At 37.7% G+C, this 57,489-nt stretch overlaps 3 protein-coding genes across 3 annotated transcripts; 1 reads left to right on the plus strand and 2 right to left on the minus strand.

The window, feature by feature from the left end:
- Positions 1 to 15,331: 15,331 nt before the first annotated feature.
- Positions 15,332 to 15,865, plus strand: LOC145035251 (uncharacterized). The gene has a single exon (XM_078983824.1). The coding sequence runs from the start codon at positions 15,332 to 15,334 to the stop codon at positions 15,863 to 15,865; it is 534 nt and encodes a 177-aa protein (XP_078839950.1).
- Positions 15,866 to 22,745: 6,880 nt separating this feature from the next.
- On the minus strand, positions 22,746 to 24,230 carry LOC145035252 (uncharacterized). The gene is made up of 3 exons (XM_078983825.1): positions 24,167 to 24,230; positions 23,862 to 24,088; positions 22,746 to 23,204 (listed from the first exon to the last, which is right to left on the minus strand). Exons 1-3 carry the CDS (start codon positions 24,228 to 24,230, stop codon positions 22,746 to 22,748), a joined length of 750 nt encoding a protein of 249 aa, XP_078839951.1.
- Positions 24,231 to 41,146: 16,916 nt separating this feature from the next.
- Positions 41,147 to 42,737, minus strand: EBP (ethylene-responsive element binding protein). The gene is made up of 2 exons (XM_078983204.1): positions 42,491 to 42,737; positions 41,147 to 41,860 (listed from the first exon to the last, which is right to left on the minus strand). The coding sequence occupies exons 1-2, from the start codon at positions 42,687 to 42,689 to the stop codon at positions 41,424 to 41,426; spliced, it is 636 nt and encodes a 211-aa protein (XP_078839330.1). The 5' UTR covers positions 42,690 to 42,737; the 3' UTR covers positions 41,147 to 41,423.
- Positions 42,738 to 57,489: the final 14,752 nt, after the last annotated feature.

Genomic DNA, 57,489 nt, shown 5'->3' on the forward strand with positions numbered 1-57,489 from the left:
TACAAGATAAATTTGATAGCTTTATGAATTTGGGGCCTAGAGGAGTCCAGATCTAAGACCATGTCCTTGTGACAAGCTCAAACCCAAGAGTGGCTCCCTTAAGCCCCAAAAATGACCATAAATGTCCATAGAAGAAGATCTAAGCATGAAAGAGTCAAAGTGTTAGCTTTTTACCTCAGATTGTTTGCCAAAATGAAGTAGATGATAGATCCACTTCCTCATTTTCGATCCAAGCTCCTCTCTCTTCAAGTTTCCCTTCCAAGATCAACAAATGACATCTTTCAAGCTCTCAACGCACATAATGGGGGTTTAGGACATGATCTAGGGTTTCCTCTACCTGTAATGACGATGAGGGATGCCAGAAACGACCCATAAGTTCTTTAAATAGGGTGCAAAGCCTAAAAATTAGGGTTTTCCTCATTCAGCTCCTACTTGTCGAGTTGGGGTCCTCTAACTCGTCGAGTAGACCTCATAAATCACACGGGTTGACTACTCTTCTACACGACGAGTTGGGGGTCTCCAACTTGTCGAGTAGGCTTCCTTATTTGCAATAAAACCCCTAAAATCACACTCCTGGAAATCGGGATGTTACAACTCTCCCCCACTTAAACCAAGCTTCGTCCTCGAAGCCTGTTGCGGAGAACAAATTCGGATAATGCTCTTGCATCACAGCCTCCGATTTCCAAATCTACTCGGATTCCCTTCAATGCTCTCATTACACCCTTTCCAAAGGTATTTCCTTTTTACGTAGAATCTTCATCTTCCCTTCCACAACGACCACTGGTCTCTTTGCGTAGTATGACGCTCCTAGGCCTGAATATCACTCAGCGATACCATCGCCTTCCCATCCAATGTGCATCTTTTCGCAGTTGTGAGACATGATAGGTGATGTGAATCTAACCGAACTCCTACAGAGGGTCTATCCTCTATGTTACCTTGCCAACCCTGGCAAAACCCTAATGACCCAACGTATTGGGGACCCACCTTTCCCTTACTGAAGCGAATCCTTTTGTGTTGACTGGATAAATTGTCATCCAGCTCTCGAAACAACACACATGAACAACCAGCTAGCAAGCATGAACACTCATACCTGGCCCAATCAGCCTCGGGCTGGAATACTAGGCATGCCTATGATGGGTCCATTCATCCTTAGGATGGAATACCCTCGTATCACGCACATGTTTGGCCCAATAAACCCTCGGGTTGGAATACCAAACATGTCAGGTCCAATCAATCATAGGGTCCGGTCATCCTCGGGATGGAATACCCCAGTTTGGAATACCACTACCTACATAACTCGGGTCCTATCTCATAACTTGAGGTCCAAGTAGGGGTGGCAACTCTTGACCCAACCCGTAACCCGATACGAACCCGACACGAAAATAAGCAGGTTAGGGTTGAGATTTCTGACCGCCAACCCGTCAACCCATCAACTCGCCAACCCGTTTATTTAATGGGTTGGGTTGGGTTACCTGTTTGGGTTCGTGGGTCAACCCGCCAACCTGCCTAATATATTTAATTATCTATTTATTTTATTTTTTAACAATCTAACATCATATTATACTATTAGTTTCTATTTATCATATCCTTAAATTTTAATTTGGTATTCGTTCGTAATTTCGTATATCATCAGCCATATGTTTGGGCAATGTGACATTGTGTTGTGGGCTACTGTTGGGCTTGTGTCTCATGATACCATCATCCATCTTTGACCTTGACTCCTTGAGTGTTGACTGTTGAGTCCTTGTGCAGCCAGCCATTAGGTATTTGCGTGCCTTAATAAAAAAAAAATCGTTCCTCACCCGCTCCAGTCTCCACATTCACAAACGATTGAACGAAGGATAAAGATTAAGGAGTTAAAGGACCGATCTTCGATGGAAGCAACATCACGAACTCACGATTTAATCACTCATCGAGCCAATTGTCACCCGCTCCTCATTCGCTCATCGCTGTTCGTACTCACTCTTGTCAGTTTTGACGTTTTCGACCCACCTTCCTTTCTCTTTACGGTAAGTAACAATCTACACTCTACAGTATGTTTGAACAATTGCACTTTTCATGAATGTTTTGATTTTTAGAGTTTTATTTGGATGTTTATGACTTTATGTTTAATGTTTATTTTGGATGTTTATGAATTTATGTTTAATGTTTATGACTTTTAGACTTCATTTTATTTGAATTTTTCAATTTCATCTTAAAATGTGATGCTTATTAAATGGGTTATACGTGTTGGGTTCGACCCACTGACATGTGAACCCGCCAACCCATATATTTATACGGGTTATATGGGTTGGGTTGGGTTGATGTTTCCAACCCATCAACCCGTGACCCGACAACCCGCCAACCCATATATTATATGGGTTGGGTTGAGTTTCTGAATTTCAACCCGCCAACCCGCCAACCCGTGACCCGCCAACCCGAACCCAACCCAATTGCCAGGCCTAGGTCCAAGGACCTACCCTTGTACTTCGCTCAAAATCTTCTAATTCGTCGCAACCGATTACGACTCGCCAAACCTCAACAATACATCCATCCCGAAAGCGCTCCTATAGGAGTGATATAAATCATTATGATCTTTAGGCTCACAGCTTCTGACTGGAATGCTCCTGATAACGTATCGACATTGTCGTTTTCTCGTCAGTTGCCCAATCCTCCGGCCTGAACGTACCCACCTTCCTCTGTTGTCCAAAAGGCCTAATCAACGTTCCTTACATCACCAAGCACCGTAATACTGAAACTCTACCATGTACGATTTCCTTTTGGGACAAGTTGCTACCCAAGAGTTTCCAAGCTCTCCTTCATGACCACCAACAGTCCCTAAGGGAACTTTATAAGTGATAACCCACAAGCACATATAATGTACGGTTCCACAATTTATTATCACAAGCAACATGCTCAATACCAGAACGTAGATCTAACAGATCACACACAAAGTCTTCAGCATGACTGGACCGCCTCACCGGGCCTTCAGCCTATTCGGACCACTCTTAGAACCTTCAGCATGTCTAGAACACCTCTCTGGGCCTTTAGCCTGTCTGGACCGTTCTCCGGGCCTTCGGCCTGACTGGTACGCCTCGCTGGCCTTCAGTCTATTCGAACCGCCCTAAGCATGTTGAGCATAACCCTAGACCCATCCTGGTGCCCTCACCCATATAGCCAAATTTCCCCCGCTTGGGGTTTCGAACTCCTAATCCAATATGTAGACTATAATCCCGACCTAACTCTAGACCTCATGTTGATCGCCCACCCTCTCGGGAAACCTGGGTCTGATCCCTGACCCATGTATCCACCATATACGCTAAATAACCTGCTATAACACTCTAAATTTTCAAACATTTTTTAAAATCACATAAAATCAGTATCACGTTTTCTCAAAATCACAATGTATCAAATGTCAAAACACGATTTAACAAAACAACTTATAATATCTGAGAATCAGCCTGTCTGGACCGTTCTCTGGGCCTTCGGCCTGACTGGTACGCCCTGTTGGCCTTCAATCTATCCGAACCACCCTAAGCCTATTGAGCATAACCCTGGACCCATCCTGGTTCCCTCACCCATATAGCCAGTTTTCCCTCGCTTGGGGTTTCGAACTCATGATCCAATCTATGGACTATAATCCTGACCTAACTCTAGACCTCATGTTGATCGCTTACCCTCTCGGGAAACCGGGGTCTGATCCCTGACCCATGTATCCACCATATACGCTAAATAACCCGTTGTTACACTCTAAATTTTCAAACATTTTTTTTAAATCACATAAAATCAGTATCACGTTTTCTCAAAATCACAATGTATTAAATTTCAAAACACGATTTAACAAAACAACTGATAATATCCCAGAATCATCGATATAGTCTCAAACATGTGTGTACGATCAAGCCGGTGCCTTCCTGCGATCCTCAGGAGTACCTGAAACACATAACACACAACACGGTAAGCATGAAGTTTAGTGAGTTCCCCAAAATACCACATACACAAATAATAAGCCTCTCATGGCTATAACTCGACATGGACCCTCCGGTCTCATGTGTCTCGGTGAGTCCCCTTTGATCTCACTGCTTGGTGTAGACCCTCTGGTCATGTGTCTCAGTGAGGAACCTCCGGTCTTACAGCTCGGTTTGGACCTTCCAGTCCTATATCTCAGTGAAGACTTTCCGGTCTCATAACTCGGTTTGGACCCTCCGGTCATATCTCAGTAAAACATAAAATAATATAGCACATACCACAAAGACAAAATGCATAATATCACATAACTCAGTATAAACACATATGACCCACCGGTTGATAACGCAATAAGACCCTCCGGTCACATAGTATTACCACTCAGGTAACTATAGTGAGAAGACTCACCTCGTAAGCAAAGCATGTATGTTGGGCGTACAACCCTTTAAGCAAAGGTAACTATAGTGAGAATATTCACTCAGAAAGATAAAAGACCATTTTACTCTTCCATGGCCTCTAAAGTCTACAGTTTGACTAAACCCAAAAAGTCAACAAAAGTCAACATCAAGCGCGTACGCTGGGCGTACATCCCTTTACGTTGGGCATACTACTTCGCCATGCATGCATTAGGAATCTTTGACACTACGTTGCACGTATCTAGGCCAGGACTTACTTTTCCCACTCTCCTAGTCTTAATCCGTTAAGATCATAGCCATAATCTAAGATTTGGACTCACTAAGGGCTAATACTCCATAAAGTTTGTGATTTTAAGCCTTTACATGGCTGAGAAAGTCTAAAACCCAAAAACTTTCACTCCTTACTCACAAAAGTGCTCATATATATATCATGCATGGGGAGATTTTGACGTCCAAGATCCCATTTTTATGAGTTCACTCCACTAGAGACACTTAAAGGGACATGTATTAGGCTCTGGAGTTCAGCAAACTTATAAAGCTTCAAGCATTGGGACATAAACCCTATATGGGACCACAATATGTACAAATCAAAACAATGAGAAAGCTTTGAGCCTGATACCTTCAAATGATGCACCAACCACAGTGAAACTCAGATCCAAAGTTTGGGCTCCAACTCTATTCTCTTCAAAGATCCTTCTTCACTTAAAGAATCCCACAAGAACACTTAAAAGCTTTAAATGGCTACTCAAGCTAAGAGAACGAAAATTAGGGTTTTGAGGGGGTTGAAGACTGGAAATTGTGGCAAAAAATGAGGCAATCATGTTCCTTAAATAGGGGCACACCACTCAATTAGGGCTTTCATTCTGAGCCTAGTACGCCCAATGTACCCTCTGGTACGCCTTGCGTACTAGGTGGCTTCTGCGTCTAAAACACGCACATGAGTACGTTGAGTGTACACATGCGTACACCCTGCGTACTCAGCTACCACCTTTTCTCAATTAAAGAGCCATACTTGACAACTACAATAAAACAAGGGTTAATGAGATATACCTGATCTCGGGATGTTATAACTCTCCCCCACTAGAATCAGACTTCGCCCTCGAAGTCATCTTCTGGAAATAACTCTTGGTACTACTCGCACATCTTGGACTCCGGCTCCCAAGTCCACTCGGATCCCTTCCGATGTTGCCACTGAACCTAAACCAGGGGCACCACTTTATTCCTTAAGACCTTCACCTTCCCATCCAGGACAACTATCAACCTCTCAATGTAGTTCAGGCTTTCATTAACCTGAATGTCCTCTAAAGGAACCATTGTCGTCTCATCGGCTACACACTTCCTCAGCTGGGACATGTGGAAGGTGTTATGAATCTGGCTCAACTCTTCAGGCAGCTCCAATCTATAATCTACATTACACACTTGTGTGATCACCCTGAAAGGACCAATGTATCTAGGGCCCAACTTGCCCCGTTTCCTGAATCGGATCACCCATTTCCATGGGGATACCTTTAGGAGGACAAAATCTTTGACTTGAAACTCTAGCTCTGAACGGCTCCGGTTGGTGTAACTCTTCTGACGACTCTAGGCCGTCAGTAACCTCTGTCTGACCTGTTGGATTTGCTCTGTCATCTTGTACATTATCTCAGTGCCCCCCATCACTCTCTACCCTACCTCTCCCCAACAGATGGGAGTCCGACACCTCCTCCCATATAAGAGCTCAAAAGGAGGTATACCAATACTGGAATGATGGTTCTTGTTGTATGAAAACTCAGCTAAGGGAAAATAAGTGTCCCAACTCCCACCGAAGTCCATAACACATGCACGTAACATGTCCTTGAGCGTCTGAATCATCGGCTTGCTCTGCCCATCAGTCTATAGGTGATATGCGGTACTGAAATGCAACCGGGTAGCCAACTCCTCATGAAATTTCTTCCTGGAACCTAGAAGTGAAACGCACATCTAGTTCTTCCACCACCTCTCGAACGTAGACCTCAACCAATTTCTACGCAAAAGAGCTCTCACTGATAGCCAGAAAGTGAGCACTCTTCGTCAACCAGTCTATAATCACCCATATCGCATCGACACTTCGTGCGGTCCTCGATAACTTGGTGATAAAATCCATAGAAATCTGCTCCCACCTCCACTGGGGAGTCACTAAAGGCTGCAATGGCCATGTGGCCGCTGGTGCTCCGCCTTGACCTGACGATAGGTCAAGCATCTCTCGACTACCCATGCCACATCTCTCTTCATGTAGGGCCACTAATAATCCATCTTCAAATCCAAATACATCTTGGTGGCCCCCGGATGGATCGAGAATCTCAATGTATGAGCCTCCTCCATCAAAATACGTCGAGTTCCACCCGTATATGGCACCCATATCCGCCCACGGAAGGTCATAAGCCCCCGACTATCCATCTCAAACTCAAAAATCTGCCCGATCACCCGCTTTCTCTTACGGTTCTCTGGTCTCACGGCCACCACCTGGGCCTCTCAGATGATATCTAAGATTGGAGTCATCACCGTCATCTTCATGCACACGTCTTGGATCGGAGCACTCACTGGTCTATGACTTAGGGCATCGGCAACTACATTAGCCTTGCTAGGGTGATACAAAATCTCACAGTCATAGTCTTTCACCACATCCAACCACCTCCTTTGTCTCATATTCAAGTTGGGCTAATCCATAAGGTACTTCAGGCTCTTATGGTCTGTGTATATGGTGCACCGGACACCATAGAGATAGTATCTCCAGATCTTGAGGGCGAATACCACCGCCCCCAACTCCAAATCGTGAGTGGGATACCTTGTCTCGTGAGGCTTCAACTACCTCGATACATATGCTATCACGTGCCCCCTCTACATCAACACAACACCCATCCCTAATATAGATGCATCATAGTAAACTACGAAGTCCTGCACTCCCCCGGGAAGGGCTAACACTGGAGCTTCGTACAGCCTCTGGCGAAGAGTCTCAAATGAGGCCTGCTGCTTAGGCCCCTAAGCAAAAGTAACACCCTTCCTGGTCAATCTGGTAAGAGGAATGAAAATCTTGGAGAAATCCATGATAAATCTTTGGTAGTAGTCTGCCAGGCCAAGAAAACTCTTGATCTCAGATGGGGACCTCGACACCTCCCATCGCATAGTTGCCTTGATCTTAGCTGGTTCGCCCAAAATCCCATTCTGATTAACGAGGTGTCTTAAGAATTGGACCTCTTGTAACCAGAAATCACACTTGGAGAATTTGGCGTAAAGCCTCTCCATCCTCAATACTCCAAGAATCTCTCGAAGATGCTCCTCGTGCTGCTCTTTGGACCTCGAGTATACCAAAATGTGTTCGATAAACACGATCACCGACCGATTCAACATGGGCATGTACACCCGGTTCATGAGATCCATGAACATTGTCGGTGCGCGGGTGAGTCCGAAAGGCATCACCACAAACTCGTAGTGCCCATAACAAATCCTAATGGCCGTCTTACGGATATCCTCCTCGTAGACTCTCATTTGATGATACCGACACCTTAAATCAATCTCCGAAAACCAAGACGCCCCCTGTAACTGATCGAATAAATTATCGATCCTTGGTAGTGGATAACGGTTCTTGACTGTCAGCTTGTTCAACTCTCGGTAGTCAATACACATCCAGTGTGAACTATCCTTCTTCTTGACAAAAAGGATCGACGCTCCCCACAGTGAGGTACTTAGTCTAATAAAACCCTTCCCCAGAAGCTCCTGGAGCTGCGAGGATAACTCCTGCATCTCGGGCAGCGCAAGGAGATAAGATGCCTTGGCAATAGGCGCCACACCCGAAATCAATTCAATCCAGAACTCTACCTGCCTCTCGGGAGGCACAACCGGTAACTCCTCGGGGAAAACATCCGAGAACTCACACACAACTGGAACATCGGAGATAGAACTCGGCCTCTCAGTGGCAACTATTGTATCCATCACATATGCTAAAAAGCCCATACATCCCTGCTGTAAACTCTGCCTTACCCTGACATCAGAACAGAAAGTTGACCCAGATCTGATCCCCTCGCCATACACAGTAAGCACTCCCCCACTAGGGTCTCGTATGGTCACCATCTGATGCTCACAGTCAATCAAAGCTCCAAACCGGCTCAACCAGTTCATGGCCACTATGACACATACATCACCCATTGATAACGGTACCAGATCTATCGGGAACTCAACACCAAAAATCTCCGATACACATCCCCGGAATACGTCAGTGGCAAAAACCGCCTGCTCGTCGGCTATAGAAACCCTCAGTGGTCGACTCAACGCCTCACACCTGACACTAATTTGACGATTAAAGGATAAAGATACAAAAGATTGACTCGCACCCGACTCAAATAACAACAAAGCATACACATAACTCACAAGAAAGGTACCTATATACAACACAACATAAGCATAAACAAATCTCAAAATAACATAAATAAGAAGATACTTACCAGCAATAGCATCAGGCGCCGTGTGGACCGCCTTCGCGGCCAACTGAAATGCTCTCCCACAAGCTCTCGGAGGCTCGACCTTCCCCAGTTGGCCATCAGTAACACATAAAGTAGCAGGAGTAGCAGTCTAGGATGATCCCTGGGTGAGCTGGGGACACTCGACCTTCCGATGGCCCATCTGGTTGCAGTAAAAGCAAACCGAAAATCCCTTGGGGCAGTCCCTCGCCATGTGCCCCTCATTGCCACATTTGTAGCGAATCCCTGCTCGGCAAGACCCCTCGTGACTTTTGTCTCACTTGCTACAAGTGCGGCCCTTCTGGCCTCCAGCTCTCGAATCAGTGGGCTTAACCCACTTTGTTGCCGACTACGACTGTACTGGTCTCCTATCTCTCTCTTGCTGCTCTCCTTCCTCCTTGGTCTGAATCTCCAACTCAATCTCCTTCCTCCTGGGATCGGTCTGCAACTTAGTGATGGGTTTTAGCCATAAGAACTTTCCTATGTGCGCATGCAAAACCCTAATGCTTGGATCTAGGCTTTCTAATCAAACATGCTTTGAATCCAAGACTTCTAATGACTATTTAGTTGTAATAACAATATTGAAACAGATCTAGAATCATACCTTTGAATTCCTTGTTGATCTTGTTGTCTTGGAGCTTCTAGAGTCACAATTGTCACTCCTCTAATGGCTTACAAACACCAAATAGCAAGGAGGATGATTTGAGAGAGAGGAGAGGGGAGGAATTCAGCCAGAGTATTTTTACTTTGGATGGGGTACCGAATTCTCTATCCCATAGGGTCTATTTATACTTGTAGACTCCTTAAGGGTTACAACTTAAACCCTAATTGGATAACTTAGACTTTAAGTGATCCTAATCCTTACTTTGGATAACCCTTGGACGAATTTGAGGCTATCCCAAGCCCTAGAAATCGTCCAACCTATCTTCCATAAGGATTTATAGTCTAAAGTGCAACTATCAAGCAATTGACAGTTTATACCCTCTTATTTAATTAATCTCTTTAAGTCACTAAATTAATTCCAATTAATTCTATGACTTATATTAATCAAATAACAATATATTATTCTTTATATTATTCTCATAATATACTAATAATATTTACTCTCTCTTAATAAATCATCCTATCAAGTTGTTATGGTGAAGGCAACCCAAAAGGACCATGCACAATCGAGTCAAATACTTGCCTAATATAGTTGCAGCCTTAGACACTATTCCAACACTTAGCCAATGTCCGGTAAGACGAGTTCGCCACGAACTCTCGAATGTCCCTCCTCAAGATGCTCAAATACTGACTCACACATGCCTGCTCAGTGGATACGTGCTTAGTACAGAACAACGTCCTCTCATGAAACATCCTCGTAATCTTTGTCACTGACTCTGTCTTCTGCTTGAGAGACGGGAACTCATGTGCCAAACGTTCCCTCTCCACCTAGGGAACATACTCATCTCTGAACAACTTGGTGAACCTCTCCCAAGTCATTGCAGCATGATCTGTAGGGGTAAAATCATTCGTCATAAACTTCCATTAGTCCTTCGCTCCCAAACGAAGCTGGTTCAGCGCGAACCGGACTTTCAGATGCTCTTAACATGAACACGTATAGAAACACCCCTCAATGTAGGAGATCCATCTCATAGCAGCGATCAGATCCTGCGTCCCAGTCCCATCAAACTCTGGTGGTTTCGTGTTGTTGAACTCACGAAACAACGAGTCACGTCCCTGTGGCATGGCTGCAGCTATGGCCGCGGTGGCTGCAACAACAATAGCCTCCATAACAGCAGTGTATCGCTCATCGAATGTCTCAATCAATGTGGTCTTAATAGACCCGAACATCTCTGGTATGGCCTCTCGGATAGCTGCGACCACCTCCTCATGAATGATCCTACGGATCTCCTCGTCATTGGTCCCACTACCCCCGGTGGTGTTGCGGGTAATCACCATAGTGTCTCTGAAACACAAACAAAAAATCACTAGAGACTAGCTCAATACACATACTCACTCGATTACCCACCCCTACACGCTCCTTAGCATCCTAAGATTCTTACTTGGGCCACATACAGATCCGATGTTTTCAGTAGTACGGACCCAATACTACCTTCCACACCAACCTGTAGTCGTCCCAAGTCCTCCTCCTAGGATCCTAATTCATAGTACTCTATCCCTCACGGATCTTAACTACTCTCTCGGTAGATTCCTCAATGCTCATCTAGGTATCTCTCCTAGATTACTCAAAACTCTCTAAAGATTCCTACAATGTTTCTCCCTACTCAGTACAAATACAAAGAAAATAGCAGATAAGATCAATCAATAACATACCCTAGACTAAGGCATCATGAATCAGGAAACTCTAGCCCTAATTTCTGAAGTACCTAGCCTATCGTCTAGCATGCAGCTCTAATATCTCATAAGTATAAACAATTAATGGTATTTTGGGAAACCACCGTTCGGGCTCCGGCTGATTGTACACACAACTCCATCTCATTTTCTTAAAACTCCTACTCGTTTTAGAAAAACCATTTACTTTTAGAAAAAATTTCTCAAATCCTCAGTTTGAGTCTCTGAACGTACCCGAGAGTACATCTGAATCCCTCAAACCAAGGCTCTGATACCAACTTGTAACACTCTAAATTTTCAAACCATTTTTTCTAAATCACATAAAATCAATATCACATTTTCTCAAAATCACAATGTATCAAATGTCAAAACACGATTTAACAAAACAACTGATAATATCCTAGAATCCTCGACATAGTCTCAAACATGTGTGTACAATCAAGTCGGCGCCTTCCTGTGATCTTGAGGAGTACCTAAAACACATAACACACAACACCGTAAGCACGAATCTTAGTGAGTTCCTTAAAATACCACATACACTAATAATAAGCCTCTCATGGCTATAACTCAGCATGGAACCTTCGATCTCATGCGTCTCGGTAAGGACCCTACGGTCCCACGACTCGGTGTGGACCCTCCGGTCATGTGTCTGAGTGAGGACCCTCCGATCTCATAACTTGGTTTGACCCTCCGGTCCTATCTCAGTAAAACATAGAATAATATAGCACATATCACAAAGAAAAAAAATGCATAATATCACATAACTTAGTATAAGCACATATGACCCTCTAGTCGATAACGCAATAAGTCCATTCGGTCACACAGTATTACCACTAAGGTAAGTATAGTGAGAAGACTCACGTCGTAAGTAAATCAGGTATGTCTCGTACTCGAATCATCGGTCTAGCCTCCGCCTAACATATACTGTAATTACTCTAATTAATAAATGACTCTTAAAGATGTTAGGCTATACCCACTACAAATTTTCAAAAAGGATAAAAGAACATTTTACCCTTCCACGGCCTCTAAAGTCCACAGTTTGACCAAACCCTAAAAGTCAACAAAAGTCAACATCAAGTGCGTACGTTGGGCGTACAACCCTTTACGCTGGGCGTACTACTTTGTCATGCATGCATCGGGAATCTTTGACACTACTCTGCATGTATCCGAGAGTACGCTAAAGCTTAGCGTACGTCCCAGACTTACTTTTCCCACTCTCATAGTCTTAATCCGTTAAGACCTTAGCTATAATCTAAAACCCAAAAACTTTCACTCCTTACTCACAAAAGTACTCATGTATCATGCATGGGGAGATTTTGACGTCCAATATCCCATTTTTATGGGTCTACTCCACTAGAGACACTTAAAGGGACATATATTAGGCTCTGGAGTTCAACAAACTCATAAAGCGTCAAGCTTTGGGACATAAACCCTAAAATAAACCATAATATGCATAAATCAAAACAATGAGAAGGCTTTGAGCTTGATAACTTCAAATGATGCACCAACCACAGGGAAACTCAGATCCAAAGCTTGGGCTCCAACTCTATTCTCTTCAAAGCTCCTTCTTCACTCAAAGAATCCCACAAGAACACTTAAAAGCTTAAAATGGCCACTCAAGCTAAGAGAACGAAAATTAAGGTTTTGATGGAGTTAAAGACTGGAAATGGTGGTTACAAATGAGGCCATTATGTTCCTTAAATAGGGACACACAACACAAAAAGGGTTTTCATTCTGAGCCTAGTACGCCCAACATACTAGGTGGCGTCCGCATCCAAAACACGCACATGAGTACGCTGAGCGTGCACATGCGTACGCCCTGCGTACTCAACTACCACATTTTCTCAATTAAAGGGCCAAACTTGACAACTACAATAAAACAAAGGTTAATGAGATATACCTAGTCTCGGGATGTTACACCTGCACACCCGTGCTGAATGTACTGTCGAGCCCTGGCAGCTAAACAATACCCTCAATGGTTGATGCTCCATCTGAGAATTCCCAGTTCTCCCTCACTCGGGACACTAACTACTACCTACTGGTGGCGAAACCAAAACACAACTAAACCGTCCCTACTAGGTATTACCATACTAAACCATGGAATGATTAACCCTGGAATGAATAACCTTCGCAGAACAACCCCTCTCAACACGGAGCAACCGAACTTCAAGAGAAACCTGGATCCCAGTTGAATACTTCTGAATCTTCAATTTACAACTACTAACCCTGGAATGGTGATTCTCTATCCTAACTTCTCATCCTCAATGCACCCTTGGATCCTAACCATCTACGACCCTTCGATACTATATTTCCCTGACCCTCCTATGTCCTAACGTCTTATACGGAAGGTAATGGAAAGTTTACAATATAATCATAAACAGTAAGATATGAGGTAGGAACATATCAACAACCACATCTAGTGTTGCCTTGGCCTCCTCGGCTGTAAGCTGGAAGGTGCATCCTCAAGCCTTCGGAGGCTCTGTTCTACCTTGACCCCCATCAGTAATCTTCATTGTGGCTGGTGCTGGAGTCGGTGCTGGCCTGGCAGCTAGCAGGGAGCACTGGGCCTTCATCAAATCGATAATCCCCTCCTTGATCGACCCAAAAATCACTGGGGTCGCCTCAAGGATGCCTCTCGTGATCTCTGACGCGATGAACTCGCACAGTCTTTCATCAACTGGTTTAGATCCCGAACCTGAACCTGATCCTGATCCCGATCCCGATCCTCCTGCTCCTTGATGCGTAATCATCACCATTCTGAAATAAAACATATAATTATCAGGGTCATACAAAATCTAGAGAGGTCTCACACACTCTACAAGTTGCCTGGTTTTATCTCGGCCCTCCTTGATTCGAGTACAGATCCTCTGCTTTCAGTAGTATAGGCCCATACTACCTTCCAAATATATCCGTACTTTCCTCAAAGATTTCTTTGAATTCACCAGGTCCCTTTTACTACCGTTGCACTCTTTGCTAACCTCATCCTAGGCTTACCCTAGGGTAACTCTCCAACCCACACTTCGCCACCAGCTGCGTAAGAAGTTCCTGCCACCTTCACCTAACTATCTCGAATACGATTACATATCACTAACACCAGATAATTATTCGAATGAAAGGTCCTACCCTACAACGGTTGGACTCAAACAAGAGCTGCGAAATAGGGCTAGACCTAACCTTCTGAAATTATCCAGTCCTCACAATATGTAATGTAATGTATTCGTTTACTAGTTAGCTAAAGATAGCTAAAACTCCTATTAGCATAAAGTAAGCAGCATAGGCATTTAGTAACCCAAACCAAGCATATCCTATTCAGGCTATCATATCCCCTTAGAACCACAAAATCCCGAAAATGGCTTTACTAAAGCTTAGAAAATGTAGAAACTTGCCCTAACTAGAGATCTAAGAGATAAATGGTCAAGGTTGAAGTTTTTTACTTTGAATGAACTGGAAATGAAGCAAAACCTCTGAATATACTTGCTTCTTCTGGAACCCCCAAGCTTCCACTCTTTTCTTCAAGCTTCACACAACCAAAAACACACAAAAATGGCTCAAGGACACTCCAAATGCTTTAGGGTTTCGAGTTAGGGCTTTTCTGGACTGTGAGAGACAATGGAGGCTGAAATGTGACGAGTTAAGACGTTTAAATAGGGTGCAAACCCTAAATATTAGGGTTTCATTCATGCAATCATACTCGTCGAGTCGGGCTCCCGACTCATTGAGTAGGTTACTTAAAACTCGTGTCCAAAATCCAGTCTATTCGACGAGTTGGGTCTCCAATTCGTCGAGTCTCAGTGTAAAACATGTAAATACTTAAATTAAAATATATACCGGGAACCGGGTGTTACAATCATACTTTCATAATCAACCAACTATAACATCCTACTTCCATAACGAACGACTTATAAACTATGACACGATCTTTAACGTAATGTCTTTAGTTGGTTTTCTTTTAACACATTACTAATAAAACGATGAAGGTTAAGAAAGTCAAACATCTCCGTTTGGATCTGATTCGAATGGTCAGAACTCCTCGTTAACAAACTTGACTCGCAAGTTGAGACGATCACGCCACCGATTGGAATATCCTGGCGATTTCCCTTATAGCCTTCCACTCATCGGTCAATTATAATAATCTCGAGACACCACCAAAATCTCTCAAAACCAATGGAGATATCGTTAATTTCTGATACCCTGACCGCAATCGCCACCAAATATGGTCATGGACTAGGGTTTTCCAATTTCATCACGGATCGCAACTGTTCTTCATACGATCAACAACTCCAAACCTACGCCCTAATGGTCGCGATCGATGCCATAGCTCCACCGTCTGTTAAACCTAGATCAGCGCCTAAGAAACTGGCTAGAAAACGTTGCCGCGTGAAAAGAAGCTCGAAAATCGACGGGGGTGGTCCCTACGTCGATGAAGACGGAGGAGGGTTCTTTGATGGTGGCGATGGTCCGTTTGGTGGCGGCGGCGGTGGAGGCAGTGGTGGTAATTTCGATGGGTTTAACTGGGACGAATCGTTGCCGGCATCGCCATCAGATCCGGCCTTTGATTTTGTATATGAATTGCTTTGCTGGATCGTTTTTTCGAATTGCTTGCACTTTGCCTTCAAGAAGGTCATCAGGATCTTGGCTGATGGAGTTGCTGATTCTGAAAGAGAGAAGGTTCCTTTGAGGTTTACTCCATTATGCTAATCTGGTTCTTTACGCAATCTATTTCACTCCTGAATGAAATAACCCATTCTTTTTTACTAGAAATTGGTTCTGATGTAAATCATGTATATAATCTGCTTGTTTATGTTTAGCAATTCATGTTCTCAATGTTTCTTTGGCAGTGTATATAGTAAGAACATTGTTGGCTGCATTATCTTCATGCTATTGTTCTTTCCCCAATCCCAAATTAGCTTCTAATCTAATAAAAAATGAACCTTTTCTGTATTATCTATCTTCTCTTTCTTTGAAAAATGTTTATGTTTAACATTTCGTGTTCTTGATAAGGATCTTCTACAAATTTACTCCAAAAAAAATACATTTATTTGATAGTTTGATAGTTGCTGAAGGAGTCATAAATGAAACAGAGCGTGAGTTTTTTTATCAGTTTAAACATGCATCATAAACATTCAAAAAAAAAAAAAAAATCCAATATTAAAACAAAAACAAAGAGCACTTGCCCAAATTTGATAGGAATTATTATTACACTGTTATTAGTTTGATAAAATGTAAACAAATCTTTCATAAACATAAAGAAGCACCATAAAGAATATTGGTTATTTAAAAGGGATAACTTTATAATGTTCACCATGATTATGTCACCAAACAATAGAGAAAGCCTAAAGAAAAAGCATAAAAACCTCATACGTCATTATATTAACATGAATATGCTCTGTTACAAATCATAAAGTAACAACCATGATAAGGAAGTTCGTCGATGGAAACCAATACACACATGCATTTACCATTAATGGTAAACAATATATCTTTCGAATAGCACACCATTTGAAGATGGGTAGACTTTAAATTGATTATTTTTGAAAATCACCACACCTTTTCTTGCAGCCATCACGTGATCATCTTCTGCCTCTCCATTCTTTTCTTCCATCATTGAACTCAATCATCACCTCCATCATCTTCTGCCATCACGTAATAATTTTTTTTTTGAAATTTACCAGATTAGAATGCCCACATCAAGAGGAACACGTCAGATTAGAGCTAATCATATCTTGAAATTTCCAATTCAAACCCAATTTACTGGAAAAAAAAAAAACTCACTAATTATCGACAAGATGGAAGTATGCCGAAGGTGAAGCAGCCAGTGGGCTTTTTCGATTAAGATAGAGGAGCGGCGTTGGACGGTGGCGGCGTAGGTGTAGGTCGGAGGTAGGAGGAGTGGCGCAGATGTTGCGGTGGAGAAGGGAGGAGCAATGTCAGAATTCGGGGCAAGGAGAAGGAAAAGAGGAGCATCGCCAATGTAAAGGTAGGTTGCTTCAGGCGCTCTGCTTGAAGACAATGAGGAGAAAGAATGTCTGAAGGAGGAATAGTTGTGTGGGCGAAAGGAGGAGACATTATATTTAATCAGAGCACAAATGTCAGATTCCATAAAATGGTTTGATCAGTCTCTTTTTTCTTTAGGCTATCAGGAGTGCTAGGGGAAAAGACGCGTGAGAGCTGACGTGTCAGCCCCCTTCACGCGTGAACACCACCCCACCTTCTGGTGGGTATCTTGTTCCGTGGAGCTGAAGACGGGTGAAGACAATAGATTTGATTGAGTGGTAATTTCTGACCGTTGCTTTATTGACCGTTTGTAAAAAAAATTAATTAATTAATTAATTACTAACAATTCTCTATATATATCAACATATATTTTACCTTTTAAACACACACCAAACTTTGAACACAAACACATATACTCTCATTCAAAAAATACACTTTCCTCCATGGATCCAAACCAAAATAACCCACCCATCCCGAACACCCCAAATACTCCAAATGATCCGTTAGCAAACATTGACTATATGCAATTGTTATCATCTCCCGTTCAACAACAACCTTTATTTACCAATCTTTCATACCACCCACACTACTACCAACAACAACCACAACCACAATTTGTTCAAACCCAATTTCAACCCTTTCAACAACAACCTTCTCCGCGATTTCAGCCCCAAACTTTCCAACAGCCACAACCAAGTTCACAACCATCTCAAGTTCCATTATCGCAATCTCAACCCAACCTCGACGATGAAGACGACGACGAACGGGTTCAAGAAACACAACCAAGTCGTAGAAGGCAAAAAAAATCAAAAGATTCAACAAAGAAGAAAAACACCCAATGGACCGAGGAGGAGGCGACTTTAGCTAAAGCTTGGATTGCCATATCACAAGACGGGGATGTCGCCAACGCGCAATCGGAACAAAGCTTTTGGAATCGTATTTTAGACCACTTCCACGCGTTATTGGGAAGGAAAACGAGCCGGACATATGATTCAGTCAATGCTAAATGGCGCGATCTTAGAGCGACGTGTACCAAATTTAACGGCGTATTTGATAATTTAAAAAATATGCATCGAAGTGGTAGCAACGATTTCAACATTTTGTCAACGGCATTGCACCAATACCAAAAAGCGTGGGAAGTTTGTCGCAATGGCCCAAAATGGGTCCTTTATCCGGAAACGACGCATTCGGGATCTACCACCGGTTCCAACAAAAGGTCGAGAACGTCCGAGTCGGAGATCGGTGCTAACATCGACCTCAATGATGAGTTCGACGCCACCGAGGGGGAGGGTCCATCGGACGTCCATCTACGTCGACCACTGGGTAGGGACAAAGCGAGAAAGGGGGCTTCGTCTAGCGGGAAATCAACCAACGAGGACGTATTAGCGGAGAAAATCGAAAAAACTCTACATTTTTTAGAAATTTTTTTTTGATTCAACGGACGAGCAACGCCTACGACAATTGGCACTCACCAATCTTCAAATCGTAAACACAGTGCCGCAATCCAATCTCGACCCGGAAAATTTAAGGGTCTTTATGAAAATTCAACAAGAAGTTCTCGACCAATATCGCAACTTGATTTGATGTTTTTTTATAATTTAGGTTTAATTTTCTAAGTATGGATTATGTTTTTTTAGTATTTTAGTTTTAATTTTCTATGTTTTAAATTATGTAATGTGGTTTTAGTTAATATAAAATATGTTATTTATAAAATATGTTATTTATTTAATATTTTATTTATTTAACAAAATGGTAAAAAAAATTAAAAAAAAAATAATATAAAAGTGAATGTTGTTAGTGGTGACCATTTCCATAGTGGAGTTGATTGGTGGTGAAGGTGACGTGGCGCAGAGGTGGCGCCACTTTTCCAATGGGTTTGTAGTGACCACTCCATATAACCTTAGAACCGAGTCAGTCTTTTTTGGACCAAGTCAGCCAAAAACTGTTGATGAGACTGTTCATGGGACCAGCAAGGTATCAAACAACCCTTAAATGTGTTTTCTAAAAGGCTTGGTTCATTATTTAAGTTTTAGATTTTAGATTTTTAATTTTTAACTTTTCCAAAATAATCAAAAAATACCAAAAGATGTTTGGGAAATACAAATTTTTTTCAATTTTTTTTTGTAAAGAAGAAAAATATGAGTTTTCAAAAGTCGGGAAAGTGTGACTTTTAGTTTTTTAAAAGCAAATTACACTAAAAAAATCAAGATATATAACCCAAATACTTTTTAAAAACAACTTTTGACTTTTACCTCCTCAAAAGCTAAAATTAAAAAGAACTTTTACAAAATAATAATAATAATAATAATAATAATAATAATAATAATAATTTCTTGTTTAATAGATTTATTTATTTAAATTTCTATTTTTGTCGGGGTAGAAAAAGAAAGAAAATACAACACTTTAAAAGGGTACTTTTAGTTATGGAAAAAATGATTCGCTTTTTTTTGAAATTTTTTGTAATGAAAAATAAGAATTTTAAAAACGCGTTTAGTGCATCAATTTTATTTTCTTTTTAAATTTTCCACTTTTTAAAATTAAAGATTAAAATTTTAGAAAAATGATAATTATTGTTTTCTATATTTTTCATTACCAAATTTTTCTAAAACATTAGTAGGCTTGATGGATTTTTCATTTAAATAGAGTTGGGTCATTACGTAAATTGATGAATTATTTTTGAGAAACTTCATTAAATAGGTATATCTCCAGAAAAATCTCAATATTTTGGACAAATTTTTAATAAAGTCCTAAATTTTATTTTTTGAATAAAAAAGTCCCGACTTTTTCACATTTTGAATAGAAAAGCCCAAAAAACCGGCTAATTTATTCACTTTAATCGTTTTTGACCTGTTCAGCAGGTCATGAGACCAAATTGTTAATTTTTTGAAAATAAAAGGATTTTTTTGCAGATTTCGTCTAAATTTTTATATAATGTATAAACATATTTTTTACATATCTCTATCTATTTTTACGTATTTTTATATTTTTTTATATTTTTATAAGTATATATTTAAGTATTTTTATGTATTTTAAATGTATAAACGTATTTTTTTACTTATTTATATGTATTTTTAACCAATTTACATATTTTTTTATGTATTTTTTAAGTATATATTTACATATTTTTTTTACTTATTTATATCTATTTTTAACCAAAAGTTAGGGGTGTTTTCAGCAAATAACCATGAAATTTCGAGTTTCGTAAATTGACCATCAGATCCGCAGAGGGGGCTCTGCGGATCACTTAATGTCTCTGAAGAACTTAGCACATTTCTACGGAAATGAGGTTGCAACACTAAAAGACAATTTTTTATTGGGTTACTAAGGTTCCGCGGAGGTGTCTCTGCGGATCTTATGAACACCTCTGTTGATCGCTTAACGTTTCTGAAGAATTAGTATGAACAATTTTTTAAGAGAATTTTTAAAGGATTTTTAAGTATTTACCCATTCTTCAAAGACATTTAGCGGTCCGCAGAGGTGTTCACAAGATCCGCAGAGACACCTCTACGGAACCATTAGAATAAAAAAAATTGTCTTTTAGTGGTGCCACGTCTTTTCCACAGTATTGTGCGTCGTTTCTCAGATGATTAAAGGGATTTGCAGAACCATCTCTGTGGATCTCGTAGTCATTTTCAAAAAACTCAAAATTTCATGGTTATTTGTTAAAAACACTCCCTAAGTTTTGGTTATTTCATTAACTTTCTCATTATTTTTCATTGCGTTTCAATAACGAGTTAAGGTTCCCTTGTTGACTTTATGTGCTTGTTGGGTATTTTTCTTAGTTTTTATATGCTTTTAAGAAAGAAAAAAAAAAAAAACAAGAAATTTTTAGTTTTTACTTTAAACAAAATTTTTTTTGAATCCATAAACTATTTCAAATAGTTTTTTCGCATTTAAAAGTTAAAAGTTATTTTTGTCAAAACACTTTTGTCTAAATCAAATTCACAACTTCAAGATACCAATTAATTCAAGATTCTACTGCATTTCATGTGTCGATTGAAACTATAGTGTATCGGACACTTAAAAAAAAGACGGTTTGAGACTCGCTATCAATCTCCTGTTTTGCGGAAGACATGAATGCCTAAGATATAAAAAAAAAAAAAAAAAAAGTCCTACAAAATCCGTCCAATCTTCACCGATACAATTTTATGTTAACAAAAACACTCATAGTTTCAAACATACCACCCTTGTTAAGAATTAAATATTGATAAAAAGAAAAAAAAAATCTCCTTTAGTTGGAAGATTAAAAAATAATGATCATAGTACAAGAACAAATTGGATAATCAAGCAAGTGATTGGAGAGGAGAAAACGATATAAACTATAAAGAATAAAACATATGGACGGCCTCGTAGTCGTACATAAAAGAAAGAAAAATAAAAGAGAAGGTGCATGAATGAAGCATCCATCAAAATCTCTCGAAGCAAATTGGTGGGGTTGATTTATAATATATTATATGTAAAACATTTGTCTAATGATATTCTTAGATTTGATCATTGATTGTGATTAGTGATTACATCCAATGTATGATATCGCAACTACACAACAAATCTTATGGCAAGTCTTGATCAAACTTTCTTGCAAATGGCCAAGTGTTATCCCTTTTATATTTTTCTTTACTTGCAACATGGTGAATGGATTCTAGTCTTTAAACCCATCTTAATCATGCTTTTGTTGCAAATTTGTTATAATATTTATCTTAATCATGCTTTTGTTGCAAATTTGTTATAATATTTATCAGATTTTAAAAGCAACACGTTTGGAGTGAGTGTTCCTTGTGTGGATTAATGTATTTATAGCTTTAGCTTAAAAGATTCACTGAATATTATTTGATATATACAACAACTAATTTAGAACAACATAAAACCTCAATCAATGTATTTTGTAAATTTGGATCAAAAAAATCACTAAAAATATGAAAATAGTTTGATATATACTACAAAAATAGAATCACGATCAATGTATTTGAAGTTTTGGTGTAAAAGTATTACTAAAAGTTGGATTGATATATACAAGGGTATAAAAAGACATCAAGTTTTTTATTTTATTTTTTCGATTTTAACAATCTATTATTTTTTGAATTTAAATATGATTTGATGATTTTTTTTATGTCAAGTTTCAGATTACATAAATTCTAGCTAACGAGTCATCTAAATATAATATAAACATTTCATCATGACATGTCACTATCAGTATCCGGTGATATCACATTTTTGGTGTAAAATGAGATAAAATATAGTAAAATTTGTAATAATTATCCAAATATAGTGACTTTTACACAATTTAGTCTCATCGTCAAAAATAAAAAACTAAAACGTAGTGTTTTTTTTTTCAATTTAAACATCTTGAACGTTGCACCTACCCCTCTATTTCTATAGAAAACTGAATTTATGCTAAACTCGAGAAATACTCTTCCAGGTTCTCATCACAAATTACACACAATGGCAAAGGTTTAAATATAGGAATATATGCTTGGTAAACAAGCAAATAAAAGATAATGACTAAAATACTAGAAACTAAGAAACAATAAATATAATCCTAATCCTAATCTAAATGATGACAACCGGATAATTCCGACACTCCCCCTCAAGCTGAAGCGTGTAGGTCTTGAACACCAAGCTTGCCACGTAAGAACTGAAAATGATCCATTCCCAAAGATTTAGTAAAAATGTCAGCAACTTGATTCCTGGTGTGGATGTAAAGGGGCTTAATTTGACCAGATTCCACAGACTCTCGGACAAAGTAGCAAGCCATCTCCACATGTTTTGTTTGTTCGCGAAATACAGGATTATTGGCAATATGACGGGAAGCTTCATTGTCACAGTAAACAATAGTCGGCTCGGATTGCAACTTGTCCATATCAGAGAGTAGCCAATGGAGCCATAAGATCTCACTAATAGTAGCAGCCATCGCCTTATACTCAACCTCGACAGATGATCTAGACACCATAGATTGTTTTTTTTGTTTTCCAAGAAATTGGGGCTCTACCCGAGGTAATGAAATAACCGGTTTTAAAGCACCAGGTAAACGACCACCCAAGCCAATCTAAGTCACAAAATGCATTGAGAGTGAGATTAATGGTAGAAGGCAAGAAGATTCCTTGTCCTGGAGTGGTTTTAAGATAGCGTAAATCTCTGTGAACTGCGTTGAGATGAGGCTGTCTTGGAGAAGAAAAGAAATTGACTCAGAGTGTTAACTGCAAGTGTTATGTTAGATCTAGTGACTTGTAAATAAAGCAACCGCCCAATGAGACATCGGTAATGTCCTGCATCAACAAGTGGAGAATCAATAGCATGATCCAGTTTAATGTTGGTTTCCACTGGAAAATGACTAGGACAATACCCCTCTAGAATACTATCGACAAGAATGTCTAAGGTATACTTCCGTTGACTTAGAACCATACCATCTTTTGTACGAGTGGCTTCGATGCCAAGGAAGTATTTTACGAGCCCTAAGTCTTTAATGCTAAATTTGTTGTGCAAAAACGCCTTTATTTTAGCAATATGATCACCATTATTGTCGAGGAGGATGATGTCATCAACATAAATAAGAGTTGCAATATAAATGGTGTTAGTTTTAAACACAAAAAAGAGTGATCAGTCCTTGAGTGTTGAAAACTAATCTCCAAGAGAAATTCTGTGAATTTTCAATGCCAATTCCTTGAGGCCTATCGTAATCCATACCTGGATTTTCGCAACTTACATACACGAGTGTCACCAGGTTTACAAATCCATGGGGAACCTTCATATACACTTCTTCGTCAAGATCACCATGTAAGAAGTCATTGTTGACATCCAACTGGTGAATAATCCATTTCTTTTGAACCGCAACAGCTAAAATTGTTCTCACAGTTACTAATTTCGCCACCAGCGCAAAAGTTTCATTAAATTCGATGCCTTCTTCTTGTGTAAAACTTCTTGCAACCAACCCTGCATTGTATATTTCAACTCCTCATGATGGTTTGTAGTTTATTTTGTACACCCACTTAGAATCTATGGCCTTCTTACCTGGTGGTAGCTGTGTTAAAGTCCAGGTATTGTTACTTTCAAGAGCTTCTATTTCTTTCTTCATAGCCTCCTATCATTGCGGACACTTGCCAACTTGGGAAAAACATTTAGGTTCTTTTTGTGTAGAGCTAGCCATCAAGAAAGCTTTATGTGAGTTAGTAAAATGATCATAGGACAGATAATTAGATAAAGAGTGTACCGTTGAGGTTGAGGTCACTGAACTGCCATGAGTGAGAGAATGGTCTATGGAAGAGGGCAAATCAACTTGATATTCCCCAAACTTTTGTGGTTTTGTTCGAATCCTCTCAAGTCGTTGATTATTCTGCTAATTTGAGGATGGATCAATGCTATTCGTGGATCTATTGTTGGTTTCATAATGACCAAACTCGGATCCAATGGAGGTGACGACAGGCTGCTAATGTGGCGCATCTGGAGTGCTCCGAGACTCCTCTCCAGCAGGTATAACTGGCCTAACTTGAGGATTGGATTCTACATCTTCATGATCAAATTGAAAGGATGTAGAACCCTTGCGACTATCATCATGACTTTTTGTGTTAGTTTGTTCATGATATGGAAACTAGCATTCAATAAACTTGACATCTCGAGACACAAGAATTTTGTTTCTTGGATATCAAAGACCTTGTATCCTTTTTGTCTTTTTGGATACCCAATGAAGACACACGACCTCTCCCTTTTCTTCAAACTTGTCTCTTCCTTGTTTATTTTCTTTAACGTATACCAGACACCCAAACACTCTCATATGGTCATAACTAGGATTTTGTCCCAATAAGATCTCATATGGATATTTGTTTTTGATAAAGAGAGACAATAGTCTGTTTATAATGTATGTCGTCGTCAACACGCATTCTCCCAAAAACTCTATTGGCAATTTGGCTTCAATCTCAAGGCCCTTGCAACTTCAAGCAAATGCTTATGTTTGTGTTCAATAACCCCATTTTGTTGCGGGGTATGAACACAGGATGTTTCAAGTACCAATCCATTTTCTTCATAGAATTTCATCATGAAGTTGGAAGTAAATTCTCCACCGTTATCACTTCTAATTATCTTAATATTCTTTCCAAATTTTGTTTGTATCATGTTGTAAAAAGCAATCAAATTTTCACCAACATCAGATTTATGTTTGATTAAATAAACCCATGTAGATCTACTAAAATCGGCAACTATTGTAAGAAAATAATGAGCACCCGAGAGTGAAGGGACCTTATAACCACCCCATATGTCACAATGTATTAGATCAAAACAAGGAAGAGATGGGTGAGAATGGACACCCATTAAACTGCCATTTTATAGGCAGTAACTTTATACCACCTAGACTGGCTTCGTGAATGAGGTCTACTAACGGTAAGACTGACTTATTCTTATACATATATATAAGTATTAACTTTTAATATTATAATAGTATATGAGAATTTTAACTTTTAAAATTCTAGGGTTTGGAATTAAAGTATTCATAAGGGTGGCTTTACAAATTTCAAAACTTGAGGGCAAGTTTTGAAACTCTTCAAAAGTTTTGGTTTCCATAACTTATGAGTTTAATGTGGTTTTTATGAAAAATAATTCATTTTCCATAACTTGAGGACAAGTTATTGAAGACTTTAAAACCATTTAAGATGACTTTTAAAAAATGAGACTTTTTCATTTTCCATAACTTGAGGACAAGTTATGGATTTCATTAAAAGCATTTAGATCAAATATTCTAACTAACAAAAAATCAGACAATTTGTCTATGATCTGGTTAAACTCATAAGTCAAGATAATTTATATAAAAAATTTACAAGAAATTAGCCTATCATATAAACTAAGACAAATCTTGAAATTTTGACAACTATCTTATAATTAGATGAGCATGATCACTACCATATAAAAAAACAGAGTTTATGATTCAAAACTGTTGTCTGATCATGCAACTCGTCGAGCCCATCTATGGACTCGTTGAGCCCATCCATGGACTCGTCGAGTTCAAGGCAAAACAAATCCTATTCGTTGAGTCCAAGCATGAACTCGTCGAGTAGGTGTTGTCATAATAGTTTTTTAGCTTTGAAAAATAATACATTTGCATCAATATAATAGAAAACAACCAATGTCTTTGATACCACTGTTGGGTTTTAGTATACTACAACATCCTATGGTTCACAAACAACCCTAAATACTTTGGATCTATGTTTTCTCTAATTATAGATGCATTATTGTTTCCAAAGCATTAAGTCTACAACTAGCATATAATTGAAATAAACAACATAACTTACTAGTTAGGGTTTTACCTATTTATGTAGCTCGTGGAACTTGTTGTATTTGGCCTTTAAGAACTTAGCACCCCAAGTGTGATGCCTCAAACAATTCACAACACGCCTACGACAAAGGAGAACTTGAGAGAGATGTTACTAGCTCCAAAATCAGCTCTAATGAACTCCAATAATTAAAATAGCCGATTTTGGGTGATAAGGGAGTCCTTTTATAGTGTGGCAAAGTCTAGGGTTACATCCATGCAAACCCTAATGCTCATGACCTTTCATATTACCTAGGCTCCATGGGTTAAACTTCCATGGACTACCATATTGGTTTATTCAATCCTAAATAAGAATTGGCCCACACTATAAGAATCATTGATTTATCAAATTAATCCCCATATATTAAATTAGTCTCTTTGGATCACATAATAAATTCAAAATTAATTATTGATCAATACTAATTAAATAATATGATTTCATATTAATATATTAGAACTTATAATATATTAATAAATTATAAGTAACCTCTTACTCAAGTATCCATCCTATCAAATTGTCCTCGTGATATGCAAACCGAAATGAACCATGCTACTCTCGGGACAAGTACATACCTATTATAGTTATGGGCTTAGACACCTAATCCAACACTTTTTAGTGAGGAGGAACCTTTCCCCAAGGAAAAAACTCAAACCCTAACCCAAAATTATTTAGATCCGAAATCAAAAGCCATCAAAACTTTGAGATAGACCGTGAGATCATAGATATGGATTCTAGGGACAGTTTGATCACGTAAAGCTCCCATCTTTATTCGTATGCATGACTTAATCGGGCTTAAAATACCAAAAAGATGGTCTAGAAGTTGCATGGGACTTCCATGGCCATAAAGTTAGTACCTTTATGTCATGAAATCCCCTCAAGACCCTAGATCAGAAGGGTTTATGATATTGCCATATTTATACATATTTTTAGGCAATATTTTAATACATTTTGATTACTATTTTGGTTATTTGCATAGATAAATGGTACTTATAAGATTAAAATTGTATTTTGCAGCTAGAAGGAGCATTCTTGAAGAACAAGGACTAAAAGAGACAAGAGATTGAACTTTGGAGGCTTGGAAAATCAAAGAAAAGGAAAACCACATAAACAGCTGAAGCCACGTCGTGGCATTTAGTTATACGACGTGGCGTGGGCGATTATGGAAGATGAGTACACGGAAAGTTGAAATCCTTGCCCGATAAGGATTCATCTCAAGCCACCACGTGGAGTCCTAATCTATGACGTGGAGTTTGAACTCTCAAAAAGTATATAAATCCTTGGTACTCACGAGTTTGAGAGGTTGGCTGGAGATTAGAAGTTCCAGAAGACAATTTCAGGGAGAATTAAGAGAGAAATCAAGCATAGGTATTGGAAGAAGGATAAGAAGATCATTACTTTACTCTTGATTTGGTACAATTCAATATGTATTTATTAGTTGAAATTGTCTGTTTTATTTTATCTATGAGTAGCTGAATCTAGCTGCTTCTATTAGCTAGATGAAGTTAGAACTCATGGTTTGTGTTGGGTATATTGAATTGCGTCATTAGGCTATTTTGTATATGTCCCTTGTATACACGGTTTGGGTATGTCCAACCGTATATGTTATTAGGGTTATAGTATTTATAGTGCATGCATGCACCGTAGTTGGTAACTGTTGATTGATACTTTTGTAACCCTAGCACGCCTCTACAGTAGCAATTCTTCAAAGAGTTCTTCTGAGGTTGTGCCTTTTAATCATTCGACACTAGTTGATACATCTCGTGTTCTTTTTTTTTATGTTGTGCTTATACTATACTAGTTAGAGTCTAATCGATCTAAGAGGATTTTATTCTTATCAATTGGTATCAAAGCAGGAGGCTGAGTACTCAATACACAACTCTTTTGTTTGAAGAAATTACTAGGGTTTTTGCAAATATTGGATCTGTTGGAGCCGTCACTGATTTATTGGCGTAACTCTATGATCTCGATATTAACCTAATAAGTGTTTATAAGTCTAATTCTTGACAGGTATAGATATCAAGTCAACATGCAGCACGATGATTTATAACTAAACTCTATCAACATCACAAGCATCATAGGATTGACGACAAGGATTCCAATCTTACTCCCTATGGAGTATGAAGTCTGGGCACCCCATTTTGAAGATTACGTCGTTGGATCTGAGGATAATGGTTAATTGATATGGAAAGCCATTACTCTAGCCCCATTTGTTCATACTGAAACTCGAAGAACCATCAAACCTCAAAAGGAATACAACCAACTACTCATTGATGTGAAGGAAGTCCCTAAGGATGAGAAAGAATAACTTATCAGCAATATCAAAGCAATGAGGGTAATCAGATTCGCTCTGCAGTCTGATACGTTTCGCTTAGTAAGTTCCTATACTACAGCGAAAGAGATCTGGGATAGGCTTAAAGAGTTGTACTCTACTGATGCTAATCTCAAGCATGATATCCAAACCCTTCTGCTTTTGGATGTTGGGTCCTTTACACAAAATCCAGAAGAAAATTCGATTAAGTCGTTTAATTGCTACAACCATCTACTTAGTAGAATGGTGAAGCATGGTATCGGGCACGAACTGATCGAACAAAAAGTTACCTTCATGAATAGACTCAGATCGGAGTGGATAGTTGTCGTGTCTATTGTTAAAGCACACAAATAATTGAAGAGTTATACATTGGCTAAACTCATTGGTATTCTTAAGTCACCTAAAAGCATGGTGACAAAAGAAGCGAAAGTGGTTTCGGGTATGGGATCTTTAGCTCTCATGGCGAAAGGCAAAAATGTTACAGAGGAAGAATCTAAAAAGGAGCTCTCTGATTGTGATATTTCTAGTGAAGATTATGCATTAATGATGACAAATCTCAAACGGTTCACCAAAAATAAATTTCCATCTACCAAGAACAGAAACTGGCAAGGAAGTTATAGTGCTGAGAAAGTGAATGAGGAGAAAAGCGCTCCTAATAAAGAAGAAGAGAAGGAGAAGAACAGGCTTGTAGGTGATTCTGGCTATGACTACAATTATTTTCATGGTAAAAATCATCTAGCAAAAGAGTTCATGTTGAGAAGACTAAACGAAAAGAAAGATGGCGAGGATGATGAGACTTACTACCTACGTAAGTTGGAGGAGATTAAGAAGAAGAAAACCACTAACAACTCTATGCTTGCTTTAATTGTGCAAGAAAACGTTGAAGATGAGTTTGGAGGAGTGGAGATATGGTCAATTGACTCAGAGGATGAGGAAGTTCGCAAGCCCACACATGGCAGGGCATTCGTTGCGAAGGAAGAAAACTCAAAGTTCTTCGGGAGGTGCTTGATGGTGACCAATGGCATGACAACTGATAGTGGATGCGAGGATGCAAACGGAAGAGGAGATGACAGGTGTTTTGCTGTGAAAATTGTGAGCAAATCCATGAGTGTGATTAACTGATCAAAAAGGGGCACACTATTCTTGAATCCCTTAGTGTACTTGTATCTAACTATGAATCTAAACTGAATGACCTAAAATTCACGTTTTCGAGTATAAGTAATAGTCTTAAACAAACTCTTCTAGTGAATGCTAACCTAACTGATAAAATCAGCAGGACATCATCCAAGAGTGAGGAGCAAAGGATGTGGATTGATAAGATAGAGTCTGAGTTGTCTATGTCTAGAGATGAATCAATTTATTTGTTGTGGGATAATTTGAAGCTTTTGAAACAAAGAAACATCTTTTGTTTAATTGCTAACGACTTTATTCAAATATTACTCAGTTGCATTTAGATTGTGAAATAGGCAAAAATATTCACAAAATGACCTTGCCTTTTCTTGAATTCAAGGAAGACAAGATTGATGTTGATTGTTACAAGTGTGAATCTATCGTCTCATCAGACGAAACATCTGAAGCTTATAGAATTGGAATGGACAAAGTTGAATCTTTTATTAAGTCCAAAGACTACAAGGACATGTTGAGAAACTTGCTTGATGAAAATGACAAGTTGAAAATCAAGACCGAAACCATACAGAAATTTGACTCATTGAGTTGCAAGTTAAGTTTAGATAATAAAATCAATCTTGAAAATACATCTGAATTTGATGAGGACAATGACACGAGTGAAATATTTGTGGATGAGGTTGACTATTCTGAGTTTGTGAAAACCGAAACTGAACCGGTAAAAGTCCTTATTTCTGAAAACACAGTTGAGTTCGCTCATATTTCTCAAACTAAACCAAAAAATTGAAAGAAAAAGCTACGGTTTATCCTAAAGTCCAGACTGTCCCAAATCAAGTCTTCAAAGTCAATGGAGTGGAAAAAACTCAAACAGTAGAATTAACATCGCTCGTAGAAGAAGACAACAAAGACGGGTGTGACAATTACCTTTTGTCTACACCAATTGACAATGCAGACAAAACCGTAGGTCTGTCAGATAGGACCTCTTGGAGGAAAAAGGGATGTTATGTAGCTAATCCAATAAATAAACCCTCAAGTTTTGAAAAGGGTAATCCAAGTGTTACTAAGGAGTGTCCAAGCGAAGCTCATTCTAGAAAGAGCGAATCTCATACAAGTAAATCAAAGCGAAAGGCAAATATTCACAAATCCTCAAAGCAACTTGCTGAGCAAAAACGTCAAAGGAATAGGAGATATCATAAAAATCTTGACGAAAGGAAGCAATTTTGGCAATCCCAAAATTCTATCTACGTTCACAAGGAGAAACCTTCAATTCAAAAGGTGAAAGCAAGTTCGCTTGCGAATACTAGTCAATGTTCGCACTGTCATTCTTGCAATCAGAAAAAGCAATCAAAGAACTTTGCTCCAAAATCCTCTTCTTCAACAAAATCAAGCATGAAACCAAAGATTCATCAAACCCTAAAATCTTCTCCCAAAGATGTCAAGGGAAAGGGAAAGCTAGTTGAAGAGCCCAAAGTTCCAACCAAAAAGTCGATATCTGATTCTAAGAGAGTAGAAAGAGAATTCATCAAAAATCAAATTAAATCTAAAAGCAAACAATCTGATTTAAAAGAGATGAAACTCAAAGATAATAAGATTAAAGTTTTTACCATTAAAAGGAAAGATGAAACAACTTTAATTAAGAGAACTTATTTGCTTGACCTTGCTATTACTTTTCCTCGTTCTATAAAAGGCTCACCAGGACCCAAGAAACTTTGGGTTCCTAAATCTGCTTAATCTTTGTAGGTTATTCGTGACGATCAGTTTGCCAATGAATGGTACATAGACAGTGGTTGCTCACGTCACATGACTGGGAGAAAGGAAGAATTAAGGGAGTTTCGTGCACTGAAAAATAGTGGAAATGTAAAGTATCGTAACAACTCATTTGGAACAATCAAAGGCTATGGGATGATTACGAACGGAGATTTCTTAATATGAAAGGTGGCTTATGTGGAAGGACGACAACACAACCAGATCAGTGTTTCTCAATTGGTTGTGGGAACAGGATTGAAAGTAAGCTTTGATGATGAAGGTTCGGAGATTGTAGAGAATGAAACGAATGTTGTTCTTTTGAAGTCTCTAAGGAAAGGAAAAATATATCCTCTAAATTTGAACCCGATAAGAGGAAAACCTACTATCTGCTTGCTAACGAAAGCTCACTTCAATGATAGTTGGCTACGCACAGACGACTTTCGCATCTAAATTTCAAGGATATCAACAAGATCGTGCTTGGTGATCATGTGCGAGGGCTTCCTCTATTGAAGTTTGATAAGTTTCATTTATTTACAGCATGCAAAATGGGGAAGCAAAGAAGGAAAATCCATCCAACTCGAGTAAACACGAAAATCATTGAACCTTTAGAACTTCTACACATAGACCTTTGTGGACCTTCTGCAATCAAAAGTGTCGGTGGTAGTAAGTATATTCTTGTTATAATTGATGATTTTTCACGTTTCACTTGGGTTTTCTTTCTTAAATAGAAATCTGAGACAACTCCTACACTCAAGAGTTTCATAAAGAAAGTTGAGCTTCGGCTGCGAAAGCTGGTTTACAGTATTCATAGCAATAATGGGATGGAATTTAAAAATCAAGAATTTCAAGAATTTCTGACTGATAATGGAGTCACACACAAATTCTCTGCTCCTTACACTCCAGAACATAATGGCGTAGTTGAAAGACAAAACCGTTCTTTGTGTGAAGTTGCTCGAACAATGCTTACCTTCGCTTCGCTACCATTATATTTCTGGGCTGATGCTATTGCAACGACATGCTTTACACAAAATAGATCCTTTCTGAACAAACGATTCTCTCTTACTCCATATAAATTATTAACAATCGCAAACCTAATTGCTTCCAGGTGCTTCATCTTCAATTCCAAGGAAAATCAGAACAAACTCGATGCGAAAGCTGATGAAGGTATCTTTCTGGGGTATTCGCTGACATCCAAGGCATTTAGGGTCCTCAACAAACGCTCAATGAAGATAGAGGAGACCTACTATGTCACATTTGATGATAACTATTTGAAGAAGATTCAACAAACCGAAGCCTATCGGAGGAGATCTTTCCAAAGCCAAGTCCAGTAGCGGCTCCTATCTTAACTCTACATGATGAGTTTATGCTTCTCTTTGATGAACCAGAAAAAGATATTTCTTCTGAACATAAAGCAGTAGACAACAAAGAAAATGAATTCAAGAAAATCATCAACGATGCTGTGAAAAATATGGAAAACAAACCTCCTTATTCAAACGAACCTCTAAGTTCAAGCGAAACAACAACAACACACACCATTGCAGGGGGAGGGTTCATCTTCGTCTTCTACATGTAAAGTGCCTTTTGAGGTGGGAACATCAATCTACAAGTACTACCCATGAACATCCAGCTGAGGGGGAGCAATCTGAACCTGAGAGCGACGAGCCATCATCATTTGAGGGGGAGAATAAAGAAGCGAATGATGATTTGGATGTACAATATAAATTCGAAGAAGTAAATGCCAGACTGGATCCTTCTTACGATCCAAATTATCCTCCACTAACGAAATGGACCAGAGATCACCCAAAAGCTCAAGTCATAGGTGAATCATATGCAGGTGTCCTCACACGATCACAGTTAAAAGTGAAGCAAAATGTATTATTCTCTAAGGTGGAATTTTGTATGTTAAACTCATTCGTTTCTAAGGTCGAACCCAAAATTGTCGACACAGCTCATGATCACTCTGATTGGGTGCAAGCAATGCAAGACGAACTCAATGAGTTTAAGCGAAACAAGGTTTGGAGACTAATTGCAACTCCACCAGATGCATTAGTTGTTGGTTTTAAATGGGTATTTCGCAATAAGGTGGATAAAGTAGGAAATGTGATAAGAGATAAAGCGAGACTAGTAGTCACAAGATATTGTCAGGAAGAAGGAATCGACTATAAAGAAACTTTCGCTCCTATAGCAAGGTTAGAATCTGTCCGCATCTTTCTAGCATATGCAGCACACAAGAATTTTGAGGTGTTTCAAATGGACGTCAAATGTGCTTTCTTGAATAGAGAAGTGGAAGAGACTGTATATGTCGAGCAACCACCGGGTTTTGTGAACGAGAAATTTCCCAATCAGTGCTACATTTTAGATAAAGTTGTTTATGGTGTAAAGCAAGCGCCAAGAGCCTAGTATGAAAATCTAACTTGCTTTCTTAAAATGTAAAAATTCAAACCTTCATTCATAAGAAAGAGGGTGACCACCTAATGATCGTCCAAATTTATGTCGATGACATCATATTTGGTTCTACGAATCCTAAATTAACAGTTGAGTTTCGCAAGTTGATGGAGACTAAATTTGAGATGAGTTCAATAGGCCCAATTAACTTTTTCCTTGGACTGAATATTAGACAGGGACCAAAAGGCAATTTTATAAATCAGGAGGCTTACACCAAAACCTTACTGGCAAAGTTTGGCATGATGGGAGACTCAAGAGTGAAAGTTCCAATGGCATTCGGAACGAAACTAACACCATCTCTGGATAAACCGGATGCTGATATAACTATGTATCGCCAGATGATAGGTTCAGTGATGTATTTAATAGTTAGTAAACAGGACATTATGTTTTTCGTTTGTTATTGTGCCAGGTTCCAGGCAAATCCATGCGAACCTCACGTGGGGGCAGTCAAAAACATCTTCAGATACCTGAAACAAACCTCTTCCATTTGTGGGTATCTGATGGTTGTAAGGATAAGGCAGGAGCCCCAGCAGAGAGGGGACGATCATTTTAGTGTCAGCCAGGGTAGGCTCGTGCTCCAACAGGTGATTATGCGGGTCTGTTATCTTTTGTGTTTTCTTCAGTTGTTATCAGTATTTATGTGCCTGGAAATTATTTTGGGTAAGCGTTATATTTGGTTTAATTCACTATTATCCATGTGTTATTGAGGCGTTGTATCTCATGTAGCGGGTCCTAAGGTGTTCGGTTTTTATTGTGTTTTTGGTCGAGATCGGTTCAGGGTTATTGTGTGGAAGGTCTTTGGTCAGGATTTTGTGGGTTGGTTTTTCTGTAATCGGTATGGTTCAACAGTTTTTGTATTTTGTTCCATTAGGAGTGGCAGTTGCCTATGAAAGAACAGTTGGGTCCAAATGCTACCGCTGTTAAGAGAGTAGTGGTAGCAGGAAGATGGTGGTATCAGTTGCATGAGTTGTTTGGTCATTGGAATGACAGGGGAGTTTCATATTTGATTATGTTACAGTCGATTAGGATTCAGGGATTCTTCAAGAATGGGAGTGGGGATGAAGATTTTTCGGTTCAGGGCAAAGGTTATGGGTTTAGTCGCAAGCATAAGAATTCAGGAATTGGTATCATGGGAGGTGATTTGGAATATCAAATTGGTTAATGTTCCAAGAATATTCTTCATGGTTTTAGGAATCAGGCGACCAATGAGTTTGGATATCAGTGGAATGTTGGTTTGGTTCAACACAAGGAATAGGCGATTCATGTTATTTGAGGGAGATGGATTGGAGATCCATAAGGATTAAGAGGTGAGTAATCTTCGTTGAGTCCAAGTAGGGGAGAAGTAAGTGGTTGTTCAGATTGAGGTTTGTGTTGTTAGGAGTTCAGGAAACTCCCAGCCGCGGGTCGGCATCTCCATTGTTATCATAGTAAGTCGTGGGATTTAAATGTGTAACCGAACTTCTAGTTGGTTATAGGATTCAGCTCAGTATGCATGACACTTAGATATCAGACCATGTGGGGGAGCCCACGATATTCCAGGTCAAAATCATGGCTAGTTGGAAATTTTGTAGGACTCCAATGAGATCGTAGCATTCATCAGCTCGAGGTAGACTATTATTAGGTTTGGTCACGAACATAGAAGAGGAATCAGTTCGTGCCCTGCGCATGGCGGTTAGGGTTGTCAAGGAATTATTCTATGTTCTAGGTTGAGGATCATTGGGGTCCAAGGTGGGGCCAGGTCTGAGTGGCCCTTGATGGTCGGGGCTCGTATGTGGTGCCCGTTTGTTTATGGTAATTCAAGTGGGGCCTCGGAGAGACCATTAGGTCATGGTTTTGATTCTGAGTTGCAGGATCAAGTGGGAGGTTAGTATGTGGCACAGAGGGTTTATAGGCTGGGTAGCCTTGTGGGAGGTCTTTTGGAAACCTGGTGGTTGGACCAGGTGTGAGACTGGTAGTCTCAGAGAGGGTTTGGGAATATTATTTATATCTCGATCTAGTAATGGGTTGTCAAGAATCATAAGGTTTTGAGTATAATGCAAGTGCAGATTCGTGAATCTTGGGTTATGAGTGAAGTACCGAATTGGTTTTGGGTAAGATCTCGAGTCGGGTATCGCGCGTGTTCTGTGTCGGGTTTCTCGTTGCAGTGGAGTAAGAATTTGGGGCATCTATATGCCAAGGGAATCAATCGTAGGGTTCAAAGATAATGAATGGGTTTAGTTTTGATGGCAAATCGAGCCATTGTGTTGTGCCTTGGGTTAGTCTTGTCTATGGAGGACCCACAGCATATTCGAAATCGGGAGAAGGTAAGGTATTGGAGACCGGGTAAGATATGAGACTGCAGTGGGTCTTGTATCATTCATTCTTTTAGTAGAGGATTTGGTGACGATGTGTTTGTGGGCAAGTTTTATCAGTTAAGATTCTCTTTCGGGAGTCGCATGGGGCTATTGTGTATGGGTGTCTTTTGAGTCTGTAATTGGGTAGGCGTCCGGTGTTTCGGGTAGTTGGCAGACAAGTTGGGACCAGGTAGGTCTCGGTTGCTTTTTGAAAGAAGCTAAGTGGCAACAAGGTGAGACGAAGTGGTTTCAAGATTTGGGATTTGTTTGTGGAGTCGTTGTATTTCGGGGTATATGATAAGCCGCTTGCAGGGGATTAAATAATCTCAGGGTGGTTGATTTGACTCTGTTGTGCAACTCTCGTATGAGTCTAACCATTGCAGGGATGAATCTCCTAGTCACAGGATTATTTGAGCCTTTTATCGAGTATAGTGTTTTGTAGCTGTATATGACTGGTGATTTTGTCCCTTTAAAAGCATCAAGAAAATTTGGGTTGGAAGTATTTTGTCTAGTCTGGTCTTGTTATGGAATTGGTTGATAGTGGTTCATAGGGGTGAGCTGTCAGGAAGTCATATCATTTTGAGATTTTGGGTATCAGGAAAGGTAAAGGTGTTTTTCTGCAAGATTTTAAGGTTCCTTCGGCTAGGGTTGACTTCAACTGCCTTGAGAAGGTTGTAGTATTCTCGGGTTGTGAAGATGAGTCCTTATGGAGACAGTTTTGGTTGGTGTTATCTATCATGGAGTTTGGTATTGTGTAGGGTTTTCAGGTTCAGGTATAGTGGTTGGGTATCTTATATATTGGATTTGACATCGGTATGGGTGGGTGGTTATCCGAGCGGGGTGACTTCCTTAGTCTTTTTGGGGTTCAGGGAGTTCAGTCAAGATTGTCAGTTCAGTAGCAAGATTGTAGGGAAAGATTTCAAGGATGAAATCTAATTTAAGTGGGGGAGAGTTGTAACAACCAGAATCTAAAAGAATAACTATGGAAATAAATTCTCTTTCCTGGGGACCAACACATCGAGTTGATGAAGGGAAACTCGACGTGTTGGAGGCTTTTGGGATGCACATTTTTATGGACCAACTCAGCGAGTTAGTGAAGGGAACTTGACGAGTTGGAGGTTGATTGAGAAACACTAATTTTTAGGGTGTTGCACCCTATTTAAAGGCCTTAAGTCCCTTGGTTGGCATCTTTACTATCCTCCCCTGTCCAGAAAACCCTAATGGTGTATATCACCTTCTCTTGTGAGTGTGTGTGTGCGAGCTTGTATAGGGTCTTGAGTGTTGATATTTTGTGCTCTTTTGAAGAAGATTTAAAGTTGGAGGTGTAAAGCTTGAAGGGAAGACTTCGATCCAAAATTTCCCTACTTATCGAAGCCCTTCGGAGATATCAAGTTTAAACCTTGCTTTGTTATTGTTTATATCTCTTTGTTTTGGGATTTTATATTGATTTTGGGCTCATGGTTGGGTTGTCAAGAAGCTGAGTGTTCCAAGGGTTATCATGTTACATATGGCCCTTGTATGGCCTCATTTGGCTTAAAGTTGCAAACTTTACTAGATTCTAGGTCCCATTCATTAAATAAGTCCCTTGTTAAGCCCTTCTCGAGCCTTAGGGTTTCTTTTCAGCATGTATAGACATAAAGTTGGAAACTTTGCATGATTGCCAAGCCTTTGAATGCCAGATCTGCATTTTGGGGTTATGTCCTTGAAGATTAAGGGCTTAATTGGTCAAGCCTCACTCTAATGAGTCTAGGGTTTGGGTTTGACTCATTTTGGTGGTTCCTAAGGGTAAAGTTGGAAACTTTATCCTTCTAGACATCATTTTGAAGAAGATCCGAGATTTGGAATTCCTAGATTCATGGAAACAACTTAATGCATTAATCTGTTGGATTTCTGGTTAACTCGGTGAGTTCATTAGTGAACTCGGCAAGTTGATAGGATTTTTCCCGATCTGTGCAATTAATGGAGAAACTCGATGAGTTGAAGGGCAACTCGGCAAGTTGGGTCAACTCGGGTTGTTGACTTTGACTTTTGACTTATGTCTTTGAACAAGTTTTCCCCAAGGGGTACTTGGTGTAATCTGAATTGTAATTAAGGGAATTATGAGCTTAGAATAAGGTCCATATGGGGTAGGGCCTAATTTGGAAAATTAGGTCATTAGTGGGCTTTTATGGATCTAGTAGTTTCTGATATTTTGGGCTTGAGTTATAATGGGCCATCTAGATACAAAGTGTTTGGACTAGAAGGATTGGTTGGGCCTTTAGGGAAGGCCATGTAAGGAGTTTGGGTCCAATTTGGAAAATTGGTTCATTGGTTGATTAGTGGGCATTTGGGCATTTCAGATTGTTGTTTGGGCCATAGATTTGGACAAGGTTAGGTTAGAGGTAAAATGGTCATTTTACCCCAGGTATGGAGTTGTGGTTGGATTGGAGCCCAATTGCTAATTGGGTGTATTGTTGGTATTGATAGTTTGGGAAGCCATCAGGGCAGCAACTAAAGATTCTTTCAGTGAGTTTCTGCAGTGCAAGGTGAGTCTTCTCACTATATCCACATGTCGAAGGCACCAATATCGGCCCATTACGTGTTATGTGGTATGCAAGTTATCTCTTTGATACTTGCATGGAAGACCCCGGGGGAGCCCGTGGCATTTGGATATCAGACCATGGGGGAGCCCATGGCATTCCAAGTAAAGACAATGGGGGAGCCCATGTCATATAAGATAAAGACCATGGGGGAGCCCATGACAACTATATGTACGTTGCATGATATTATGTGGTTGTATGTTTTGTGGTATTTTGGGGAACTCACTAAGCTTTGTGCTTACGGTTTTCAATTACTCTGATTCGATGATGTTTTGCTAAATTTTGGTTACTTTGAGTTTATGGGTATAATATGTATTAGCAATTTATTAATCTAAAAAACAAAAAATTTTATGTCATGATTTTTTGGGCGTTACACAAGGCAAGCTCATTAGTTTGATATCCTGTTATTCTCTGATATGCTCAGTATGAAATAGATAGTCATGATTATGTTAGTTGTCGATATGCTAGTCTAGTAGATCTGTAGAACTTCCCGTGATTCTGTCAGCATGATTATATGTATATATTGTTATCTGTTATATGTCGACATATTGTGTTGGGTTGAGGTTGTACTGCTTTGTGCGGTAGACAACAAACCCTGGAGCATTCCATATATGAGCTTAGGGTCGGGTAGGGCATGCCAAACTCATACTAAGGGCTCATAAGCATTCCAGATACGAGCTGAGGACCGGATGGTATGCCAGACTCGTACTGATGACTTAAAGGTATTTCAGTTTGATGACTATTTGGTCGGGAGCTAGCCATACATAAGTTGTGGGCCCTGAGAGCAAGCCAAACTTATGATGTGGGTTAAAGGGTAATCCAGTCTTTTAGCTGTGGACCCAGTACATGTTATTATTATATATGTTATCTGCTTATGTGTTGGTACTTTGGGGGAACTCACTAAACTTTGGCTTACAGTTTTTAGTTGTGGTTTTAGATACTTCGGATGATCGAGGAAAGGCGAAGGTGTGACCGTACACATCCTCTTGTTTACGACTTATGATTTTGGGAGATTCTGATGTTTGGAAAGTGTTTTGAAAACTATGGTTTGTAAGAAATTTATGAATTGGGTTGATTTTAAAAGTTAAATTTTTTTTGTGATTTTTACGGTTGTTATAGTGAGCATGAGTGTAATATGTAGTGAGATTTTTGATGTATTTTGTTGATGTAAATCATCTGTTTCATAGTGAATGAAATGATGATGTTGGAAAGTTCTTGAGTTGTTTATGTTTTTTAGACTATGGATGCTAGTTGTTAAAATATAAGTATTGATATTAAGTTCTTATGATTCTAAGATCATAGAAATGAAAACAATCATGATTACGCTATAATATAATCTAGAGTAAATTATTGAAATCGTCCCTATGGTTTGGTCAAAATTTCACGTTTAGCCCATAATTTTTTTTTTTGCACTCGGATTGTCCCTGTGGTTTGATTTTATTGCGTGTTTTGTCCTTATGGTTTGGTCAAAATTGCACGCTTGATCTCTAACTTTATGTATGTAAGGGACGAAAAAAACAACAAAATCAAACCATAGAGACGATGCGAGTGCAAAAAATAATTAGGGATCAAACGTGTAATTTTGACCAAACCATAGGAATCATTTTGGTAATTTACTCTATAATCTACATGAAGCAAGATATACTGAGATTTTTGGATTCCAATTAGTTTTCAACAAAAAAAAAAAAAAAAATTTCGGTTCATGATTACATTAAACGTCTTATCAACATCAAGTTATAATGTATGATACACACTAAGGTCTTGGGAACAAATTTAAATACAAGTTCATTTGATCCAAATTTATATACAAGTTCATTTGATAGGATATTCTAATCTTGATCCGAGATTCCAAAACATAAAAAAATGTTAGTAAAGATTTCTATTGACAAACTTGTCATGAATGACATTATTTTTGAGGAAATAGTCAACAATGCAATTTAATACAAAAGATTATTATACGTTGTCCATCATTCTTGAAACAAATGATAAATATGTTCAATTAATTCCAAAACACAAATGATTTGACTTAAAGGCTACTTGATTTATATACCACACGCTTTATAAACATTCATTCTAAAACAAGTAGACATTAAAAAAACCCATAAATAGACAGAAAATCACACATATATGTTCAATTAATTCCAAAACACAAATGATTTGACTTAAAGGCTACTGATTTATATACCACACGCTTTATAAACATTCATTCTAAAACAAGTAGACATTAAAAAACACATAAATAGACAGAAAATCACACATATATGGATATGGTGTGTGCCGCAAGCGTAGACCGCCGGCGACACAGCTTATTGTCAAATTCGTCAACCTTAGCACAACCACCCCATTAACACGAATCTTACGTTTTATATAGGAACTAATTAAACTCAACTCACTGGGTTCTTACTCGCTCAACTCGGTTTATACGGAAACAACTCAGATGATAACCGGGAAGTCATCCAACGTCCAAACATCACCTGCTGACTCACCACCGAGTCCACCAAACTGAGTCGACTCATGATCAAGACCCAGGAACGTCTCAAGGTTCGAGATCTGTTCCTTGAATTCGTACTCATCAGTGTTCGAGTAGTAGGATGATGGTATATGGACGGTTGACTGAGTCGACTCAGTTCGCAGCTTTTTCGCCGGTGGTAACGGAAAGTTGAGCTTGGCCTTACCACCTCTGATACGTTTGGCTGCTTCATCGTAGGCTTGAGCAGCTTCTTCAGCGGTGTTGAACGTACCGAGCCAGACTCGGACACCCTGCTGTGGGTCTCGGATCTCCGCCGCCCATTTTCCCCATGGCCGCTGCCTGATCCCTCTGTACTTGTTCTTCCTCGCTTTTGGCTTCTTCTCGATAGGTTGTGATTTTTCTGAAATTAAAAAAAAAAAAAAAAAATGTTTATCTTTTGGTTGTCGTCGATATGTTTTTTCAATCATTGGTAGTTATAACTTATAACAATGATGATAAGTTTTAATAATGGAAAAGAACAAGGATAAATTTGATCGCCTTTTCAAGTTGTTTGTACATTCAATGTCTATTGTCAAACCCCGATTTTAAAATTTCAAATTGTTTGTTTTAAAGTATTACAAGTTAATAATAACTTGTGTTCCTTTTTATGAAAATTATAATTTTGGGCTTAAAGATTTCCAAATTAGACAAATAAGTTACCAAAAATCTAGTAATAGATCCAAAATCTGTAAATCCAGTTGTTTGTACGTCACTGAACTCAATAAAAACAAAATTCTAGCTTCCATTTGCTTAAAGTGTAGCTTTACTTTTCTCTGAAGAAACTTGGATTAAACAATAAATTCAAAATCAAGCAATAACCACAGAAGGTATCGATTAGATGTTAGAATATGAATATAAGAACAAAATATCGAAAAATAAACGGAGATTCCTTTGTAGAATGTGTCAATGGCGTGTTATTCGATGCAACCTGTTAAAGTTTCATCAAATTAATACACAGTGTGTATGTGTTTAAACATGGTGGAGCTGATACCTTCGTCGAAGATTTTTTTGTGCTTTGAAATAGTTTTGTTCTTGATAGCAACTTCAGTGGTGGAAAGGAGTGTTTGTGGTTTGAAATCCCAGCCGAAGAGATCGGAGGTGTCAAACTCGGACCAGAGATCGTCGGCCGACAGCTTCCGGTCGCGGTTGAAGACGGGATCCGCGTCCGAGATTATTGCTCCACCGCACATTTTTGGTGTTGTCAGAGAGAGAAAAAGGGAAATGCAAATGGCTTGATGAAGTTGCTTATTTATAGAGTGGACAGTTACAAAGAAAGTAATAAGGGGAAAAAGACAAAATAATAATAATAATAATAATAATAATAATAATAATAATAAACCCTTCTCTAGTCTCATTTTGTGATTACTTGTCATATTATTATGGAGTATATATTAAAACAAAATATCTTAAAAACGTTATAAGTTTTGGATTTCACCATTTAGAGGATCTCCATTTCATTTTCATTCTTTATTTTTTCCCTTATTTTCTTTCTCATTCTTCTCCAACTCTTCCCCATTTATTCACCTATTTTGGGATATAAATAGTATTACACCAAATATAGTGGTATACTATTCATTTCTTACAAAATAAGGATGAATTTTACGTTGTCGGTTTTAGTCCATCTATTTATATATTTATATATTTCTAGTTCGTTTTTACCTACTAAATATAATTTAAATAAAATATTTAATAATTATAATATTTTGTTATATATTAAATATATTAATTAATTATAAATATAAAATTTGTTTTTTTCCTCAAATTCATATAAAAAATTAAATACATATTAAAATTTTAAAAAATGATAACGTATTTTACAAAAACTTATAATTAAAATATATATTACAAATACGATAGATGTTGAATTGACGATAGACGAAAACAGTTAATTCCAACAATTTCTTGCTCGATATAAACGTATTAAAGATAAAGAATCACACTCCAGTCTACGAAATGCGTTAGTTGATCATTTGTGGGAAATTTATTCCAACGTATAAATATTTTATCTATGCATGTATAATATGATGGGTTTTGGTCATAAGACATCCTATGTGCTCATACAAACCCTAATGCTTGGATCTAGGTTTCTCTATTGTACATGCTTTGAATCCAAGACTATAAACCCTAATTCTAACATGCAAGTAATCATATTAACATGTAATTAGGTTTAAGATCATACCTTGATTGTTATGTAGCAATAACAATCCCAATTCCCTTTGTATTGACTTTGGAATGCTTAGAGTCACAAGTGTCACTCCTCTAATGGTTCACAAACACCATAAGCAAGAGGATGAAGAGGAGAGAGGATGGAGGCTGCCAAAACGTGTGTAAACCCTTACAAGAAGCTTAGCCACATTTTTGAGCCTTAAGGGTTCTTTATATAGTTGGGCTATTAGGGTTATCTAACAAGGAAACCCTAATTTGGATGCTTAAGCCCTAAGCAACCCATAGACTCCTTTTATTAAGCCCATGGACGATTTCCTTATGGGTTTCCCATTAGAATTCGTCCATCCTTTAATATAAGGCAATCCATGGCCCAAATTGCAATTATCTTATAATTACAATTCCAGTCCCTTAAGTTTAATTAATCTCTTTTAGCCACAAAACTAATTACCAATTAATTATTGACTAATATTAATTAAACAATATGATTTCTCCTTTAATATATTATTCCCATAATATATTAATAAATCATATTTAATCCTTACTCTCCATAATTCATCCTATCAAGTTGCTTTGGTGAAGGTAACCCAAAAGGACCATGCACCATCGGGTCAAGTACATACCAAAATAGTTATGGACTTAGACACTAATCCAACAGTCTCCTACTTGGATAAGTCTAACAACTATTCTGCGTATGACTTTAGATCCTGATCTGCAATCGTAGCTTTCCAAAGCCGCTGTCAACTCTGATCATATCAGATATACGTGTCCTTAGATAAGGGATCATATATTCCTCCATTCTAGATATCGTATGAGATATTATTTCAAATCATTCTCTTTGTACTACTTCTCGATTTCCGATTTATGACGACAGACTAATTGAACAAATCAAATTAGCCCTAGCCCGGCCGAGCATTTACGTATGTCATCACTAAACCATCGAGGGACCCAAAGATATCGCTTTTATTCTTTGAATAAAAGGAACGGATAAACTTTGATACAATGCTTGCTTGCACTCACTCACCGAATTACATACAACAATATGTTTTATAACACCAAGTTACTGGTGCGTTTACATATTATCAATGTGCAACCGATTCGCAAGATACAACTCACACATCTCGGTTTCAAGAATATAAGATGTTATCGTCTCACTAATCACTCGAGATAGTGATCCAAGTGAGCGTGGGTTTAATCCAATGCTCAAATCATATTCATAAGCACTCATGAACGTTGCAGCAAACATTTGCTTATGTCTAATACTCTTTTAGACAATCCACACACCAATTCACGACAATCTTCATTCATATCTACTTCCAACATATGAACGACTGTGGCCCGTTTGAATAATTCAATTATTCTTAATAAACTCAATTATTCTGGAAGTCAAAACATGCAAAGTGAAACACAAGAATAATACTAATCCCATATGGCCTCAAACCTTTGAGTATAAATAAAACACGTTTTATTTATCACCATATCGATTACTCATTATTTGTCGTTTCGGGTAATCAACTTCTTACTTGAATTCCAACACTTGTCCCATGCTCCTAGCATGCACACAATGTTTACCTATGGTTCTTACTTTTGTGAAATAGACAAATTGAACACGTTTCCAATCCTTCTCATTTTACAACTCCAAATCCTTTTTCATAAGTGTAAGAATATCAAATTCTCGCTACTTATAGAATATGCTAGATTCTAACACTTTATGCAACGATCCTTTCGTAATGTCACTGCACCAAAGTCACAAAGACTATTGCCAATGATATTACAAAGTCCTTTATCGGAGATTGTTACAAGACAATTCCTTAGATACGATGTCTCTCACTCAAAGTACATTCCTTTGAACATCCTTTTTTGCATAAAGGTTTCTAATCTAGACATAGATTTTTAATATTTACTTCCCAATATGGACACGCTTCCATATGACAACTAATTTCTTAATAGAATCTTATCTATTCGTAATGATGTCGATATTGTCCATCCAATATGGAAACATTTCCATAATTTCCAATACTATACTTCCAACTACTCACAAGCGACCAATCCTCGTTGAACTTTGGATTGTCCTTTGATAGTTGTTTAATTATTTTAGTCAAAACCAATTCTAGTCCCTTTTCCCTCTAAATGCGCTAGACATTTGGAAAATTTTAGAATGGTAAAACATTAAATCATTTGCAATCGATCCTATACTCGAAGTGTATGGGACATGATGCATGATGTTTTATTTGCTATGTTCTCAAAATTCGAATTGTGAAGAGGAATGCCGTAATCATAATCGAAATTTTCAGAACACACTATGTACCCTTGACTAAATTTATTAACATTCCACAACCTAATCCTTTAGATTTGAAATGAAGCATAATATTCTCTCCCTTAATTATAGCAAAACAACTTTTCAACTCTTATAACTTTGCAAAGTATGACTCTTGTTTTCTATAATTAATATTGCCAACTATGCAATACGTGCCTTAATAATCATACAATCATAACATTTATGCTCCCACTATCATGATGATTATTATAAAACATAACACTTATGCTCCCACTAGCTTCAACATGTAATCATAAACATCTTAACTTTCAGAAAAACAATACTTATTGAATTTCTTAAGTTCATGTTTCTAATACTTAGTGCTTTGATAATCTTTTATCAAGGCTTCTTGAACTTGTACACCTTTGCCTTTGATAGTTGATATGTGTGTCTAAACAATTAAGACTAATTGCCAAACTTCACAATTCAAATTATGGAAAGGGATACCGTAACCATGATTGAATTCGAGAATGCAATTTTACAATCACTATCTTTTAAAATCTTTCTTAGTGAAAGCATTTCCTCACAATCATTTTCATGAAGGAGGAAATCTTATGACACTTAGATTTAAACGGTGTATGTGTTCCTATCCATGTCAATTTGTTAAAACTAAAGTTTACGACAAATTCAAACTCATATGGATCGAACTTCCTTAATCTTGATTTCTTGCCTTATGGTAGCACAGCTGCCCACCACGTCTTCCAAGTAGTTAAGCAGCTCACCTTTTCCTATCAATGTACTTTCCATTGATCAAGGTCCTTTCCTTTTATGCATTCAAATGAGAACTCATAGGACTCACATGCATAATTAACTCGATTGGATTGGCACAGAAACAAAATAATGTCTTCAAGATAGGTTGTAAACCTCAACTCGTGTGCTAGTGATGATCAATAAGGTTTATTTGATTTGTTCTTGAAACCTTTCAAGACCATTAAGACTCCCATTGACTCCTTGACATATAAGATTCTCTTGTCAATAAATATTTGTTGACAACCAAATATTCAAGAGATAGTGTAGCTTTTATCAAAACACTTCATAAATTGGTCTTAGTTGGTCTCTGTCTTATCCACGACATCACAACTTTCCACAATTGATGAATGTTATAAACCTTCTTAATACTATTCAATCAATGTCACAATCTTGACTTTAAGACTTGTTTTGGAACGAAGTATGATTGACTTCTTGATTTGACCATTTCTTCAATCTTTGATTCCTCTTTTTGGACATACAATTGTACCAAGACTCACTTAGAGGATCAATTGAGATATGGTTCTTAATCATTAAGACCTATCATAAAGCATAAAAGCTACTCTCCCTTCTTCTTAGAATGGAGAAACTCTTATCTTTCTGCCTACTTGATTCTTCTTATTCGTTTTGCTATTGATCTAAACCCTTTAATCAATTCAAAATTACACTTAATCTTGTAAGTGTAATCATATTTACTAAGCCTTTAGCAAATCATGATGAATATCTTTGTTACTCTTATGGTAAACTCGATCAACACACAACTTTGTGTACTCGATCTCCTAGTCCTTCACTTGACACTTTGTCAATGAATTAGTCTAATTTCCAAATATGAAATTTCTCATTCATCGTACAACCAAGTTGCGTGATTCCAAGTTTCTGTCCAATTGAAACTTGGGCGATGAGAAACTCTCCCTATTTGGTAAATTCTTGACATTTCCATAACTAAGAATCATATCCATTCGTTGTAGAAATATGCAAACATCAATTTTCATAACGATTTCATTGCAAGGAAGTAAACAAATAAATAAATAAGTCAAACAAAATTTATTTTATTTATAAAAGCAGCGGAAAAACATTTGTCCTTACAATGCAAAATCTATTGAAAACTATGTAAAAGAAAATTTCTAACAACTCTATCATAACTATCTAAGCTCAAAATCCAATCTTCAAGTCCATGCGATCAAGATCCATCTTTTGTGATTAGATTCATCTTGCTCTCTTATCAAGCTTCCTTTCTTTTCACAGATCCTACAAAACATTCAAATGTAATCTTATCACATCATGTATTAAGAATCAATGAATAGGAACTTAATGGAGTTAGATAGTGGATTCTTACCTAAAGCGTAGTCATACTTTTGACTCTACCATCTCTTAGATCTCTTAGGTAAATAGGGAAACTTCGTCTCCAATGCCCCTTCTCTTGGCAATAAAAGCAAATTGACTCCTTTGGAACAACACATGGAACTACTTCAGACATCGCCTTTCTCTTATGATCAAACTTTTAGATCATTGCATGTCTTTCATTGCCATTGTCTATATCCATAGAGGTCTTGAAGGCAGATTCACCAATCAACTTTGCTTTTTCTATTGCGCCAAACCATTGCTGATTCAGCAACAATAAGCATATAGGTGAGATCTATAAGGGTCACGTCGCGGTTCATCATATAGTACTCTCTTACGAACTCACTATATGAGTTAGGAAGTGATTGAAGAACCCAATCAACAACCATCTCTTCACCGGCAACGGGTCCCATCATTCTTAACCTATCAATGTGTGACTCCATCCCTAAGACGTGTGCACACACCGACTTGCCCTCTTTATGTTTACTTGCCAAAAGGGCTTGAGTGATATTGAACTTTTCAATTTTACAATCTTGTGGGTTAGGGAGAATAATTGGAGGAGGAGGAGGAAGTGAAGCATGATTTCTTGTTCCTTGATCGAATCGTGGAATATCATCTTCATGTGGAATGCTTGTTCCACGGGATTTGAGAGGACCATAGTTGTCGAACTTTGACATCGGGAGAAAAACGAATTCAAGTTAGTTGATTGATTGAGTCCTTGGTAAATCACCCAAAAGAAATTCCAAGGCTAGGACCCAACACAATATCCTACAACTCGGGAGAGGGATGCCGTAACCCAAATTGCAGAACATTTGAAGGTAAGTGAATGACGATTCACTAATTTCCACCATGAAAAACGAAAAAAGAAGTTTAAGTTTTAAATCTATGAAAACTCCTAGATCCTTTGAGATTCATTGAACATTTCAATGGCATGTTTAAATCTCGATATGCCCCTCTTGTTTGTGACTGGGATGCCGAGGATCACAAAGCGGGTGTGAATAACCATGCAAACTACATGGTGCCCTCACATGTTACAATCACCTATTCGATGTGCCGGTAAACCACACACGCTCCACCGAACTATGACAAACATTGAGTCACCCTTTTCTACCTTTGCTTAGAACCATTTAGTGTGCCGGTAAACCACACACGCTCCACTAACGTCTTCGCAAGGGCACAAAGTGTAATTTCATGGAATTACATCAATTCACTTTGCCTAAGTAACTAAGATTGGGAATTTTTTAAAAAAAAAATTTAGTTACTTGGTATTTCATTATACTTATAATGGAAGGTTTTGTCATATCCTACCCGTTCGGCTAACGACCCTCCACTAGTCAAGAGTGCGGTGGGTAAGAGTGGATACCCATTCAATCGCCATTTTATAGGCAATTTCCTTAAACACCCCTTATAGACTAGCTTCGTGAATGAGGCCTACTAACGGTAAGACTGACTTTTACTCATACATATATATAATGTTAGACTTTTAATGTTATATATAGTATAGGGTGTATTTTATACTTTTAAAATACTATATGGTTAACTTTAACAATTACACTTTTAATTCAATTAAAAGGTTAACCTAAACTTTTATGGATTTATTAAATCTCTTTTAATTATACACCTTAATTAATTAATAAAACCATAAGGGTGTGATTTGAACTTTTTCAAAACGATACAAGAGTTTTAGAATTTAACATTTCTAATTAACCTTTTAATCAACCTTTAAATTCCAAAACTTGAGGGCAAGTTTTGAAACATTTCAAACCATAAGGGTTTAGAATTTAAATATGCATCAAAATTAAACTATTCAATCAAAATTTAAATTCCAAAACTTGAGGGCAAGTTTTGAAACCTTTTTCAAAACATTAGGGTTTTAACTATTTAAATTTCAAAACAACAAAACTTTTGGGGTTCAAATTTAAACTATAAAACCTAAAGGGATAAATTGAAACTATTTCACAAGATAATTCAAATCTAAATTACAAATAATCAAACTTTATCTAATAAAACAAGTGATTATCTAAATTTTGACAATTATCTTCTATTTAGGTAAGGATAATCACATAATAATGAAAAAATTCGGATTTTATCACAAAAACGAGTTTATGGTAATTATCCAAAACCAAAACAGGAAGAAAATCGCGAAAACGAGCTGTCAGACACTTTGACTCGTCGAGTCTGGGCTTGGACTCGTCGAGTCCAGCTGACTCGGCGAGTTCACCAAGTGACTCGGCGAGTCAAACCTTCAAAACTCAAAAAAATCGATTTTCAGTGCTTATTACGATCAAATATGCATCAATACAATAGAAACCAATCAAGGCTCTGATACCACTGATGGGTTTTGGTCATAAGACATCCTATGTGCTCATACAAACCCTAATGCTTGGATCTAGGTTTCTCTATTGTACATGCTTTGAATCCAAGACTATAAACCCTAATTCTAACATGCAAGTAATCATATTAACATGTAATTAGGTTTAAGATCATACCTTGATTGTTATGTAGCAATAACAATCCCAATTCCCCTTGTATTGACTTTGGAATGCTTAGAGTCACAAGTGTCACTCCTCTAATGGTTCACAAACACCATAAGCAAGAGGATGAAGAGGAGAGAGGATGGAGGCTGCCAAAACATGTGTAAACCCTTACAAGAAGCTTAGCCACGTTTTTGAGCCTTAAGGGTTCTTTATATAGTTGGGCTATTAGGGTTATCTAACAAGGAAACCCTAATTTGGATGCTTAAGCCCTAAGCAACCCATAGACTCCTTTTATTAAGCCCATGGACGATTTCCTTATGGGTTTCCCATTAGAATTCGTCCATCCTTTAATATAAGGCAATCCATGGCCCAAATTGCAATTATCTTATAATTACAATTCCAGTCCCTTAAGTTTAATTAATCTCTTTTAGCCACAAAACTAATTACCAATTAATTATTGACTAATATTAATTAAACAATATGATTTCTCCTTTAATATATTATTCCCATAATATATTAATAAATCATATTTAATCCTTACTCTCCATAATTCATCTATCAAGTTGCTTTGGTGAAGGCAACCCAAAAGGACCATGCACCATCGGGTCAAGTACATACCAAAATAGTTATGGACTTAGACACTAATCCAACATAATATTTATTTAAAAATGTGTATGTCTAATATTTATATAAATATATGTATAATATTTATTTAAAAGTGTGTATGTGTAATACTTTTATAAATTCGTGTATAATATTTATTTATATGTGTATTATAAATATAATATTGTTTATTTAATATTAATGTAATGAAAAAAAATATAGATTATATATTTGTTAAAACTAAGTTAGTAGAGGGGTGTGTTTGCAGATATATGTAAATTGGAATAATAGAATATACTTGGAATATACTTTTTAGGATTAAAAATGAGGGGGACGGGGGAGGGGGGGGGGGGAATGGAGTAGGGTTGGAGATAAAACACTATGTACTTCATTTTTTAGAGGGAAATAGGAATGGGTTGGAGATGATCTTAGGCACAATACTTTGCTATGAGTTTCATTTGCAACCCATCGAGAGATAATGCCGTTTGTTTTTTTTTTCTTTATTTACTATGTTGTTATGTCATCGTCATATTGGACACAAATTGTATTGTTTTTATTCGTCCTCCTGATTTCAGGCTCTCTAAGCTTCAAATGTTGCATCGATCACACGTTGGTGAAGTACTTTTTCACGACAACCGATCATTGGTGACACCAATAACTTTCAAGTTAGTAAAGTTTCCCTTGTTTGCGTTTCCAGTTGGTCTAGTGTATATGGAATAACATTGTCTTCTTTTTGTTGATTAAGGTTCATGCATGTTTGTTCTTTGATTTTGCTCATCTTTGTGTGTCTTTTGTTTTGGTATATGTATACGACTTATCACGCATGCCGCATGTTTGTTACAATTTCTCATATTTCACCATCTACTTTTTTGTTGTCTAGGCATTAAGATTCCGTCAAATTGCATACACATTTTGTTGGTTATTTTCATAACTAAAACATAAAACGCGGAAACATAACTTTGGATCTTTAATTTTGAATCTAGTTAAAAGAAAACTTAAACAAGAATGAAAGATTCATACCTGATTTCATTATGATCTTTGAATCTGAAGAACTAGGTTGAGTTTTTCAGTTGATCTCAAGACTACCTCTAAAACCCTCAGAAATAAAGAAAACAAATTTTTCTATATATCTTCATATGCCCATCATCATATGTATATATAGATGGAGATATACCCTAATGTGAGAAACTGATGAGATCTTAAGGATCTTAAGTCAAATCGGAACTCAACCCACAAGATAAGTAAATATTTTGTAAATTGGTCCATCAACAATTTATATTTTTACCAAAATAACTGGATTTAATGATAACATTACATATATATATATATATATATATATATATATATATATATATATATATATATATATATATATATATTATGTGGTCCCATAATTATTTAATAATCTCTCGCTAGACCACAGATATATAAATGTACGTATAATCGTATAAGTGTTCTAATAAATGTTATCATAATATTGATATCCTTAAACAAACTAGTCCACCAATCATAATACTATAGGATCAAAGTGGTATTCGTTACAATTTACTTAACTAAACCTATCAATGATCACATATACAAATATAACTAACGGCATAAATTAAATATGATGTGTGGTTTTAAAATCTAAATATATTTCCAACGAGTTCCTCTTTAACTTGATGTAAGATCAAACTTCAAATAAGTGCAACTAATAACGGAGTTAACCAAATTCTTAATTATGTAAATAAAAACATAATTGTTCTTAAACAAAACATAAAACACCATAAAACTCCCACTAAAACCAAATATCACGCCAATGTGTGTAGTATGCTCATGAAAGACCCAGGGAGGTTCGTAATGTAACACCAATGTGTACAATTTAAGTAGTGCCAACCTTGTATTAACTAGTTTATGTGTAGTGTTATAGTGCTCTCTTGTACTTGAAACTGTATGTAACACCTCGTAGTAGTGTACTTTGTAATGTAAAATAATTATACTTAAATAATTATTTAGTAGTGTATCATTGAATCAGTGTAATAGAGTAGTGTTCCATAAAATATACTTATTATAGTTTATATTCTTGTTTCTGAATAGTGATCTTGATCTTGTAAAATAGTGTAGTGTTTCCCAAACTATACTTATTATAGTTTAAACGTATGTTATAGTTTCGTGTATTGAACTTAGTAAATTAATGTAGTAGTTCACAAACGATACCAATTATAGTTTAAATGTATGCTCTGTAATGTACTGAAAACCTTTGTAATTTCCTGAGTGTATAAAATGGTAGTAAGAGATTCGTGAAAATACGTTTTTGCTCGACATGTTACAAAAGGGTTATATATATATATATATATATATATATATATATATATATATATATATATATATATATATATATATATATATATATATATATATATATGTATGTATGTATGTGTGTATATATATATATATATATATATATATATATATAATGCAGTGATAAACTGGTTTGTATCAATTGCAAATGGTTTGAAGTCGTTTGTATATTAACACACGAGTCCTTGTGTTTTACATGTATCCCCCCCCCCCCTAAAAGAATTGAAAAAGAGTGAAAACAGTGAAAACGTAGGGGTATGAACTGTGACATCCCCAAAATCACGGCCAGAAAAGACCGATTTCATTTATGCTTTTTTTAAAATAATTTCAGAGTAAATCCTTTTGATTTAAAAGAGTTGCAGAATTTGTTCTCAAAAACAAAATATGATAAAATAATATTTATCAAAGCATTTCATCAAGAGATGCATTTTCATTATATAATCAAAACTCGGGATGTCATGTTCCGATACAGACCATAAAGCATAAACGATAACATTACAAGTCATTCAACAAATATATACATATACAGACTTGTAAACAAAACAACTTGATGATTCATCCATCTTATGTCCTCGCGCCACTACCTGTAATACGAATAAACTAAGTAGGTCAGGCTTGGGAGCCTTGTGAGCATATAGGGTTTTCAACCCACAATAAATAATTATATTTAATTTCACCAACCAACAATAACCCGATTACCCATTCCCGTTATCCTCACTTTATGTCCCTAAAACAACATCTATCTCAAGGGACCTAATCTAGGATTTTCATCGGGACAGACATTACTGCTAAGGGGTTTCCTCAACAATAGATATCCTAAAGGCAACCATGATGGGGATAGAGTACACCGGTGAACACATCGTTCACAACACCTATAGGTTATGAACCTGCTAGCGTTCCACAAGACTGTCTAGAAAGAGTCTGTGGTTGTCATCCATACTCCGCTAGATGACTAGGTCAACATCAACAACATCGAGGCCTCTCATTTGTTTATCACACATCAACTATCTACCCATGTTCTACCCAACATATTTGCAGATAAAAAAATATATTTTTATACATAGTTTAAAACTTGTATAGCATTCTCATTCAATACATATTCCATAACAACAGATGAGACGCATACACATAACACGTATTTCATAGAGAATAAATCATATCTATGAGATAGAAGAAAGTGAATATATATTCACGCATATAACAACAAAATATACACATAGCATGTATTTCGTATCAAATACTTCATAATTATGCGTTAGGAGAAGGTAACTACACACTCACTTGATCAGAACATGATCGGACAACACTACGACTTGTAGAAGTAGTATTCTTCGGTAAATCTGGAAGATCTTCACAAAAACCGGACTTCTAGCGGACAGAGCTTCGGTTCGAAAATCTCACTTCTCGGGATCTTCGGGGCTTCGGGACTTGCTTCAGGGCTCGGGATTAATATCGGGGCTTCAGGATATTTCTAGCACATAAAACGAGGTAAAAACGCGAGAGGAAGGAAGAATGGAGCAATAGAACTCGGCTGCACTCGACTTCCTTTTATAGGGGGCTGGAAACCCGAATTACGTTGGGCGTAATGTGGATAGGGTCGCTGACTCTCCCCCTTTAGATAATATCGGATATTTTATAATTAAATTTAATATCGAAGTTATTTAATAAACTTCAAAAAATCATATCTTCCTCATACGAACTTCTTTTTCGACGTTCTTTATATCCACCCATAGGTGAGACTACTATCTACAACTTTTGTTTAGATTTCGTCGGCTAATTTTGACTTTATTTTTATTATTTATTTTTAGTAGGTCGAGACAAGAAAACTCCGTTATAAATTCATAACTTCTTCATCCGGCGTCCGTTTTCGCATATCTTTTCATCGTTTCACTACAATTAATGAGATCTTCGATTCCCGTTTAGATTGTTTCGGCTAAAAACCGCTCGGTCTTAAATCGAGTATTCGGGTTGCATACTGCTAAGTCGAAGCTTCGAAAAATCATAACTTCCTCATACGAAGTCAGATTTGGGCGTTCTTTTTATGCATTCTCTCGGTTTAATGAACTCTACAACATTCGTTTAGATCACTAGGGCTAAATATCGCTCTAACGTAAATTCTATTTTTACGTCATTCAGCGTCGTGCTGGTTCTGTCGCGAAACTTCGACATATCATAACTTCTTCGTTATAACTCGGATTTCAGCATTCTTTATATATTTGGAAACCTCATTTCAACTACTACAACAATATCCATAGATATCGATCTTATCTAACATTTCATTTTGACGCTTATTTTTATTCTTAATTCAATTAAGTCACACAATTAAGCACAAAACACATAATACTCAAATAATACACTTCTATTATTTCAAAACAGGTTACAAAGGTTAACCTAGACTATTATATCAACATTAATGACAAGCCCAGAAACACAGGCGTTACGATTCTCTCCACCTTAGAATGATTCCATCCCCAGAATCACACATCAACAAACAAATACGGGTAGCGACTCATCATGTCACTCTCCGTCTCCCAGGTGAGATTCGGCTTATTTGTGTGTTCCCATCGGACAAGCACTAACTCGACCATCTTGCGTCACAACTTCTTAGTCTCTCGGTCAACGATTTCCTCTGGTTCTTCAATCAACCTTTTGTTCTCATAGATTCTCAACTCCGAAAGTGGAATCATATCGAGAACTTCTCCCTTGAACTTCCTCAAATAACACACATGGAAAATGTTATGAATTCCATTCAGTTCTTCTGGTAGTTCGAGCTTGTAAGCTTGGTTCCCAATCCTCTGAAGAACTTTAAACAGTCCAATAAACCTTGGACTTAATTTTCCCCTTTTACCAGATCTTATAAGTCCCTTCCATGGCGAGACTTTAAGCAAAACCGAATCTCCAACTTCAAAAGTCATCAGTCTTCGCTTGTTGTCAGCATAGCTCTTTTGACGATCATGAGCTGCTAACATTCTTTCCCTAATTATTTTCAACTTTTCAGCAGTTTGATGGACTATCTCCGGTCCCATAAACTGTTTTTTCCCAGCCTCAAGCCAACAAGACGGCGCACGACACTTCTGTCCATACAAAGCTTGATAAGGTGCCATCTTTATGCTCGAGTGGAAACTATTATTGTAGGAAAATTCTACCAAAGGTAAATGTTCATCCCAATTACCTTGGAATTCCATGGTACATGCTCTCATCATATCTTTAAGTGTTTGTATCGTCTGTTCGCTCTGACCATCAGTCTGTGGATGTTAAGCTGTACTTAAACACAACTTGGTACCCAATTCCTCTTGTAGACTTTTCCAAAACCGCGAGGTGAAATGGCTATCATGATCTGACACAATCGTTAACGGAACACCATGAAGCCTCACAATTTCCTTCACGTAAGAATTTGCAAGCTTTTCCATAGACCATTTCTCCTTGGCCGCTATGAAATACGCACTCTTAGTGAATCGATCAACGACCACCCAAATCATGTCGTGACCACTTTTCGTTCTGGGCAGTTTAGTGACTAAATCCATAGCAACGTCTTCCCACTTACCCATAGGCATAGGCAAAAGGTTCTAAACTCCCGTACGGTTCCTGATGTTGTGTCTTAACTCTCACACAAGTCACACACTCGACCACATACTTTGCAACATCAATCTTCATCATCGGCCACCAATAGTAGGGTTTCAAGTCCCTATAGATTTTAGTGCTACTGGGATGAATCGAGTACATGGTTTTGTGAGCTTCTTCCATCAGAAGATCTCTGACTCCTCCTGTCTTAGGTATCTAAATCCAATCTTGGAACACCTTCAGTCCATGACTGTTTATACCGAACACCAACATTTCGCCCAAACGTTCCTCCTTTCGATCATTCTTCTCAGAAGCTTCCTCTTGAGCCTTCTTTATACTTTCCATAATGGTCGAGACAACTTCAATTATCAACGCTCTTGGCCTCTTCCTTTCAAGATTGACTTTCCGACTGAGAGCATCAGCAACAACATTTGCTTTACC

This window comes from Lactuca saligna, chromosome 3 (assembly GCF_052625555.1).
Source record: "Lactuca saligna cultivar CGN05327 chromosome 3, ASM5262555v1, whole genome shotgun sequence".
Lineage (NCBI taxonomy): Eukaryota > Viridiplantae > Streptophyta > Magnoliopsida > Asterales > Asteraceae > Lactuca > Lactuca saligna.

Excerpts from the sequence above, each read along its gene's own strand:
- LOC145035251 (XM_078983824.1), top strand. The coding sequence starts at position 15,332 with ATGGAGATATCGTTAATTTCTGATACCCTGACCGCAATCGCCACCAAA.
- EBP (XM_078983204.1), bottom strand. The coding sequence starts at position 42,689 with ATGTGCGGTGGAGCAATAATCTCGGACGCGGATCCCGTCTTCAACCGC. Across the intron at positions 41,861-42,490 it reads CAAAAAAATCTTCGACGAAG|AAAAATCACAACCTATCGAG; the intron begins GTATCAGCTCCA and ends TTTTAATTTCAG.
- LOC145035252 (XM_078983825.1), bottom strand. The coding sequence starts at position 24,230 with ATGAAGAAAGAAATAGAAGCTCTTGAAAGTAACAATACCTGGACTTTA. Across the intron at positions 24,089-24,166 it reads TTTAACACAGCTACCACCAG|GGTTGGTTGCAAGAAGTTTT; the intron begins GTAAGAAGGCCA and ends TATACAATGCAG. Across the intron at positions 23,205-23,861 it reads ACCTGGTGACACTCGTGTAT|ATTGGCTTGGGTGGTCGTTT; the intron begins GTAAGTTGCGAA and ends TTTGTGACTTAG.